This window comes from Quercus lobata, chromosome 1 (genome assembly GCF_001633185.2).
Source record: "Quercus lobata isolate SW786 chromosome 1, ValleyOak3.0 Primary Assembly, whole genome shotgun sequence".
Lineage (NCBI taxonomy): Eukaryota > Viridiplantae > Streptophyta > Magnoliopsida > Fagales > Fagaceae > Quercus > Quercus lobata.
The window spans coordinates 19,566,687-19,623,231 of record NC_044904.1 but is presented as its reverse complement, the minus strand read 5'-3'; the positions used below and the strand labels follow the sequence as shown (position 1 = coordinate 19,623,231).

The window sequence follows — 56,545 nt, the reverse complement described above, 5'->3', positions numbered from 1 at the left end:
CATCAAACAATTTAACAAGCAAATTTTTCTTTTCAAGCTCAAGAGATTCAATTTTCTTTAGGCCAAGTTCAACATTCATAGCATCCTTTGCAGCAACTTTGCAAAGTTTGTTATAGGCCTCTTGAAGATCTGCATCTTCAGAGAGTTCCCCATCAGAAGGGTTCTCTTCAACAGATATGCTCTCATCAACTACAGCAGTAGCAGTGAAAGCAATGAAGTTTCCATCCTCATCACAATCAGAATCATGATCAGAAACTTCACCATCACTAAGGGTTACAGCCATAGCCTTACCCATAGACTTCAAATAGGTTGGACATTCAGATTTCAAGTGTCCATACCCTTGACATCCAAAACATTGAGAGCCCAAATAATTATTGGAAGATTGACCTACTCTTTCTCTAGGTTTATCATTGTTATTAACCTTAGTGGGATCATACTTCCTAAAATTTCTAGGTTCAGTAGTGTTTGTGCCTCTTGCCTTTCTATTGTTATTCCTGAGAAAGTTTCTAAAGTTCTTGGCAAGATAGGCAATCTCTGTAGCAGAGAGCTCATCATCAAATCCACCACTTCAACATCATCAACTGACTTAAGAGCCATTGATTTGGATTTGGAAGTTTTGGGTAGATCCAACTCATAGGATTGAAGAGATCCTACAAGCTCATCAACAGGGATGGAGTCCACATCCTTGCTTTCAGTAATGGCAGTCACCTTGGGTCTAAAGTCTTTCAGTCAAAGATCTAAGAATCTTCCTAACAATTTTAGGTTGATCATAGATTTCACCAAGTTAAAAGCAGAATTAACAATATCATTCAGTTTAGCATAGAATTCATCAAAAGATTCATCATCAGACATTCTAATGCATTCAAATTTATAAGTCAATTACTGCAATTTATTTATTTTGACAGCCTCCGTGCCTTCATGCACAGTCTGGAGGATATTCCAAGCAGTATGAGCGATCTCAACATTCGAGATTCTCTTAAATTCCTCCATAGAAACAGTATTAAAAATCGCATTCATAGCCTTGCTATTAAACGAAGCTGCTTCTTTCTGAGAAATTTGCCACTCACTAACAGGAGTAGTGGGCTTCTCCCATCCGTATTCAACGGAGTTCCACACTCTCTCATCAATGGATTTCAGGAAGGCTTTCATCCTTACTTTACAGTAAGCATAATTATTCCCATCAAAGTGAGGAGGAATAACTAGAGAGTGTCCATGTTCCATGACAACAGGGGTCAAGGATCAGCTCAGAGATCAAAGGATCAAAAACAAAAGAGCTACCTGCTCTGATACCACTTGTCAGTTTTTAGACCCCTTAAACAATTGATTAAACTTAGGTAATTAGCCAAGTTGTTACTTAGTCCAATTAAACAAGTCTAGGTTATCACAATAATAAAGATCAAATCATGCAAAGCAGTGGAAAATAAATAACACACGATATGATCACCTAGGAAACCAAACCGGTAAAAACCTAGGGAGGATTTGACCTAACTATCCTCAAGGTAAACTTGAATCCACTATCAGAAAAGAATCGAAATTCATACAAAAGGACTTACAAGCACCCCCACTCGACTTCTTAATGCTACCAACCAGTAGAACTTACTGACACGACCACGTGCAAGCTCCGAATCCACGGACTCCTTCTTTCTTGGATTCCCACCAGCTACAAGCACCCCCGCTTGTGTATTTTTTAATTTTTAATGGCAGCAACTGTTTTGATCATTAAAGTGTAGAGAATATCTCATCCTTGAAAACCCTAAGTTTGTGTAAAGGAAAACTCCTCTAGATCTCACAAGAGATTTACACAAACCGCAATATGAGCAACACTAAAACGTAGCTAGGGTTTGCCTTTTATACTTAGGACAAATAAGAAACTCTAAAAACGTTTTAAAACAACTAGGGCTGAGTTGGAAAATTCAGCAGAAAAGCAATCTGCCCGAGCTTCGATCGGTCGAGCCTAAGCTTCGATCGGTCGAGCCTAAGCTTTGATCAATCGAGCCAGGCCGAAAGCCACAGTGCTTTCTACTTTACACTTAATTCCAACTTTACATTGACTTACAACTTTGAGCTAGCTTTAAACACTTCTAAACACATTGTTTTGATCATGGTTTGCCAACAATACAAATTAGAGTTCTAAATACATAAAGTCTTATACTTTAGAACCTAACAAACATGAAATGGTGTATGTTAGTGTAAGACTCTCTTTCATTCTCCTAGAACAAATTTATTGAGAGACCACACTTCTTGGGCAATAAGTGGAATTTCAATGAAGATTAAAAGTGTTCTCAAGAACTTCTAATCTTCGGTTTTGAAATTCACCACACCAAGGTACACTCTCTTATTCCTAAATTCTAAAACTTGCATAGTATATGTTAACAATTGTGAATGAAGTAGATCCACTACTTTTTCGCTGCATACATTCATATTTCTAACATCCTCAGCCCAGTCCAGCCCTCACCAAGAAGCTACTAACACCTTAGACGAAATAGGGATACAACGCAAGTAAGGGTCTACCCTTCAAGAATTGTTGGAATCCCAACCTAAGGGACATGCACCTAGGAAGGCATCCTAAACCAGGCTTTCCACTCTTCCACCCACCCAACCCCTCAAAGCTGATCCAATTGATCATAATTGGAAGAGGGAGGACAAGAGCAAGGAAGTGGTAGAAACTGGGAGGACCCAGCCTTCCCACAAGATTGAGCCTCAAAGGGGGGGGGGGCTAAACAGCCCAGTGGAATGCAGACAAGATCAGCCAACGAGGAAGAAAGGAAGGGTGACCACCGAGCTGCAGCCCTAGCCTGGGCCCCACACATGGAGCTGGATAAAGCTCCTCTTCTCAACGATGCCTCCATCCGAAACTTCCAGCAGGGCACGGTTGGGTATGTTGCTGATGCGGTGGAGCACTCCTTGGCTCCTTGCTACTGCCCAAGGATATGGCTGACCTCAGATCCATGAGGCAGCATAAGGTCTTCCTCGGCTTGAAGAGGGACCTGGCTATGGTAAGTCTTTTTTTTTTTTTAACTGTACTTCTCTTCCCTTTCAAGCCATCCAAGCCACATTTAGGGCAAGGAGATTATGAACTATTCTCATCGAAAGATGAAGGAAAAGGAGGGGAGAAGGATAGCTGCCGTGGACGCCTTCCACATGGCCTAGGAGAGGGAAAGGAAAAGTACTGCAGCTGCCTTGGATAGTGTTGAGAGACAAGCTGAAGGTCAACGGGTGCTTCTTCACAATGCCAAGGACCAGCTGGCCGCCTCTAAAGAGTAGATCATTGCCTTAAAGAAAAAGTTGGAGGAGGTCGAAAAGGCCAAGGATCAAGCAACGAAGGCCCAGGAGGAAGTAGAGAAAGCTAAGGAGGAGGCCAAGCAGCAAAGGTATGACATCGGAGTGGTTGAGACCGAGGAAGCCCTTAAGGCTGAGGGCTTAAGGGCTTCCTCGTTCTCTGGGTGTTTAGGAACTACTGCCTCTAAGTATGAAATAAAGCTCTTAACCAAGCTAGGGTTAAGGCTTCATTTGTACTTAGGAAGGCAGAGAGTGTCTACTACCTTCCAACCATTCGTGCCTCCTCTAGCAGCTCCAAGGCAAACACCCCTCCCGAGGTTGCAGATCCTGAGAAGAGCAGCACCAACGAGGTCCCTCCCTCCTCTAGCAACCCTCCAAAAGTAGCTAAGCAGCTTGGGGTGAATGGAAAGAATGCTAAGGTGACTAAGGGAGTGGCCCTTGATGCCACCAAGCCCTCGGCTGCACCCCAAGATCCTACCAAAGACAAGGAGGCACCCAAGATAGAGATTGTCCTTACCAGTCTTCCAATATCTGCCAAAGGTGACCCCAAAGGCACAGACCAAGGATCCTCAGAGGCTGCAGTTTCCCAATCCAAGGCCCCGCCCCAAGGAAAAATTGTAATAAAAAAAGAAGTAGACTTTAGTATAACTCTTTCTTCTTGTTTTTCTTTTCTTTTGTTTTGTCTGCATCTTCTGCTTAAGTTTTCAAAGTTTGTAACTAAGTTGCCCCTTTTGTACTCAATCTGCCTTACTTTAAGGCTTTAATTAATGAAAGTTTATGCATATTTTCTTTCTTCCTATGATTCTCATACTGGTGTTGATATAATTTCTATCTTATCTAACACTTAATAAACGTAGTAATGAGGTAAAACTCTTCTCATTAATCTGCATAAGTAACAGAAAAGTTATCTCATCTCATATGGTCAGCAGCAAAACAAGTTAAATCTATTAAGTCCATCATCTCGGCAAAGCATAATTTTAACTTTAAGGACATACATAGTAATGTAGCCTACATACAGGTTTTAACTTACTCTGTTCCCTACTCATTAGCAAGTTTAAAGGACCATAGGGATAATCAATTCTCAAACAAATACAGGTATGCCTATAAATGCTTTAAGTGATGCTCATGAGCATCCACTTAAGCCTGTTATCACAGTGAAAATCTTTGTAATTTAGAGTGGCTGATCATTTTTGACATTCAAGTAATCAATAAGAAACACTAATTTACCTTAAATATGTAGTCCAAGAAGTTTGAAATAACTAAAACTTTGCCCTGACACTTGATAAAATGATAGGAAGTATTAATTTATCCAAAGTATGTGGTTTGAGGAGCCAAGCATAGCTGAGATTTTGTTTAATATTTAGATGGATGTTAGGGAGTATTAATTTACCTAAAGCATGTGGTCCGAGGAGCCAAGTATAGCTAAGGTTCTATTTAATACTAAAAAAAGTATTTTAACATATCAATTTACCCAAGGTATGTGATCCGAGGAGCCAGGCATGACCAAAGTTCTGTTTGATACTTAGAAAGATGTCATTAAGTATTAATTTACCCAAAGTATGTAATCCGAGGAACCAAGCATAGCTAAGGTTCTGTTTAATACTCAGAAAAGTGACTTAACATATCAATTTACCCAAGGTATGTAGTCCGAGGAGTCAAGCATGACCAATGTTCTGTTTGATACTTAGAAAGATGTCATTAAGTATTAATTTACCCAAAGTATGTGGTTCGAGGAACCAGGCATAGTTAAAATTCTGTGTTAATACTCAGAAAAGTGAATTAACATATCAATTTACTTAAGGTATGTGGTCCGAGGAGCCAGACATGACCAATGTTTTGTTTGATACTTAGAATGATGTCATTAAGTATTAATTTACCCAAAGTATGTGGTCCGAGGAACCAGGTATAGCTAAGATTCTGTTTAATACTCAGGAAAGTGACTTAACATATCAATTTACCCAAAGTATGTGGTCCGAGGAGTCAGGCATGACCAATGTTCTGTTTGATACTTAGAATAACAATATTATGAAGCTCAATAGATAATGTAATAAACAAGAATGTGACAAGGAGGACTTTCATTAATAATAATACATTTTCAGGTTATTTACATTCCAAGAGCATAGTACAACATTCTCATCTAGGTCTTCAAGATGATATGCACCTATTCCAGCCACCGAGGTGATGCGATATGGCATTTCCCAGTTGGGCCCTAACTTTCCCTATGCTAGGTTCTTTGTAGTACCCAAAACTTTTTTTAACACTAATTCTCCAAGCGCCAATGGCCTTAGTTTCACGTTAGCGTCGTATCCTTGCTTAAGCTTGTGTTGATAATAGGCTAATTGGACCAAGGCATTTTCTCTTCGCTCTTCAATTAAGTCTAGGCTTTTTCCTAACAGCTCGTCATTGTTGTTCGAAGTGAAAGAACTTGTTCTTAGTGTTAGGAATCCAGTCTCCAGAGAGATAATAGCCTCGACTCCATAAGTCATTGAAAATTGGGTTTTCTTAGTGGACCTTTGAGGTGTAGTCAGGTATGTCTAAAGGACATGTGGCAACTTTTCTACCCATTTTCCTTTTGCGTCGCCCAACCTCTTTTTAAGCCCACTTACTATGACCTTATTGATAGCTTCAACCTATCCATTCCCCTGTAGATATGCCGGGGTGGAATATCTATTTATTATGCCCAGATCACAGCAATACCTCCTAAAGGCCTTGCTATTGAACTGAAGACCGTTGTCCGAGATAAGGGTACGAGAGATTCCAAATTGAGTGACAATATTTTTCTAAATAAATCTCTTGGCATCCACATCTTTGATATTTGCCAATGGTTCAGCTTCAACTCACTTAGTGAAGTAATCCATGTCGACTAACAAATACCTCTTATTTCCTACTGCCTTAGGGAAAGGACCTACAATGTCTAAGCCTCATTAAGCAAAAGGCCAAGGGCTGGATAGAGGATTAAGGATTCCTCTTAGTTGATGAATGTTTGGTGCAAATCTTTGACATTAGTCGCATTTCTTCACATACTCTTATGCTTCCTTCTGCATATTTGGCCACCAATATCCTTGAGTGAGGGTCCTGTGAGACAAAAATCTGCCTCCTCTGTGGCTTCTACAAATTCCTTCATGTAATTTTTCTAGGAGTAGCTTAACTGCTTCAAGGTGTATGCATATCAGATATGGGCCAGAAAAAGATCTCTTGTACAAATTTTGGTCTTCGAAGAGCCAAAACCAAGGAGCCTTCCTCCAAACCTTGTCGGCCTCGGACTTACTCTCGGGCAAGACATCTTTCTTAAGGAAAAGCACAATAGAGTCCATCCAACTAGGACCCACCCTTACTTGATGAACATGAACCCCATCTCCCCCTACCTTAATAGGTTTACACAAGTCTTCTACAAGGATTACCAGAGGTAAACCTTGTGCTGAGGATGTTGCCAGCGTGGTAAGAGAGTCGGCATGTGTATTTCTACTTCTAGGGATTTGTGAAAAATTAAAAGACTCAAATCCAGACTGTAAGTGTCTTACCTGGTTCAAATATCCCTGCATTCTGAGATCTCTGGCTTCCAAATCTCCTTGAACTTGGCCCACAACCAACCTTGAATCAAAGAAGATTTCCACTACTTTTCCACCCATTTTCTGAACCATGGTCATCCCTACCAACAGAGTTTCATACTCAGCCTTATTATTTGTGGCCAAGAAGCCCAATTTCAAGGATTTCTCAATTTTGATCTTCTCTAGAGATGTCAGAACTAGCCCCACTCCAAATCCTCTATGGTTCATTGTACCATCAATGTATACCTTCCACAACAAAGGTTCTTGTAAGGAGATTGCACCAACTGATTTTCCATCCACGTTCTGCTTCTCTACTCTCTCTTTTAGTGGGGTTTCAGCAAACTCGGCCACAAGATCGACAAGGACCTGACTCTTGACAGAGGTGCGAGGCATGTACTTGATATCAAAAGCCTCTAAGATCGTACCCTACTTGGCAATCCTTCCTGTGTAATCAATACTTCGAAGTAGAGATCTAAGCAAAATCTAGGTCAGGACAACAACTGTGTGTGATTAGAAGTAGTGGGGGAGTTTTCGTGTAGCATGTATAACTGCCAAAATGGCCTTTTCCAGGGGTAGGTAATGGACCTCGGCCTTATGCAGTGACTTGCTCACATAATAAACTGGCCTCTATACACCATTATCAACCTGTACAAGTACCAAGCTTATCGCATGGGAAGCCACAGCAATATAGGCAAACAAAACCTCATCCACCTCGAGTCTGGACATAATGGATGGTCAAGAAAGATATTCCTTCAACTACTAGAAAACCAGGACACACTCCTCAGTCCATTCAAATCTCTTCCACTTATTTAACAATTGAAAGAAAGGTCTACACCTATCCACTAACCAAGAGATGAATCAGTTTAGTGTAGCAGTCATCCCTGTTAGCTTCTAGACCTCTTTGAAATTCCGAGGTGGCTGCAAATTGTTGATTGCTTTAATCTGGTTAGGGTTAACTTCAATTCTGTGGTGTGTAACCATGTACCCCAAGAACTTCCCTGATCCGACCCCAAAAGAACATTTAGAAGCATTAAGTCGTAGCTTATGCCTCCTTAAGATCTCAAAAATATTCTTAAGGTCGTTAACGTGCTCAAATTCCAACTTACTCTTAACCACCATGTCGTCTATATAGACTTCAATATTCTTGCCCAATTGTGTCTCAGACATCCTAGTCATCATCATTTGATAAGTAAACCCTGCATTTTTCAATCCAAAATACACCACCTTGTAATGGTAGTTTCCAATAGGAGTGACAAAAGTTGTTTTCTCCTGATCTTCCAAGGCTAAAGGTATCTGATGGTACCCTTAAAAGGCATCCAAAAAGCTCATCCAAGGATGGCCTACAGTTGCGTCCACTAGCTGATCAATCTGAGACATGGGAAAGGGGTCCTTTGGATAGGCTTTGTTCAAGTTTATGAAGTCTACACACACACACCCACCACTTCCCATTTTTCTTCTTTACTACCACTGTATTAGCCAACCATTCAGGGTAGAATACCTCTTTGATAGCCCCAGCCTGCTTAAACTTCATCACCTTGTGTTTAACAGTATCAGAATGATCCTTAGATAAGCGCCGAGGTGGTTGCTTTTTAGGGGTGACAGATGGATTGACATTCAAATGATGGCAAATGAAACTCAAATCCACCCACAGAGCTTTGTAAGCACTCCACGTGAACATATCAACGTTCCTCCTAAGAAATTCTATGAGTTTTTCCTTCTCCTAAGGAGGCAGTTGAGCTCCAACCTGAAAAAAACTTCTCCGGATCATCAACCACAACAATTTTCTCCAAATCCTCACATTTCGCCTCTTCGGCTGGCCCATTAACAGGTAACACTAAAGACTTTAACTACTATAAGCCCCCCTCAGTAGAGGCCAAGGACTCAGCCGCAGGTTGATGCATAATTGCAACCACGAGGCACTGCCTAACCATGGATTGACTCCCCACGAGCTCCTCAATCCAGTTCCCTAATGGATACTTCACTTTCAAATGCAGAGTTGAAGAAACGGCCCCCCGAGCATGAAGCCAGGGTCTGGCCACAATGGCCGTGTAAGGAGAGTATACATCCACCACAATGAAGTCCGCTTCAACCACTTCTGAATCTGCCTGCATAGGCAACCTAATCTGAGCCTTTGGGATGACAACTTTCCCATCAAAACTCATCAAAGGTAAATCATAGGCTGTCAGGTCCTCAGGCTTTAAGTTCAGCCATTTGTACAAGTTAGGGTACGTAATCTTTGCACCACTGCCCTGGTCTACCATTACCCTCTTCACATCATACCCTCCTATTTTGAGGGTGACCACCAAAGCATCATCGTGTAGCTGAACGGTTCCCATTTTGTCCTCATCCGAAAAACTCAATACCAGTCGGATCTCCACTCTAGCCCTCTTTGGCTTAGAATCAGGGTCCTCGGCTGGTAGTTGAGCTACAAACATCACCCTGGAAGGATGAGAACCAGTCTTCCTAGATGCAATAAAGATGACATTAATTGTACCTAACGGGGGCCTTGAAGAAGCGTTCCCCTGAGCCCTTGACCTTGATTGGTCTTTTTGTCCGTTGGACCGATACAAAAACTGTTATAACCTTCCCTCTCTGACTAGTTGCTCTAGATGGTTCCACAGAGTTCTGCAGTCCTCGGTGGTATGCCCCCGCTCTTGGTGGTATTGGCAGTGAAGGCTCTGGTTGCGCCTTAAAGGATCTCCTCCAATTTTGTTTGGCTATTTGAAGTATGACTCGTTCTTGATCTTCTCCAAGACTTAATGGACTGGTTCTCGGAACACAGTGTTAACCACCTGAGGAGCCGCAGATCCAGATTGTCCCGCAAAATCCCTTCGGGGTTTGTTATTGTTGTATGGATTTTCTCAAATCATGCTCAGTGGGCAGTCCAACCTTGAATATCCTTATAGCCACATCATCAAAATCCCCATCAATCTCATTAAAAATCTCCTAGTACCTGTTCGAGTACATTTCCAGAGTCTCACCTTCTCGCATGGACATAGACAATAGAGAATCTAAAGGCCGAGGAACCTTATTTCATGTAATGAAACGAGACCCAAATGCTCGTGTGAGCTCCTTGAAGGAGTCAATAGAACCTGCACCCAGACCATCAAACCACCTCATTGCCACATGCCCCAAACTGGATGGAAATACCTTGCACATCAAGGTCTCATTTTTGGAGTGTACAGCTATTCTCTAGTTGAAGTGACTTACATGCTCCACGAGTCTGTACGACCGCTGTACATGGTGAATGTGGGCTGAGTGAATCGTCAAGGAAGTCTCCCTTCCTCAATCCTGCGTGTGAAAGGTGATCTAGAAATTTGTTTAAGAACTCTGCTCATCGCATTATTCCCCAAGCCTTTGAAAGATAAGCTTCTGTTTCAATGCTTATGGTGGTAGTCCTCATCTTACAAGAAAGACTTACTGGGAGGAGTCCTTGATCTCTGCCTATAACTACCATCCTCTTCATCGTTAGAAGAGAAATCAGAAATGAAGGGAGTTCGCCTTCTCCGTTCGTGGCACAACATCCTCTTTAAATGATTAATCTCTTGGTGCATGGTTTTGGTATTTTTCTCATAAGAGAGGAGGCTACCACCCTGAGAATGGCTCCTACTAGTATGAGTAGTATGCACACTCTCCTCCCAGTCCCTTCTTCACTCGAGATTGACAAAATGATTTTTACATTGGGACCCCCTAGATTCTACCTAGTGTGGACCTGAACCTACCATAGTTGGACGTCAGGCTCACTATAACACCAGAATTTCCCACAAATGGCGCCAATTGTAAGGACCGGATTTGGCTTCCTAGCCTAAAAGATAGATGGACACAGGCATAAAAAGCCCAAAACAATGAATTTGTAAAGAGTGGGTTGGAAAACTGGGTTAAAATTAGTTGGACGACAGATAAAGTAGGTTTAAATGACAAGAACAGGAAGATAGATTGATTTAGACTAAAGAAAATTGTCCTCAGCACAGTCCGATGAGACCAATTTTTATATATTTCTCACAAGTTTGATTACAAATTTGGTTCCTGATTGCTACAGTGTTTCTCTCTTTATTTCGATCCCCTTCTCTCAGTGTCTCTCTCTCCTTTCATACTCCCTTCCCCTTTCATCTTTACCCTCTACGTGCAGGCCAAATGGTTGATGTTGATACTTGTCCCATCAACATCTTCTTGAAGTCTATATGTAGTAGCTGTAAGGCTGAAAACCACTGTTCAGGTATCACCCCCACATTAATGCGGCCAGAGGGTTAGCTGCAGAGCATTTAATGCGGTGGTATTAGTTTTCTCCTTAGATATTTTAGGATTCCCCCTGTCCTATGTTTTTGTAATACTTATCCGTACCAACAGAATTTCCTAAAACGTTCCCCTAAACGATAAACCATCTCTTTGGATCTCAACTTTGGTCAGCCAAGAAGGCCTTCATCCTCGGCCTATCCTCGTGGGCCTTTATGACTAAAACTAACTTTCTCTTTTACTAACACAGACTCTCTTGACAATGTTTACTCCTCCTCAGACGACCTTTCGTCCTCAAATTGGGTCTCAGGCCCAATATATACATAGATAACGAGCTCTTGGGCCCAATACCCCTACATAACTCATCTACCATATGAAATTAGGAGATTTACGTGAGAAGAGCTATCTTCATTTTTTTTTTTTTTTTTTGAGTATCTATTTTTCTATTAACATAGTTCAATTATTGCTTAAATTATATGATTTTTAAAAAAATTTAGATAATGCGATTCATCTTGATTATTGATATTATTATTTGATTTGGTGTTCTTAATTGATTATACAAATTATTTCCTCACTTATGACAACATTAAAATGGTTATGCATGATTGGTAATTTATAGGTAAACATTTACAAAGTTGTCTAAATACTTACATTTTTTTTTTTTAATTTGTGGAATTTTTTTTTGGTCATATATACAAGAAATTTATATATGATTAGCACTTTTGCTACTATACATGTTAGCAAGTACAATTGAAAGATTTTTAAGTGCAATGCACACACACACACACACACATATATATAAATAAAATTAAATTACAATTTTATTACTCAGAGCTTTTAGAAATTTAAAACTTGCCAAAAAATTTTATAATATTTTATAATATCTTTTTTTTCAAAAAAAAAAAACATAATATACATTTTTTATGTAACTTAATTTTTAAAAATATTTTTACTATTTTATTTGTTATTAGATTTGATTATATTATCAAAAAATATATATTTTTAAATTTATATATAATTTTTTATTAAGCCACATGGGCATCAAAAAATATATATTTTTAAATTTATATATAATTTTTTATTAAGCTGTATAGGGCATAATATGAGTGTATCTATACTACTATTTAAGGGGTAACACCTATTTGGACCGAATTTTTTTGGGGTTCCAAAATACCCTTACAGCCTACATTTAAGTAGGGGTAAAACTTGAGGATAACAAAGTAAAAATATATCTTTAACTCCCACCTAAAACATTTCCTACAAAATAGGATTACTCTCCCACTAACCCACTTCTTCAAAGCAACTATACGTTTATTTTTTTTTTTCCTTTTAAGAAAAATTATCTTCAAATCAAAATTTTTTTTTTAAACATCCTCAAGGTTATCCAAAAAAAAGAAAGAAAGATATATATTGTGGGGCCCGGCCCAGAAATAATGGGCTACTCCAAAAGCAGGCCCGTCCGAGGAGCATCCTGCCCGAAGAAAAACCACACATGAAGCACTATTCAATCCCAATAACGAGGAGGTAACCTTTCCGAGGAGCAATTCCTCCTCGGACGTCACGAAGTCCAGACGGGGAACTCTCCCCAGCCAACTCAGTTCACCCTCTCAACATATAAAATGAATAAAATCCAAAATATCCCAGGGAGAGCTACCACCACATTAATTGCGCCCCAACCACCCTTTTGGCCGCATTAATGAGGAAATGACCCCTGAACAGTACCGCCTTGGCCTCTGCAACTCACATGGGGAGAGATGAGGGCGTCTGATGGGACAGGCACTCAAGTAGATGCTTAGATGATCAACAGGTGTAAGGTTGAGATGAGAGGAAGGGAACTATATAATGTAGTGGAGTCCCTCAAAGAAGGGGACGAAAAATTCTGTATGAGGAACTGAAGAAATAAACTTATACGTGAGAGATCCATCCTGGTGTTTTTATTTTCTGCAACAATGCTATCCATATATCAGACCGAATAGACTCACTGAGATCAAGTTCTTTGACCCATCCTCTACAAATATTTATTGTGGGTTGCGCTTTGGGCCAGGGCCTGATCAATCGAATTTGGGCCGGGAAAATCGTGCAACCACAATTGGCGCCGTCTGTGGGAAGAACTAGAGCATCAGCTAGCACAACGGTCAAGCATGGCAAAACTAGGTCCGCACTAGGAGAATCCTCACCAGGCTGACTCCTAACAGACACAACCCGCCGAGTCCCAGAGGCAAAATAACCCCGTCAACCCAGGCCACAGGGGAAATCGTGAGGGAAGTGCGTATACTATTCGGACAAGCCAGAGTCACACTCAGATAGGTAGTCACGTGTCCCAGAAGCGAAATAGTCACCAGGCCATGCAACGAGAGATAGATGATCTGAAGAGGAAGCTACGACGAGCACAGCGAAGGCGATCTCCTTCAGACTCAGACAAGTCCTCTAATGCGGAGGATGTGAGTTACCGACGGAGGTCAAGGACCCCCCCAAGCGAAACCTTTACCTACGAAAAGGAACCACGCCCTGTGCGGAAGTATGAGAGCACATCTAGTAAGGGTTCGGGAAACGACGCCATGAAGAAGGCATTGGATCAGGTTTTAAGGTCCCCCTTCACGTATAGAATTGAAGGGGCTGAGCTGCCTTGACGGTTCAACCAACCAGCATTCACCATCTATAGCGGTCGATCAGACCCGGTAGAGCATGTGAGTCAATTTAACCAAAAGATGGCGATATACTCGCAAAATGAGGCCCTTATGTGTAAAATCTTCCCGTCCAGCTTGGGATCAATGGCGATGAGGTGGTTCAACGGCTTGAAGACAAATTCCATAAGCTCTTACAAGCAGCTCACTCGGGATTTCTGCTCTCGCTTTATCACCAACACCAGAGTCCCCAGGCCCCTCGGTTCGCTATTGTCCTTGTCCATGCACGAGGGAGAGACTCTGAAAGCATACTCCGATAGATACTGGGAAGTATATAATGACCTGGATGATAACCACGACGCTGTCGCTATCAGCACATTCAAAAGCGGCCTCCCCACCGACCACGGCTTAAGGAAATCCCTCACTGGTAAACCGGTTGCCAACGTTGATCAGTTGAGGGATAGGATAGACAAGTACAAAAGAGTGGAGGAAGATCAGCTGCAAGGGAGGGGGAAGGAGAAGGTTATCTACCCCAAAGCAAATGATTTCAGGTCGGAACGGCACAACCATGGTCAGCCGAGGAGAGATTTTTCGCGACAGGCTGGGCAGAGTAACCCGCAAATAGTGAATGACGTATTCAGAGAGCCCGTACAACAGGTACTGGAGAAAGTAAGAGATGAGCCCTATTTCAGGTGGCCGGGAAAGATGGCTGGAGAACCTTCCAAACGTAACCAGAACCTGTACTGCCACTATCATCAAGACCATGGGCACACTACTGAGGACTGCAGGAATCTGTGGAATCATCTGGATCAGTTGGTCCGAGAAGGAAAGTTACGTCACCTGCTGCACCCGTCGAGTGGCCACACCAGCCAAGCAACACAAGAGCCTCGAAAGGACGTGACCTTAAGACCACCCACCGGGACGATACATGTCATCCTCGCCGCACCAGGAAGAACGGGACCACCCATCCCCAGGGTGTTAGCTGTTGATCGGCTCCCCTCTGGGAGCAGGCAGAGGGAACACAAAAGGTCAAAAAAGGGAAGCTCTTTGATACTGGGGTTCTCGGATGAGGATAAGAGAGGAACTATTCAACCTCACGATGATGCCTTGGTGGTCACTCTGAGGATTGGGGGTTTTGACGTGAAAAGGGTGTTGGTGGATTCGGGAAGTGCAGTAGAGATAATGTACCCTGATCTATACAAGGGGCTGAACCTGAAGCCAGAAGATTTGGCAGTTTATGACTCCCCCCTACTTAGCTTCGAGGGAAGAATGGTTACGCCAAAAGGACAAATCCGACTACCCGTACAGACTGGGGCGGAGGTGGTGGAGGTGAATTTTATCGTCGTCGACGCTTACTCACCCTACACCGCGATAGTCGCCAGGCCATGGATCCACGCCCTGGAAGCCGTAACCTCCACACTTCATCAGAAGGTGAAATACCCATCCAAAGGACAAGTGGAAGAGATCCGAGGAGATCAGGCCGTATCCAGGCAGTGTATGGTGGCCGCCGTCTTACATCGGCCCCATGCCGAGTCCTCGGCCCCTGAAAGTTTATAGCAATCAGCCGCCTCGGCAGAGCAAGACGACGGACTGGCCGAGGAGATAGGGTGTGAAAGTTTAGATAAAATCGCTGTCAACGACGACCCGGAGAAGTTCTTTCTGGTCGGCTCGGAATTGCCCCCTCAAGAAAAGGAGGAACTGGTCAGATTTCTTAGAGGAAATGTCGACGTGTTCGCATGGGACGCCTACGACGCCCCGGGCGTCGATCCTAGCCTTATTTGTCACCACCTGAACGTCAACCCCTCTTCCACTCCGAAGAAGCAGCCACCCCGACGCCCTTCAAAGAAACATGCTAGTGCCGTAAAAGACGAGGTGGCAAAGCTAAAAAGAGCGGGGGCTATCAAAGAGGTCTTCTACCCAGAGTGGCTGGCAAATACTGTGGTGGTAAAGAAGAAGACAGGGAAATGGAGGGTCTGCGTAGACTTCACGGACCTGAACAAGGCGTGCCCAAAGGACCCATTCCCCCTACCCCGAATTGATCGATTGGTGGATGCAACTGTGGGGCACCCTCGAATGAGCTTCCTGGACGCCTTCCAAGGCTATCATCAGATACCCTTTGCGCTAGAGGACCAAGAGAAAACGGCTTTCATGACGCCCATCGGAAACTATCATTACAAGGTGATGCCGTTTGGGCTAAAGAACGCAGGCTCAACCTACCAAAGAATGATGACTCGAATGTTTGAACCACAACTGGGCAAGATCATTGAGGTTTATATAGACGATATGGTCGTCAAGAGTAGAAGGGTGTCCGAGCACGTGAAGGACCTCGGAACAATCTTCACCATATTAAGGGAGCACCGGTTGCGGCTGAATGCCTCCAAATGTTCCTTCGGGGTCGGGTCTGGGAAATTCCTAGGGTATATGGTCACCCACAGGGGAATAGAAGTAAGTCCCGATCAAATCAAAGCCATTAACAGCTTACAGGCTCCTCGGAATCCGAAGGAAGTACAGAAGCTCACTGGTATGATTGCGGCGTTGAACCGGTTCATATCGAGATCGGCGGATCGATGTCGGCCTTTCTACCTCCTGATAAACAAGTGGAAAGAGTTTGCATGGTCGGAGGATTGCGTTCAAGCTTTCCAGCAACTTAAAGACTACCTGTCCCGACCACCCATCATGTCCAGCCCTGAGGCAGATGAGGTGCTGTTTGCCTACATCGCCGTAGCTCCCCACGCTGTAAGCCTGGTACTGATACGGGATGATAATGGGGTGCAGCGACCGGTGTACTATGTGAGCAAATCACTACATGAGGCCGAGGTGCGATACCGACCTTTAGAAAAGGCAATTCTGGCAATAGTGCATGCAACCCGAAAACTTCCTCATTACTTTCAGGCGCACACGGTCATCGTTCTGACTCAGCTTCCTCTCCGAGCAGTGCTTCAAAGCGCTGACTATATAGGAAGGATCGCCATGTGGAGTGCGCTCTTGGGAGCCTTTGATATAAAATATATGCCCAGATCCTCCATCAAAGGACAGGTCCTCGCAGACTTGGTAGCGGAGTTTGCTGAGCCCTCCATAGAAACAATAACCGAGAAGAGGGACATGGATGGAAAGTCGGTTGGTGCGATTTCAACAGGGAGGAACACGCATTGGAAGGTCTACGTAGATGGCGCAGTCAACTAGAGAGGGTCAGGAGTTGGAATAGTCTTAATATCCCCGGACGGTGCTGCCCTTGAAAAATCATTAAGGCTCGGATTCTCGGCTACGAACAATGAAGCCGAATACGAAGCCTTACTTCAAGGGATGACGATGGTTCAAAAGTTGGGCGGAAGAATAATAGAAGCGTTCTCGGACTCCAGACTGGTAGTCGGACAGGTGATGGGTGAGCTGGAAGCCCGAGATACTAGGATGCAAGAGTATCTGGGGCAACTCAAGTGGCTGCAGACGAATTTTGAGTCCTTCAATCTGACACACATTTCCAGGAGTGTCAACACCCATGCGGACTCGCTGGCCACTCTTGCCACGTCCTCGGCACATAATCTGCCGCGAGTGATCCTGGTTGAAGATCTAGCCCAGGCAAGTCCCATCAGCAGAGGCCCTGCCAAAGTCCATCAGATCAGCAAGAGTCACAGCTGGATGGATCCCATAAAGAACTTCCTTCAAAACGACGTCTTGCCGGAAGAAAAATTGGAAGCCGAGAAGATACGAAGGGATGCTCCTCGGTTTTGGCTGTCAGAGGACCACAAACTTGGGGGAAATTATTACTCATAAGTTTTAAATAGAACCTAGTCCTGCATGGCTCCACGGACCACAGATTAAGGGGAAATTAATACTTAAGGCAACTATTCATAGTTTAAACAGAACCCAAGTCCTGCATGGCTCCTCGGACCACAGACTTGGGGGAAATTATTACTCATAAGTTTTAAACAGAACCTAGTCCTGCATGGCTCCACGGACCACAGACTAAGAGGAAATTAATACTTAAGGCAACTATTCATAGTTTTAAACAGAACCTAACTCCTGCATGGCTCCTCGAACCACAGACTTAGGAGAAATTATTACTTAAGACAACTATTCATAGCTTTAAACAGAACCTAAGTCCTGCATGGCTCCTCGGACCACAGACTTGGGGGAAATTATTACTTATGATAGATTGGGAGATTATTACTTAAAGGAAATCATTTTAATACGTGCGCGCAGTCTGGCACCATCGCAACTCTCAGATGCGCAGCCCAAAAACCCATTTTATTTTGACCGTTTATCTGTATCTACATAGTTGCAAATGTTTAAAGAAGAGCGCTACTGACGTGCATCCATAGTGAGCAAAACGAACATTTTATATTAATATTCTGAGCACATTAGAAAGAGAGGTCCTTACAAAAGAACGGGAAAATAAGACGACTCTCGGTCAAAAAAAAAAAAAGGGGAAAGAGTACAAAGATCAAAAGCCTAGAAGGCTAAGCCTCAGCAGGAGGATCTTCTTTCTGCTCGGGCTGAGGAGGCGGAACCTCGATGGTAGAGTCTGCGACGGGATCCTTCGCCATATCGGGCACAAGGACAGTATCAGGCGTCGCCAGATCCTGCTCTGAAGCCATTTGGGCGTCATCAAGCTTCTCTCGGATCTCCTGAGGATAGAAGATGTTCTCGGGCAGTCTTAGCGCTGAATCCGCAGGAACTCCTGCAGCATCGAGAGCATGAGCCCATGAAATACTGCAGTAATCCCTGCACACCTCGGGGATCTCCTCGGATAGCCTAGCCTCCGTCTCTTCGGCCCCGAGCTGGCGAGCGGCACTCTTCTCAGCCTCTGTGGCCTCTCGGATCAGTTGGGCCTCCTCTTTGACCCGCAGCAACTCATCCTCGACCTTTTGCAGAGCAGTCTTGAGGTCCTGCACTGCCTGTTTCTCGGTGGCGAGGTTGATCTGGGTCGCAAACAGCTCCTTGTGCTGGTCCTCCGCCTGGACCTCAGCATTCTTCAAACCAGCATCTGCAGATTTGCGCCGGTTCTCCGACTCCTTGAACTTGTCCATGAGTTCAGCGTAATCGTGCTGGAGGGACCCCAAGGTTTTCTCCACCTCCGCCCGCGCCTGGGTCTCGACCTCAGCCCGACTACTGTTGCCGCGGCAAAATTCCTCAGCCACGAATACCTGCTGAGTAATCTACAAACGAAACAAGATTGCTTTAATCTAACAAGGTCAAATAGATCAATGAAACAGTAAAAGGATTACTTACCATTGCGAGATCCCTTTTAAGGGATAGGAAAATCTCAGGCTGAGAGAACCGCCTATAAGCCTCCATATCCCGAGGAAGGAGTAGGGGTTGCTCTAAGGCCTCGGCCACGTATCCTGCCCGGCCTCGGTTGTACTCTCGGATCGAAGCATTGTAGGGGATGGCCACCCCATCCAACTCCAACCTGGGGCCCCATACACGCGGGGTAGCACGTACCTCCGCAAGAATCTCCTCGTCCCGACTCTCCGAGGAGTTGCCCCTTCTGCTCCTTGGCGCGCGAGTGGTCTTTTGCTGCTTGGTCGGCTGGGCAACCACCTCGCCCTCCTCAGGAGAGTCGGCCAGCCTTTTCTTCTTTAGGTTGGGATTAACCTTAAGGCCAAGCTCCGAGGTGTCCGTAGGAGCCACAGGAGGGAAGGTCTTGCCCTGTGGTGGAGTTGGTGCCTTCGAGGACTGCCCTTTCGATGACTGTCCTTTCGACGACTGGCCTTTCCCTCGGGAGGCCATCAGTTCCTTCAGAGTTTTTCCTTTTCCTACCATAGGCTCTATCTCTTCACTCGAAGTATCGTCCGAACAGATAACGATGGAAGGAACACCAACTGCAGAATGTCGGTCCCGCTCTCCTTCGGGATCAGAAAGTTCCACCACGGGGGTCTGCTGAACTTCCTCCTCAAAATAAAACTCGTCTATCTCTGCCTCAAGGGAAAGACGAGATGATTCAGCTTCCTCTTCAACCTGAACGACAGCACTAGGCTTGTTTGGCGGAGGTAGCTGCTCTGCCAAGTAGGGATCTCTAACACCGGGCAGCACAACTGGTGGCAGATCGTGTTCAGCTAGGAACCCGTCCCTGGACACGTCAATCCTAGCCAACCTCGGACTACCAGCCCTTATGGCGTGACCAATAGCCTGGAAAGAGCTGCTCAGAGGTTGATAGCCCAGAACCAGATGGGCAGCACGCAACTGCCCGTCCTCGGAAATGTAGATCTCCGACTTAAGAAGGTAGTTCAACGCTGGCACGTTCACAAAGTTTAGCCGAGGGGCGACGTGAATTTTATCTGCAAACAATCAAGGAAAAGGGGATTAGTTCAAGAAATCTTCCAATTATAAGGAAAGCAAAAAATGTAACCCCTCAATGCTAAATTCTATCACAAAAGGGATCGATCTTAGAGACGCCGCACCTGGGTTTCCTGCCCGAGTTGGACAATGAATACCGTCGAACCACTCCCCAGAAGCAATAAGGAAATCATTCTTCACTGTCTTATTGGATATTGGGAGACAAGAGATCAACCTAACGTCCTCGTTCCGGGATTTAAGATAATACCCCTCATCCCCGAGGCGATGACATTCGTACAGATAAGCCACATCGTGCCAAGTAAGGCCCAGATTCATCCGCTCGTTTAAGACATCTACACAGCCTAGAATCTTGAACATATTCGGGGCACACTGATATGGCGTCAACCTATGGTTGAACAAGTACTCCCTTGTAATCCTACGCATGGGAAGTGTCATCCCTCCCTCTATGAAAGCAATCATGGGGATAACGACTTCTCCCTTACGCCTATCTGTCAATACTCCTTCAAGAGGACAGTACCGCAGCTCAACCCTCGAGGGAATGTGGTATTTTGCCCTAAAGGCTTCCATAGCGGCTGAAGTTTTTACTAATTTCTCAAATCTACCCATCAGAACTGAACTGGGGAAACGAAAGTAAAAACTAAGAAGAAAAGTAGAGTCCGAGGAGGGAATTGAAACGGCGAGATGAACAAAACGTACCGGTACTTCCGCAAAACGCTCGACGGGACGCCTAGAAATCTCTCGTGGACGAAACGCTTCACAGAAAACGGCTACGGTGGCGTAATGGACACAAGTGCTGGTATATCTCTGGGATTCGATGAGGTTCTCTGGAGTCCTCTGAGGTTTACGAAATGCAGATAAAAAGAAGAAACTGCACCCCTCTGACGTCTTATATAGCCAGGACGTGAGAGAAAAGATCGCTCCTGCCTAAAAACGCGAGAATAAACGATGGCCGTTCGATCTACGCCACACCGTTGGATGAGGGAACATAACGCCTCCAGAAGTTAATGGCCGTGCCTCGTAAATTGTAGCGCGTCAAAAGTAATGGACCGCACGCGTGCCACACGCTCTCCTTATTTCCGTCCTCTCCCAAACATCAAAACCCCGTTTTCTCCTCCTCAGAATGAGATAGAAACCGGAGTTTTGAGGGGCTATTGTGGGGCCCGGCCCAGAAATAATGGGCTACTCCAAAAGCAGGCCCGTCCGAGGAGCGTCCTGCCCGAAGAAAAACCACACATGAAGCACTATTCAATCCCAATAACGAGGAGGTAACCTTTCCGAGGAGCAACTCCTCCTCGGACGTCACGAAGTCCAGACGGGGAACTCTCCCCAGCCAACTCAGTTCACCCTCTCAACATATAAAATGAATAAAATCCAAAATATCCCAGGGAGAGCTACCACCACATTAATTGCGCCCCAACCACCCTCTTGGCCGCATTAATGAGGAAATGACCCCTGAACAGTACCGCCTTGGCCTCTGCAACTCACATGGGGAGAGATGAGGGCGTCTGATGGGACAGGCACTCAAGTAGATGCTTAGATGATCAACAGGTGTAAGGTTGAGATGAGAGGAAGGGAACTATATAATGTAGTGGAGTCCCTCAAAGAAGGGGACGAAAAATTCTGTATGAGGAACTGAAGAAATAAACTTATACGTGAGAGATCCATCCTGGTGTTTTATTTTCTGCAACAATGCTATCCATATATCAGACCGAATAGACTCACTGAGACCAAGTTCTTTGACCCATCCTCTACAAATATTTATTGTGGGTTGCGCTTTGGGCCAGGGCCTGATCAATCGAATTTGGGCCGGGAAAATCGTGCAACCACACACACATATATATATATATATATATTACAATTTATTTAAACTATTTTTTAACTTCTTTTTAAAAATTAAAAACAAAAAACCTAAAAAAAAAAAAAAAAAAAACCCATGTTTCTATCAAAAAAAGTTATCTACCTGTTATTAAGGTTTATCCTTTAATTTTTTTTTCGTTATCTATTTCATTTTTTTTAAACCCATGTCTAACTTCCCCTAAGTTGGTTATTTTATTATTATTTTTCACTCTTTTTTTCGTTCTCTCTTTTCTTCTTTTCTTTTTTTTCCTTTTTTTTTTCCTTCTCTTTTGAATTCACGTTTCCCTTACTCATACTCCCTTCACGTTTTTTTTTTTTCAAATCAATTCTTCTTTATTTATTATTTTTTATAACAACCTTACAACTTAAGTAAGGGTAAAACTTGGGGATAACAAAGTAAAAATATATTTTTAACTCCCACCTAAAATATTTCCTACAAAATAGGATTACTTTCCCATTAACCCACTTCTTCAAAACAACTATAAGTTTGTTATTATTTTTTTTCCTTTTAAAAAAAATTATCTTCAAATCAAATTTTTTTTTTAAACATCCTCAAGGTTATCCAAAATATATATATATATATATATTACAATTTATTTAAACTATTTTTTTAACTTCTTTTTTAAAATTAAAAACAAAAAACCTAATGAAAAAAAAAAAAAAAAACCCACATTTCTATCAAAAAAAGTTATCTACCTGTTATTAAGGTTTATCCTTTATTTATTTATTTTTTTCGTTATTTATTTCATTTTTTTAAACCCATGTCTAACTTCCCCTAAGTTGGTTATTTTATTATTATTTTTCACTCTTTTTTTCCTTCTCTCTTTTCTTTTTTCTTTTTCTTTTTTTTTTTCTCTTCTCTTTTGAATTCACATTTTCCCTTACTCATACTCCCTTCACGTTTTTTTTTTTTTTTTTTTTCCAAATCAATTCTTCTTTATTTATTATTTTTTTTATAACAATTATCACTATAACTTTTCATCCATATCCCTTAAATTTAGACACTACTACTCTCCTGTTGGTTTTCAAATTGCTAACCATATCACCACAATTTGGTTGGATCATTTTTCTAAATGAAAACTCTCACATAAAGCATTATCTACAAAATAGGACTACACTCCCGGTACACTCACGTTGATTTTCAAACTCAAATTACTTCTTCTTCAGTTCTCAAATTCTCTCAATTCTGTTAATCTTCTTTTCACCATTATCATCATTTTTTCTATTTGCTCTACTCAAATTTGCTCCTGCTCAATGGTATGTGTATGTCCATATACTTTGGTATTTTCTATTTTTATTTTCTAATTCATGAACAACTTCTTATTTTCTAGAAACAATTTTTTTTTTTTTTTTCTGTAAAATAGCCTTTATATTTCAACATCACCATTAATTTCTTTCACATATTTCTTCAAGTAACATGCACTGGGGTGCCTATCTTTAAGATTTTGGTATTTAAACTTCAAGGAACATGCACTGGGGTGTTTATCTTCAAGATTTTGGTATAACTTCAAGGAACTTGTACTAGAGTGTTGATCTTCAAGATTTTTGTGTGTTCTGTCCTCCATCTCCAACGAACTATTTGGACTTTGGACTTGAAGTGTAATCAACAACAAAAATGTAAGTATCTTTTATGACCTCTATTTAGAACGCCTCATGCGTATTGAATTCTCTCTATTATGTTTGCTTTTATGAGTTGTCATTTAGTATTTACTTTCCTATATTTGGTTTCCTTACTTTGTTATCATTATCCTTTCCATATCATTATCTTATCTTTAAAAAAAAAAAAAACACTTTCATGTTATGTTTTCTTATATTCCTATTGTTTTGTTCAAATATAACTTCTTATATTCACCTTTTGAAGTCATATAACTCATATTAGCGTGAAAACGTTTTGAACTTATATTAGAACTCATATTGAAAACATGAATATAAAATATGAGTTCTATTTGATTTCTATTGGGACTAAAATTTTTAAATATGAGTTCATATTTTTAAACATGAATTTTCTTATATTTCTAAAAGTGAATTTTCTATTTGAACTCATATTTCTAAACGTGAATATTTCAAAGAAAAAATATGAGTTCTACTTGAACTCAAATTACTTTTTGATTTTTTTTTTCAACAAAATATTTAGTTGAACACTAACTTAGAGTTTAGAGAGAAAAAAAAACCTTATTCTTTTATGTAATTTAGAGTTTGAAAGAAAAAAAAAATCTTTTAACTCCCATGAAAATACTGCGTACAAAATAGGACCACACTTTTCTTTTTTAATTTTTTCTTTTATTTGGTCAGTTTGATAATTGTTTAATATTTTCTCTAACTAATGACTCTTTTTTAAAGAGTGGGAATGATATATATTTTAGTCTTTTTTTTTTTTTTGTGGTTATTGGGTTTGATTAATTATTTTAGTGTATGTGTTTTAAGTGGTGCTTTGTCTTCCTCCTATTATTTTTGTTTGTTTTTTTTTTCTTACATTTAAACCTTACTCTCTATTTTTTGTATTTTTTTAGGGAGAAATATCAACAATGTTGTTAGATTGCATGGCAGCACATTGAATGAATTCAGGGGAACGAAGTGGTAGTCAATCTATCAAGTAGTTGTTAATGAACATTTTTTGTAAATATCCTATTATATGAAATTTAATATTGTCCTTTTTTTAAAGTGAAAAGTTTGTGTCTTAGCAAAATGATAAAAAATAACTAGCCTCTGAGCACAGGTAAAAGTTAATAATTTGCATTCATTATAATTTAGAGCATTTATTATAATTTGAGATTATTACATTTTTCAATAATAATAAATAAAAAAATAAAAAAAACTAAGGGTGTGATGAGTATTGTGTGTGGTGAAATAATTTTTTCATCACACCCCTAGGTTTTTTATTGTAATTGGAAAATGTAGTAATCCCAAAGTATAATAAATGCTCTAAATTAATACTTACTCAAAAAATAAAAGAGCCTCTGAGCACGAACATGAGCACGTGCTCAGAGACTCTTCTATTTTTTAGATAAGGGTTAATTTAGAGCATTTATTATAATTTGAGATTATTACATTTTTCTAATCACAAAAAAATTTAAGGGTGTGATGAAAGGTTTTTTTTGTGATTGGAAAATATAATAATTTTAAATTATAATAAATGCTCTAAATTAACCCTTACTTAAAAAATAGAAGGGTCTCTGAACACTAGTATATATATATATATATATATATATATATATATATATATAAAGTAAAGAAAAGAACAAAAATTAGCTATAAAATGTTTAGAGTTATTTATTTTTTTTTTTTAAAACCTATTATGTGCCAATTTAAACAAGTGTTTGATGAATTGTATAAAAAAATAAAAAAGTTAAAAGCGATTAAAACCAATGAATGATCTCTTTTTAATTGTGGCATGTGGCATCATGTTTATGTTTGGATTCATACTTTTTCTAAGCCAATACAATTCAGATTCCAGAAAATCGGAATCCTTTTTCTGTTTTCTCTCAATAAACTTACAATCAGAGCAGAGCAGAGCAGAGGTGAGTTTGGAATTGGATTTGGAGTTGCAATGGAAGAAGCAAACTGGAGCGAGGCAGTTGAGGACTTATTAGACGCCGGAGACACGGACGGAGCAATCGCTCTCCTCGAAACGCAAGTTTCGAAGCTCCAAACCCTAAACTCTTCCAATTCTGCATTGGCCTCTGCTCTCGGCGACTTGGCCACTCTCTACTCCTCCAAGGGCTTCTCTCTCAAAGCCGACGACCTTCGCTCTCAGGCTCAGCTCCTCAAACTCCAACCTCTCTCTCGGTACCTCTCTCTCTCTCTCTCTCTCGCCTCTGTTTGGTTGTTGGAGAAACAAACTGAAACCTCGATTGCTGTTTCTTGTTTCAGTGATAATCAGCCAAATGAGAATCGAATTTCGGCTCCTGATGTTGCTTTGCCTTGTGATAATTCAGGTGCATTTTCTTTTACATAATAGGCAATTAATTATTTTGAAAGAAAAAAAAAAAAAGTGGTTTTAAACTAACATTCAAATATTGGTTTGTTTGTGAAGGGCATCTTGGGAAACCAATAAAATCTACTGAGGATGAAAATCCAGGCAATGGGTCTTCAGATGACGGTACATTTCTTTTCTTTAGAATTAGAATGCATTAGGTTTTTTGCAATCTCTATTTGGACAAACATTGATTGTCTCCGGCCTTTCTACCTCACATTTTAGTGTGATAAATGTGTGTGTGCGCGATTTAATCTTATAAATTAGCATATGGGCAGAAATTTTGAAATATTTTAAAGTATTATTAATTCAGTTTATTTGTGAGCGTGAATGAAACGACATCTCACCCTTAATAGATTGATTTCATGTTCATTTATCTTAAGAGTGTCTACCATGGATTACTCAAGCTGCTCGGGGTTCTTACTTGGCCATTCTTTTGCATCTATTTGGGAAATTGACTAAACGTACTACCTTAGGTTGTCAAAGTTTATGGTACAACTGTATAAATAGGATGGAGTCATGGAACTTCAGTTACCCTTTATGGTCTTTAAATAGAAGGCTAGGTTGTAGAATTCAGTGCTGCAGAAAATATTGAAAGAAATGCTCCCAAATCCCTTCACCCAATCATACCTGCAAATGGAATCTAGCTGTCTAGCACTTTTTGTGGACATGGAACTTCCTAAAAAGTTGCTAGAAACAGGCTGATATTCATTGGTGTTGTTGGCAGATAAGACAGGGCAGTCTTTAACCACTGGGCAAACACAATGGTAATGTGATCAAATTGGAGATTTGTTTGGAATTTCCTAGTATTGAAACCTATACAATTTTTTCTTAGATGCATGTCTATGGTTAAAGGTTGAGATAGATTGACAATACACTTTCACACTTTGGCTTGCTGACTTAACATGTTGGCCTGATGGTTAGATTTTAGAGCCAAGAACCTTGAAGCTCAATTGGCACCTCCTGGCATTTCCAACAGAGACATCCAGAATTCAATTCTCCTCCACCAACTATTGAATTATTGTACACAAATTTCTTTGGAGTTTTGCTTGAGATTCCAAAATATTTATTATGGGTTATTATGATATGATTGTTTTGATTCCAATGATTTTGATCTAAGTATAGAAAGGGAAGCACTTAAAATTCCTGGGTTATATGTGCTAGACATAGTTATAACCTATACCATATAGGATATGGCTTGATCCTATTCTTTAATAAAAAGTTCATATGTTATTTATCAAAAAAAAGAAAAGGATATGGCTTGATCATACTATATAGCCAGATGATGTCAAGATATAGCCTTTTAACAATAGAATAAGTTGATTATTTTCTAATTGACAAGCTGAAAAACTACAGATTGGGAAGCTATGGCAGATCGTGCACCTGATGAATTACTCTCCTCACAATGTTTGCCTGGAGTATCAGAACCTTTGATGCAGGATACCAAAGTCGAGGCCCCTGATACCAAAGTCCAGGCCCCTAAGCAGCGTGGAAGGGGAACATTCTCATATAAGAAACATGAACTGTATAGTGATCAGTTATCTGATAAGTCGATTATTAATGATGCAGAAGATGAAGATGATGCATCTGATAATGCAGAAGTGAAGAGAGATACAAGAAATTGTAAGTCATATATTTTCCTTCAAATCAAGTCTTCAATACCAAAATTGTGTAATTTGTTTAGTTTGAATATTCATATTGGTGTTTTTGTACCATAAGTTTTACTTATCTTGTGTTACATTGGACCAGATGATGCAAAGGAATAGGGATCAATCAAATATTAATTTCTCAAATACACATTTGTGGGCATCTCATAATATTTTATAAGGCTACAATTATATACAATGTTAGTATTAAGAGAAGAAAATAGAAATTCGTTTTAGATTCAATAACCAAGTCGGTCCCAAAATTTTGAGATTGGCTATGGATCCTCAATAAACTAGTCAAGGTTGATCATGTGTATTCTTTTCCGTCATTCTATTCTATCCGAAGTCATACTTTTTGTTACTTTCTTAATTGACATGTCATTTTTTACTATATCTGTTAGTGTTAATTTTGGTCTTCCTCTACTTTTTTTTTTTGTTCTCTCAAGTTGAACTCAATCTTTTTCATTGGTGCATTAATTGCATTCCTCGAAACATCACCAAACCATCTCAAGAAACTTTCCCTCACCTTTTCACCAATAGGGGCCACCCCAATTTTTAAGCAAATTTCTTCATTTCGAATCCTATTTTTCTTTGTATTGCCATTTATCCATCAAAGCATTCTCATTTCAATTACACTCATTATATGAAAAAGGCTGCTTCTTAATGGCCAAAAAATTTAGTAAATGGAACATATATGGTCTTATAGCAATCTTATAAAATTCTTCCTTTAACTTAGAGTGCGTTTGGATTGGGCGTTTTCGCCCAATCCTGCGTCTGCGTTTTTCTTTTTTTTTTTTTTTTTTTTTTTCACGCGTTTTGGGTTTGCGGCTACTGTTTGCACTGTTCAATGAACAGTAGCCGCAAACTTTGACTTTTCAAATTTTTTTGGACCAATCACAGCACATCGTGTACTGTTTACGGACCCACAAATTTCACTTTTCAGCAACTTTTTCATTAAAAATGGGTCCCACGATACTATTCACACATTTAAAAATTATTTCGCTACAGTGTTTTTCAGTTTTCAGTTTCAGTTTTCAGTTTTCAGCTGTATCCAAACGGACCCTTAGTGCGCGTTTGGCTCTAGCTTAAAAAGCTAACTTATTTTTGTTACTATTTATGGGCCCCACTGTACTTTTTGGTACTATTCATAGATCCTACTGTATTATTTCAACTAACTTTTACCTTTATCTACAGTACTTTCAGCAATAAGTTTTCAGTTTCAGTAAAATAAACAAATCCCAAACAGACCTTTAATATGCATTTTACATACTTCTAATGCACTTCTCCACTTCATTCACCTCGCTCTTATCCTATGATTCACATTCTTTTCAATCTTATCATCTTAATGAATTATTGAGCCAAGTCTTGACCATAAAGTCTTACAACTCTCTCTTATTTGTTTTTAACTTTTACAACTTAAATTCCATGTTCTCGATTTTAGTCGTACTTAACTGAAAACCTTTAGATTCTAGAGCGCCTCACCAAACTTCTAACTTAACATTAATTCCACATCTAGTTTCATCCATTAAAACTATATCATCTGCAAAAAGTATACACTAAGGGACTTCTTATTGAATCTATTTAGTGAGCTCATCCATCACTAGTGCAAAGAGATATAGATTTAATGTTGATTTTTGATGTAGACCTACACTAATAGGAAATTCTTTTTCAATAACTACTTGTTAAGTTTAGCTCACCTGTGCTGCTAATGCCAGCAGTGGCTTGTGAGATTGATATATGGTCCCTAATGCTATTTGACAAAATGCTGCTAATGCCTGCTGGTCTTCCTACTTCATGTTTGAAGGAGACTTGTATTTTTTTTTTTTTTTTTTGGTGATAAGTAATACGCTTTATTGATATAAAAAAAGGGACACCCTAGTACATAGGGAGTGTACAGGGGTCAACAATCAAGAATAAAAATTACAAGAATCAAGAAAAACAAAAAGAGAAGAGAATGAATGGTTTCGCAAAATAGACAACCAATCTAATAAAGTTCTAAAGAAAAAAAAGCTTAAGGTTGAGTATGGATCTCTCAAAATCTTCAAAACATCAACTATTTCTTTCCTACCAAAGACACCACATTAAGCAATGGGGAATGATTCTCCATATATTCCCATTTCGATGACGACCAAACCGACCTAGCCGGCAAGCTAGAAGCCCAACAACTGATTGTGGCATAACCCAACTTACTCCAAATAAACCAAAAATCATAGACCACAAATCCATAGCAACTGGACAATGGAGAAAAAGATGGTCAACCGATTCACCATTACACTTGCACATATAACACCAATCCAATATTCAAATCCTCATTTTTCTCAGATTGTCGATTGTCCAGCATTTTCCCAAAGCAGCAGTCCAGACAAAGAAAGCTACTTGAGTAGGAATTTTCTGCTGCCAAATGCTTTTCCATGGAAAACAAAAATCAATAGAACCCGCTAGAAGACTATAATACTCTTTAACCATAAACTCCTTACTTCTATCTGTTTTCCAAAACATCTTACCCTCCCCAAACCCCCTTACTGATGAGCCATATATAGTAACCATGAAGCTCGACACAGCATCCAAATCCCAAACATGAAAACCCCTAAAGAAGCTTACATCCCAAAAGAGGACCCCATTAGTGAACTTCATAAGCTTAGCCACACTTGCCTCCTTATTTCTGCAAAATCGAAACAATTCTGGATAACTAACAGCAAGTGGTGTCTCCCCACACCAACGGTCGTGCCAAAATTTTACCCTCGACCTGTCACCAATATCATACAGAATGTAACGAGAAAAGGAAGGCCATCTCCGACTAATATTTTTCCATAAATCAACACTATGAGGACTAGATACAGAACTAGAACACCAACTACCCCATCTACAACCATATTTCACCTCTATCACTTGCCTCCACAGGGCATCATTTTTAAGCCCAAATCTCCAAACCCACTTCCCAAGCAAAGATTCATTAAAAAGTCTCACTTTTCTTATCCCCAAGCCACTTGAAGATAAAGGAGTACAAACGGTAGCCCATTTAACCAGGTGAAATTTGGGTTCGTCCCCTATCCCACCCCATAAAAAATTCCGCTGAATTTTTTCAATTCGATTAGCCACAACAGAAGGGATAGGAAACAAAAATAGAAAATAAGCAGGTAAATTTGATAGAGTGCTTTTTATTAAAGTTAACTCTACCTCCCTTGGATATATACAAACACTTCCATTCCGCTAATCTCCTTTCCATCTTCTCTAGAATCGGGTTCCATATTGTCTTATCTTTGAATTTAGCTCCCAAAGGAAAACCCAAATATTTCATAGGAAGACTACCTTGCTTGTAGCCAAGAACAGATAGCAGTAACTCTATATTATGCACCACTCCAACAGGAACCAATTCTGACTTGCTCAGGTTTATTTTTAGACCAGTGCCCGCCTCAAACCAAATAAGCACCTATACGGAGAATTAGAAGCTGATCAAGATCGGCATCGCAGAAAATTAGAGTGTCTTTAGCAAAGAGGAGATGAGACATCACTAAAGATCTTCCCTCTAAATTACCCACATGAAAGCCTAACAGGCGACTTTCATGGACAGCTTTGTCTAACATTCTTCCAAAGGCTTCCATGACTAAGAAAAACAGCAAAGGAGACAATTGATCGCCTTGTCTCAACCCTCTGAAACTCTCGAAAAACCCACATGGAGAACTATTAATCAAAATTGAGAAATGAACAGTAAATAGACAAAAGCACCGCCTCCACTCATTAGGGAACCCATTGCGTTCTAACAACTTCATAAGAAAACCCCAATTTACATGATCAAAAGTCTTCTCAACATCTAGTTTGCAGAGTAGCCCTAGTAGACCAGTCTTAAATCTACTATCCAGGCATTCATTAGCAATAAGGACAGGGTCAAGAATATGTCTATTCTTTAGAAAAGCATTCTGTGAAGATGAGATTATATCTGTCATGACCGTGCGTAATCGAGTAGCCAAGACTTTAGCAATAATTTTGTAAACACCCCCCCCCCCCCCAACAAGACTGATCAAATGAAAATCCTTGACATCAATAGCGGCAGATTTTTTTGGAATGAGAGTAATGAAGGTTGCATTCAGACTTTTCTCAAACTAACCTCTTGCATAAAAATGATGAAAGACAACCATAAGATCAGATTTGAGAATCTCCCAGCAAGCTTGAAAAAATGCCATTGGAAACCCATCTGGCCCAAGAGATTTATCACCATTGAAATTTTGAATGACTTCAAAAACCTCTACCTCCTCAAAAGGCCTCTCTAACCAAACTGCATTATCTCCGGATATCATTGGAAATTCCAGCACATCTGGAAAAGGTCGAATTACCTGTTGTTCAGAGTATAAATTCATGAAAATTTGAGTAATACAATTCTCAATCATACCTTGATTGGAGGACAAACTACCATTAACCAATAGGCTCTCAATATATTATTTCTTCTATTAGAATTCACCATCTTATGAAAAAATCTTGTATTGGAATCCCCCTCCCTCAAGTGGAGAACCCTAGACTTTTGTCTCCAACTAATCTCTTCTAATAAAGTGAACTTCTCAATCTTTGTGCAGAGATTAATCTGTTCTAACTTCTCCTCAGTTGTTAGAGCGTGCGTCTCCCCTCTAGCATCCAACGCACTCAACTTTCTCCAAAGTTGTTGAGAGTTGAGATTGGAATGAATAAAATAGTAGAGAAAAAAAATGCAATGTAACACTATTATATGCTATCATAACCTGAACTCATATATATGTTTTCTTCATGTTTGCTTAGCGATCAATTGTTCCACATGAAACTTCCATCAATGCATTAATTTTTTTTTGGTTTTTTTTTTTTTTTTTGGGGGGGGGGGGGGGGGGGGGAGGTGGTTTGTTTATGAATGTATTCAGGTTGAAAACTTTTATTCCCACCTTTATAAGTTAGTGTGTCTTTGGATTAGAAAAGAAAGTATTGTTGTCTAAAAACTTTGAAGTTTTAAAAAGTTATACATAAAGCAAATGAGTTAAAAAGCTAATTCAAGATTACACTTAGCCAATTAGATGTTTATAACTCTTGCTTGTTACTATGTGTTACATGCATGAGTTTTATGTCAAATAGCATGTTGGATCTGATTTTTTATTTTTTATTTTTTTTGAATTCAGCAAGATATGGTAAGCGTCATGTTCTGGTTCTTGCTGACTTCCCACCGAGTACTAGGACAATAGATCTAGAGAAGCTTTTTCAGGACTTCAAGGATCAGGGATTTGTTATTCGCTGGGTCAATGATACAACAGCACTTGCAGTATTTCGAACGCCATCAATAGGTAATTATATCTCTACTAATCTTATTTGTATCTTTATTAGTTTTATCAATTTTAGGACATTGAGCATGATGAAATAATCAGAGAAGTATCTTTTGTTCCACGCTAGTGTGGCACATTCACATGTTATCATGTCATTTGTCAGTGCTGGTCATTAAGTTTTATTCTGATGGTGTGATATTGGCTACCAAATAGTTATACTTTGAAATAAATTGGTGAGAGCTGGCATTTGATGCAGGTTATGAGTAATTTTATATTCAGGGGCAAATCTGTAACTTCTGCAATTCCTGCGAATTAAGGGTATTTCTATTTTGTTAATTTATTTGAGTCTAGAATCTTCTAGGAGATCCTAATTATCTTAAGTTTTTTTAAACAAAAAAAACAAAATTATCTGAAGTTTTATTTTTTGGGTCTAAGTTAGAATTTTATTAGGTTTTAATTTACTAGTCAAACTAGGAGTCCTATTCTACTAGTGCAAGAAATGGTCATTAGCACATTGGCCTTTGTGGGTTCTTTTTTTTCTTTTTCTAGGTTACTGTTAAAGGATACTGTTCATATGGCCTTTGAACATCATAAAATTTCTCTTATTCTTTTTCTTTTCAACTCTAAATCAATTCATTTCTTTTAACTATCAAAACCCTAAATCCCCACATACTTTCTTCTACCAAATTGCCATCAAATAACTCATTAAAACACCTTTTAATTCCTAATACAAACCCATAAACCTTTCTTCAACAACCACACGTACACAAATTCCCCAATTTTTCCTACATCAACATTAGTTGCAATTTCTACTTTTTGTTGGTTTTTTTCTGTGTCTTTGAGGTCAGAACCTGTGTGAATTGGATTTGGCTATGGGTGTCTATATGTTGTTAGTACTGTTGTTGAAGCTTTTTTTTTGATGGATTAGTACTGTTGTTGAAGCTATTACAGGTTCTAAACTCTGCTGGTGTATAATGCATGGTAGGGGAAAAAATGGTTAAATTACAAGGGCTCTTTTTGACATAGGACAAATTTGGGAAATTGTGTATGTGTTCTTTTAGTAGGTTTAGGATTTGGAGGATTTGTAAATGTCTGGTTTACTCTCTTTAGAGAGAAGGGTTAGGGTTCAAGAATTGCTAGGTTTTTGTCAGGAAGAGAAAATACTTTGATTTAGGTTGCAAAAAGGTAAGAAGAAACGGAAATCAAATTTGTTCATAATCTGTGAAACAGTGCTTGAGAACAGTATTATTATTAACAATGGCAAAACACCAAAGAATAACAAATGAGACAAGGACATGAGAGAGAGAGAGAGAGCAATAAGGCCAACGTGCCTTTATACCAATTACCAAGGAAGTTAATTTCGTACCATACCGGCCGGTATGGCCGGTATATACTGTATCGGCCAGTAAACCGGTACAAATACCCCCCTTGTTTCATACCGGAAAAAATACCGGCTGTACCTGCAGTGTACTGGCCGTACCGGCAAAATCCGGCTGTTTCGGCTGGTAAATAGATACCGGGCCGAAACACGAAATGGTTTCTTTTTTCTTTTTCTTTTTTTTTGGGTAATTTTGGCAGTTTTTTAAGGGCAGGATGGTGCAAAAATCTGAGTAAGCTAAGAAAACTGAAAACCCAGTAGAAAGAAAGAGAAAAATGAAAGAAAAATGCACAATAGCCTTGCAAAATGAAGTTAGAATCACCTCTTCTTCAAGACTTCGACTTCATTATTCTTTACATTTTTCTTTTACCATCTTCTTCTTTAAGGACTCAACGATGACCGATTTGCTTCTTTCGTTCTGTAACTTCGTTCTCTACACTTACTCTTCCCTGGACTTCTCTTTTGCTTTTCCAATGTAAATGCTAAGGAAACTTGGTCAAAAGAGTAGACTTGCTTTTGATTTTCTCAAAGCAGCAGATGATATTTTGAATTGGTGTCACAATCTTTTGACACGTGGGCTAGCATTTATTGAGTTTGGTGGGTGTTGGATTATTTAATAGTTTCCACTTTTATATATTTATTTATGTTGATAACTCCATCAAAAAATATAAAAAGTTGCCAAAGTGATATATTGAGTTATTAGAAATATAACTTTGTATATTGTATAAAATAGCGATAAACCTGAAACGGTACACCGGTATTGACCGGTATCCGAAATATATAGTACCGCTGGCCAAACCGGTACAGCCTCCGGTATGGTATTGACTCCCTTGCTTTATACTCAAAACAAAAAGGTAAGAAGAAACGGAAATCAAATTTAATTATAATCTGTGAACAGTGCTTATAAACAGTGCTATTAATAATGGCAAAATACCAGAGAAAAAGAATGAGACAAGGAAATATGAGAGAGAGAGAGAGAGAGAGAGAGAGAGAGAGAGAGAGAACAATAAGGCCAACATGCCTTTATACTCAAAACTCTCAATGTTTTATTGATCAACTCCATCTTTTTTCTCAAGTACATTGAGCATACTTAGTATAAAGAGTCTTTCTTGTACTAGTAGTTTAGGGCTCCTAGTTGGACCAATAAACTAAATTCTAATAAGGTAATAACATAAAATGCTAACTTGGATTCAAAGAAAATAAAATCTAAGATACTTAAGTGTTGTTTGGTAGTGCATGTATTTCTTTATGTTTTCTTAAAAAATAAGTACTTACAAAAAAAGGTTTTTTATAGAAAAGTGTGTGGTTAAGTCATTGAAAAATGGGTTTTAAAATGTAAAAGAACAAAAAACTTGTTTGGTAAATGTATCCAAAATTCCATTTAAAGAGGTTTTTTTTTTTTTTTTTTTTTTTTTTTTTCAGCCAAACTCTTTCAAATTTTTATACTTTAATCCAACTGCACACAACCATCAATCATTCGATCTTCCAATTTGCCTCGTGTTGCATGTTCTAGGTCCAATATTATGAAGGGGAATTTTCATTTTCTATATGATAATTCTTATATCAAGACCAAGGGGATGCAGTAGCCTTCTGAAATTTCTAAACAGGCTTCCATTGGTTCTCATCATTGAAGAACTAGTACAATTTGCGACAATTTTTCAATCATATATCTCATCTCAACCATCTTTCTTTGCTGGTGTTGATTATCTCCTTCCCTACGTTCTCTATCATGATGAACCATAACTTAAAGTTGCACCTTTGACTCAGATCTGAATTTTCATAGCTTAGGTCTAGGATATTTTGCAGTTGATGCTGTAAGAAGAACATAGATCTAGTATAGATCTAAGATGAATGGATCAAAAGATGCCACTTTTCAGGAAAATTGACGCCTGCAGGGGTTAAAGAAGAATTTCCTGCAACAAAACCAAAATATAGCTAAGAAAAGATAATAGGGTTGAAGTTTGATCATTAAAATATCAATTTCTAGGCTCAAAGAGTTCAAGAAATAATCTAATATGAAATTTCATAAAATAAAAAGAGGTTGCCTACAATGATTCAAAAGAGACTATTTATTATAGCCTTTATTAACCCTAGAATTCTAGTCCTTTATCTTTCATATAACAATTGAATACTAACCGTCCAAATTCATTAAAAGTCACATGCTATTTACATAACCTTTTAGCATGTTAAACGCATAATAATAAACAATACATGACATAGAGAAATAAAAGACTTATATTATGATAGTAAATGAGCTGACAAAATAAACTAATGGGTCTTCTTTTCTTTGGGCTTAAAGTCTTCTACATCAACGTGGTAGTTGGATTAATGATATATGCAGGGGCAGAGCCTGGAATTTTTATTTGGGTTTGGATAGTAGTATCAAAATACAGTTAAGGTTATTATGGTTTACCCAATTGTCATTTGGGATAGTTTCACCCTACTTGCGGTTTAAAAGGTAGAACTTTACCTTCTTGAGGTTTCATTTGGAACAGTTAGCTTCTGTATACCTCATCATATTTCACCATAAAAAATAAAGATAAATGTCTTTTCCTTGTTCTCTTTCCTTATCTGCTGATGTCCCTTATTTTCTTTCTTCTGTCATGGATAACTTTAATTAGTTGAAACCCAAAACAACCACCAATCCACCTCACAACAACATCATCAAAGTCTCTCAAGCCATGGCCCTGCCACCCATCAATACCATGGCCATCATGAACAAACCCACCCACATACAAAACTCCCTAAAATAGCTATAGATCCCCTTCAAGCCTTAAATTGCTGCTGCTATGCCAAGTTGGGGCCACCCATGAAAATGCCATATAAACCCCAACCCATACTGCCAGTTAACTGAAATCACCATCATGACACTGGCAAAGCCACAAAACCAGCTGCAAACTCTCACAAATTCACGAATATTTTGACTTGACCTTCTTTTGGGATTTTATTTTTATTTTTTCAAAAAAAAAAAAAAAAAAAAAAAAAAAAAAGAACTATTTTTTGGTGATGGCTTAAGCTTTTGGTCAAGTGGTGTCCCTATATGTTATATCTAACTCCTCAATTGAAGTTTCCCCAAAGTGTTATCTTCCAACAAAAAGGAAGTTAACATCTAATTCAAGAGCCGCCTTTTAAAGAGTAATTATTCAGCACTCTAGAAGTACAACGACGTGATTTTCCCTTATCTCACATGAATGGTGGATCTCACCATGAATTTATTTTATTAAAAAAAAAAACTATTTTTTGGTGATTTAGATCATGAATAAAAATAGGTTTTTTATTAGAAGTTTATAGAAATTTGGTGGGAAAAAAAAATAAAAATGAAGGGATTGCCGATGAAAGCAAGGAAGAGAAATTGATAACAAGGAGAGCCTGGGGGGCGTGGGCAGGGTGGGTTGGGGGGGGCGGTGGTGGGGGAGTTAACTTTTATTCATGTTCATATTGCTGGTAGAAGGGATTGCTTACTTTAGAACTTCGGCCAACATGAATGAAAGTTCCAGCATTTTTTGTGGACCATAAATTCAAACTTCTCACCTTGGGATTCAGATCTGGCCATCAAGCTCCTCTCTCTCTCTCTCTCATTTTTTCTCCTCTCATGTCATTCAGATCTGGTCTTTGTTCTTTTGTTTTTCAGTAGGTAAATAATACTTCATTCCAAAAAAAGATGAAAGCTACAATGGAAAAAGCAAAGCACACAGGCAGTGTGCTAAGAACCATAAAAAAAATAAAAATAAAAAGCAACCTAAGATGCATGAAAAGTACAACTATCTAGCAAATCTGGTAGGGGGCTCTGTATAGCTTCATTCTTCTTGTTGTATGAGAGAGTTTTTGCTTCCATGAAAGTTCAATGTCTTGAATATTTGAATTAAATGATCTGACCTTTTTCCTCCTATTAAGTGGGAGGGACACAAAACGACATTCTAGATACCTTTAATCTTATCTTAATGTTTATTGTAGGGTGGTTTGTTTTGTGCTATTCTTAGGTGACATTTGGGAATGTGGATTTGACTTTTGTGTTGATGGTTTTCCTTTATCAGTAGTTCAGAGAGCAGTGATTTCCCTCAATCTGGTGCAACTATTGAAAGTCAACCTCCCTTTATTTGCCATCAGAATATTTTGTTTGCATTTGCATTTGCATTATTGGGACTGATTGTAAAATTTAGTTTATGCTCTATAATTTTAGCTTAGTTGTTTTCAATCTCAATTTTCTAATGCAGCGCTTGAGGCCAGAAATCACATTCAATATCCATTCACTGTACGTATACTTGATGAAGATGATACCCTTGTGAGCTCAATTTCGCCGAGAGGTAAATTATGTCTTTCCTGAAACTTATTATTCTTCTTGTATATAAAATATGCTAGCTTTTCTGGGATTCAGTTTCTCATGCACTTTTTGAAATTTAAAGAAATGTGAAGCCATGATAAGTTTTCCTGCTTTAAGGCTCTGGCATGTTCTCTATCAAATATTTGTCAAGAATATTATAATAGAAACTTCCATTGGCATTATGCTGATTGGCACCATGCTTTACAAAATATTCTCAGTAATGTCATTTAAAGTGCCTTGTCCTACATAATGAAGAGAATCAATTATGTTCTGGTCTCCAGTGTTGGTCAGCAGTTAGGCTTTTATTGTAAGTTGTCATTGGATTTGATATTATATTGTTTCTTTTCCTTTTTCATATTAGCTCTCCTCAGTCATTCCATCTCTTTATATCTCTTGTCCAGGACTAATATAAATTGAACTAGTTTACTATCCTCATCTGTTACTGAAAATCAGTTTCTCCACATACTGTTATTTTGGAGTAGACAGAAATATGCAGCATTATGCTCTAAACTTATCAAGTTGTCCTCCTATTGGCACCTAGAGCCTTTCTTGAGATTAGGGTTAGTCTGGATACAACCATTTTTGCTGCCTCTGGTATCTGAGCTGCTCTACCCATTCTCTATTACTTTTCTTCTGGTCACTAGCTTAAAATATATTTTTTTTTTTTTTTTTTTTTTTTTTTTTTTTTTTTTTCTGTTGTGTTGAGGATCATCTGTGTATGTATGCATTTAAACTCCACCCTTTCTTGTGAGAGGTGGAAGTGCCATTTGAGTTAGAGCTTATTGCATCTTAACTCTCTAGTATTTGAGGAAAAGTTGTCTCATATAGCTTTCTAAATAAACATTGACACTGAAACATTTTACTATTCATTCCAGACTTGGAACCTCCCCGACAAAGGCCACAGACATCAACGAGAACTGCCCAGAGGTTAATTGCTCAGGGGATGGGGTTGAAATTGCCTTCCGCAACCGATGGGTCCCAAGAATTTAGAAAACAGGAAAATGAAAGAAGAAATCGCATAGTCACAAGGCAAAAATTGAAAGATGATGCTTGGGGTGATGATTTAAATTAAGATTTTAAATTAACCTCTTAAATCATCCATAGATTCTTGTTTTTATACACGTGCTAGATATCCTTGTTAGAAGAAATTGCATATCACAAGGCAAAAATTGAGAAATGATGTTTGGGGTGATGATTTAAATCAACCCCTTAAATCACCCATAGATTCTCGTTTTAAAATACATGCTAGATGTCCTTGCCTTTGTATTGTTGGTATATCATTGAATCTGAAAATCCTTTGGTATGTTGAGTTGTGTGCATATTACAATTTTTTGTTGCTAGAAGAATTTTGTTGTATGATTGCTTAAGCATGCCCTACTGGTAGAGTAATCCTTGTGTAAATAGGCCTCAAAAGTTTCAAAACTTTGTATTATTCATTAGCTGCACTTTGTTGTGCTACAGGCCATGGTCAATTGAGGAATCCTGGTTTTTCTATTTTCATCTATATTGATTGTTGTTCTAGTAGTAATAACTTTCCATAAGTGAGAGACCCAAATATTCTTGGAAAAATTACTATTTATCTCCTTGTGTAGCCAAATTTCAATTTACCTCAACTTTTAGAAACTGACAATAAACCTCCTTGTGTTTTTGAATAAATTGAACCTATCAACTCTTTCATTTAAACTAGATTTAGTTGTGACAAACGCCAATAATAAAGTAGTGACGCTTGAACTTATAAAATCATCATCATAAACTATCTTTCATATATCTTCTTAAGAACCACGACATATATTCTTATATGAGGATATTTTTATGAACCGTCACATAATGAGTTCGATGAGATTCCTCGAATCAAGTTTGAAGGAAAACTTTGTACACACAAACAAGGTAGATGATTAGATGCCATCTAAGGATGGTCCAAATTGTAGCGTCTAACAACATTTACATTTGGGATTTGCTTGGAAATAGCTTATCTAATTGTTTGCTAAAAGTATGTTAAAGTATATTTACATTTTGAAAATTTTTGAAAAAGTGAAAAAAAGGAGGGAAAAAATGAAATTTTAAAAAGTTGTACATAAACGCTAAAGGGCTAAAGGCAAAAACTTAAAGCTGATGCCAAACTCACCTTTAATGTGTCTCTTTGCCAGCCAACATCTGTTTCTTTCTCATTTAGGAATCCCAAATTCTAAATAGCAATAGCAACAAGAACTAAAACAAGGAAAACATATTAGCCTTCCTAAAAAGCGCGGGTCTTCCTTGATTTTGTTCGTATTCTTCACGGGTTTTGCTGTGATGGTCTACATGCTATAAACTTGTAATCAGTCATGTTATTCTGACCCTTTTGCTTTTCAGGCTTCCATCTTGTGTTCTACATCAAGGTTTTGTGCTCTACGTCAAGTGCTTGTTTTGCTTTTGATGTTTTGGTCTTTGATTTTGTGTTCCACAGATCTTGTTTCTTTGTGTTGTGGTTTTAGTTTTGTGATTGCATTTGTGTAATTTTGAGGCTTTTCGCAAATCAACTTTTACTCTTGTAAACTTTATTTTCTTTCCAAGTTTTTTGTTCTTTCTTTGGGAAGTTTATTACATTTCTACCCAATTTATGCTTGGCTGCTTCGAGAGGTGTTAAGTGCAAATTTAGGCAGAGGCTGTGTTGACCATAATTCTCCAATTAAGTGCAAGTTTAGGCAGAGGGTGTGTTGACCATAATTCTCCAATTTGCTTGACGGACCCAAATCTGACTGCAATCACCAGTTTGGGTCAGATGGTTGTTCTCATATGCTGAATTTAAAGCACAACCAATCTGTGAGGGCAAAGAATATAATGTACTTTAAAGCACAACCAATCTGTGAATTTAAAGCAAAATTAATAGGTTATTGAAATAGTGAGAATTTACATTAGTATTAATCTGAGTGTCATGGAAGAGCGCTCTCCTTCTCTCTCTAGGGAAGAACAAGAGGAACTAATACGTAGCAATAAGAAGGTAAAAGATGTTAATCATGCAGGGTATCATGAAGGCCGGGATTCTTTTCCATCATCACCGAGCCATGGTTACAGTCCATGGAACCGTGCAACATCTTTCAAGGAGAAGTTGATTGGAGAGATTCTAGGAGCATTTACGCAGGCCTTCAATTTCGGAGAACTCATGGAAGATGATGTGGAGTCAGATGATGAGGTAGAGGATCTCCGACAAGGATTGGTGGCGGTTAAGTTCTCGAAGAGCTTCAAGCAGCAGATTAGAAAGCCGTGGGCGAAAGCGCTTATCGTTAAGGTGTATGGTCGTTCGTTTGGTTTTAACTATATTTAGAATAGATTGTTATCTTTATGGAAGCCGGCTGGGAGGTTAGATTGCGTAGATTTGGAGTATGGATTCTTTCTCACTCGTTTCTCATTGCGAGTGGATTATGAAGCTATTCTGAAGAAGGGACCCTGGTTCATTGGGGAACACTTCTTATCAATCCGACCTTGGGAACTAGATTTCCGACCAGAGACGGCAAGCATTTCTTCCATTGCTATCTGGATAAGATTGAACAATCTTCCTATAGAGTATTACAACGTAGAAGCTTTACATCATATTGGTAAGTTGATTGGAAATGTTCTAAGGGTGGATACGCACACCGCTTTTGAAACGAGAGGAAGGTTTGCCAGGCTTTGTGTTCAAATAGACGTGAATAAGCCTCTAGTAACAGCCATTTTGATCGGTAAGTTCGAACAACCTATTTGTTATGAGGGCATTCAGAAGCTATGTTTCGGCTGTGGAAGAATGGGGCATAAACAAGAAATTTGTTCGTACATTGTCTGGCACGACCTGCCACGGCAGACAGCGGAAAATATTGTTGAAGGTAAGCTGGCTAAGCGGTCATGCGAAGAGTGTGTTACGGATAAAGACAAGGCAGGGGAAGGGACCACAGAGAATGTGCCTAGCAGTGGGCATGAGGATGCAATGGATAGGGGTTACGGACCTTAGGTAGTGGTTACCAGAAAGAAGAATGGGACAAGGAACCTAAAGAGTGGTGGGCCTTTTGTTGCTCAGGAAAATGGTTAGAGAAGTGGGAGTGTGCTAAAGACGTATGTGGCTCGTGGGCAAGATGGCTCAAGCTATGACTCTGTTAGAGAGGCTAAAAGGAAATTGTCACCTCTTAGAGGTATAAATGGGCCATTATTCAATGAGGCTCTTCAGCGAATTGGAAACAAGCACATCAATCGGGCCCAAAGTAAGCCAGAAGGCAGCCCAATATTACATGGTTCAGGTCCTATAGGAACACGGGCTGGCTTAGAGGCAAATAAGTCTAAGCCAAACCGTAAGGAGACTATAAGGGGCAAAAAGGCTTTGGCTAGACTAAGGGCTGCGCAGAACTTGTCTTTGAGCGCCGTTGGAGAGACCGAACCAGTAGTAACGCCGCTGCCTTCCAATCTTTACGGGCAAGCTGATCATTCCGATTAAGTGGAAGAGATGACTTGCAGAAATTTTGGAGACCATCAACCGGGAGCGGCTGCTATGCTTCAGACCACAGCCATGCCGTTACCAGAGATGGGCTTCCAATTTAAAGGAAGCTATAGTAGAGAGGCCGGAAGTAACACTGGACAAAATCTGAGTGAAGCCGATTCATGTATGAAGCTAATCCATGAGGAACAAACTCAGTATGAAACTGATCCAAGTATTGCTCCTAACCATGTCTCTCAACCAGCTAGTGTTGTCACAGGAGATGGAGATGGGTATGCGTCAATCCATGTTGACAATGTCGCCGAGATAAGGGTAGAAGAGGGATATGTTGATACGGATAGGAAGGAGCTTGAGGGAGGGGGTGAAGCCGCGACCGCCTTTTGATGAGTGTTACCCCCCAATCCTTATATTCCCCATGAATGTTATAGTATGGAATTGCAGAGGCGCTCTTAAGCCCTTATTCCAAAAGCATGTTCGCGAGCTAGTCCACAACCATAATCCAGCGATTCTTGTTGTAATGGAAACTCGTATTGGAGGGGAAAGGGCTAAGGAGATTACTGATCGATTGCCTTTTGCTGGTTTTATCCATACGGAGACAATTGACTATGTTGGTGGGCTCTGGATGCTTTGGAATTCGGAGAGAGTGGAGGTAACTCCATTATCCAACACGGAGCAGGAAATTCATATACTAGTTAAGGTACGTAATTCTAATGCTAGCTGGATGTTTACTGCTGTGTATGCTAGTCCTAGGACTGCAGAGAGAATTATATTATGGAATAATTTAATTAAAGTGTCGGAATTGCATAACATGCCTTGGGTGTTAGCTGGGGATTTTAATGAACCCCTCTTGGGGGAAGATAAGTTTGGTGGTAGAGCGGTGAGTGTTAATAGGTCCTTGCTTTTTAAAGAGTGTTTGGACAAATGTAGTATGATAGATATTGGGTTCTCTGGTCCTAGGTTCACTTGGACAAACAAAAGAGATATTCAAGCTCTTATCCAAGAAAGGATAGACCGATTTTTTGTTAATCCCAACTGGTGTCTTCTTTATTCGGAAGCAAGAGTGGTGCATCTCACAAGATGCCATTCAAACCACTGCCCTGTCTTGATGGAAATGCAGCCAAGGAGGGGTGGTGGTAGGAATAGGCCGTTTAAGCTCCAAACTTGCTGGCTCTCAGACCCATCTTTTCCCAACATTGTTAATCGGGCTTGGAGACATCCTGTGATGTTGGTGGATGCTATAAACAAATTCACAGAGGCAGCAACAAGGTGGAATAGAATGCAGTTCGGGAATGTGTTCAATAGGAAAAAGAATATCATGGCTAGATTGAATGGTGTTCAACGGGCCTTATCTACTAGATCTTCCTCCTTTCTCATCAACCTTGAAAAGGAGTTGCTTAATGATCTTGATGTCGTTCTTAATCAAGAGGAAGAGATTTGGGCTTTGAAATCCCGGGTTAATTGGATGGTGCAAGGAGATAGAAATACCAATTGTTATCATGTATCCACTTTGGTGCGAAGGAAAAGAAACCAGATTTTGGCTATTAAGGATGCAGTGGGGGAGTGGTTTTATAAGGAAAATGCTATAAAGGGGATCATTAGGAGCGGATTCATCGGGGTGTACACTTCTTCTATCTCTAGTGTGTCCCGATCAGCCCCTTCCATTTTGCCTTGGCAGATCAGTCTAGATGAAGAGGAAAGTCAGAGCATTGGTGGGGCTGTTTCGAAGGAGGAGATAAAGGCGACGCTTTGATCTCTTAAGGCCTTTAAAGCCCCGGGGCCGGATGGGCTTCATGCGGGGTTTTTTCAGAGATTCTGGCTGGTTGTGGGTAGTTCTGTGGTGAGCGTGGTGAAAAGGGCTTTTGCTAAGAAGAAAATCCCTGAATATCTAAATAGAACCCACATTGTCCTTATTCCTAAAATTCAAGGGCCTGAAACTTTAGCCAATTATAGATCGATTAGTCTTTGCAATAGGGTGTACAAGATTATAACCAAGATCATTGTTGCTAGATTGAGGCCTTACTTGGATAAGCTTGTCTCTCCCTTGTAAACCGCGTTCATTCCGGGTAGAAAGGGAGTGGATAACGCTATCATTGTGCAAGAAATTATTTATACTCTAAGTAAGAAAAAAGGGAGGGTAGGATATATGACGATAAAGATTGATCTAGAGAAGGCTTATGATAAATTGGAATGGAATTTCATAAGGGATACGCTCATTAGAGCAAACTTGTCGACTGATTTGATTGACATTATTATGAGCTGCATCTCTTCAGTTTCCACTTCCATTTTGTTTAATGGAGAGGCTCTTGAGCCAATTTATCCTTCAAAAGGGATAAGGCAAGGTGATCCACTATCACCTTATATTTTTAGCCTATGCATGGAGTATTTGGGCCAACTCATTGAAGGAAAATGCAATGCCCACCTTTGGCAGCCCGTAAAGGCCTCTCGGAGTGGTTCGGCCTTCTTTCACTTATTTTTTGCGGATGATTTGGTTTTATTTGCCAAAGCTGATGGCACTAATTGTTCCACCATTAGGGACGTCCTTAATGAATTTTGTAACCTATCGGGGCAAACGATAAGTGATACAAAATCGAGAGTTTATTTTTCGCCTAATGTGGATAGGGATACTAGGGAATCTTTAAGTGATATCCTTGGTTTTGCATCTACTCCCTCACTTGGAAGATATCTTGGGTTTCCTATCAAACATCCGGGCTCATCTTCCCAGGACTTTAATTTCATTTCGGAAAGAGTGAAACAAAAACTAGCGGGGTGGAAGGCTAACATGCTCTCCTTGGCTGGTCGGACTGTTCTTATTCAGGCTTCATCGGCAACAATTCCATCTTATATTATGCAGTGTAATTACATCCCTTGGAGAATCTTGGATGGGATTGACCGGATTAACCAGAATTTCCTATAGGGCTCTTCGGAAGCTATAAGGAAAATGCATTGGGTTGGATGGCAAAAAGTAACAAAGCCGAAGGAAGAAGGGGGGCTGGGTTTGCAGACTGCAAGAGGCAGAAATACAGCCCTTCTTGCTAAGCTGAACTAGCGTCTACATACAGAAAAGGAAGCGTTATGGTCTCAAGTATTATGGTAGAAATATTGTAACAATAGAAGAGCAAGAGCCTCTAATGTTGACAGGCTGCCTTGCTCTTAGATTTGGGCAGCAATGAAAAAGGGAAGAGATACTTTTCACAAAGGTAGCATGATGATGATAAGTAGAGATAGCAATATCAGTTTTTAGAGGGGCAAATGGATGAGTAAAGGGCTTCTCCGCCAATTGATTCAAGGTCCCTTAACTCAAGAAGCAAATCTTTTGGAAATTAAGGATGTGTTATCAGACACGGGGTGGGCTTGGAACCGAATTCCTTTTGAGCTACCTTCAGATGTTAGAGCAATGATTCAAGCCACTCCTATATCAATCACTAGCAGAGGAAGGGATAGGATTTCTTGGTTGGGAAACCCAAGAGGTACCTTTGACTTAAAGAGTGCCTATGGAATTGCTACGGATGAGGATTCTGAGGTGACTACCAGTAGTTTTGGATGGATTTGGAAACTAAAGACGTTGCCTCGTATTAAAACCTTTTTGTGGATGTGTGTTCATGGCAGTATCAGAGTCAAAGAATGTCTTGTGAGGAGAAGAGTAATTGAGGAGGATTTGTGTCCCATATGCCAAAGGGAGCCGGAATCAATTCTACATGCTTTGAGGGACTGTCGGAGAGTTAAGGATATATGGAGACAGCTAGGAGTTAAGGAGATAGACCGGGGTTTTTGGGTGAGCAACTTACAGGATTGGCTGATTCTGAATGGGAAAGACAACAAAGGACATATCCAAGGGAAGCCTCCATGGAGTACTAGCTTTCCTTTTGCTGTTTGGAATGTGTGGAAGAGCAGAAATAATTTTGTCTTCAACAGAAAATAGCAGAACCCGAAGTTGTCATTGGAAATTGAGAACCAAGTTTTGGAGTTTCTTTGTTTTGTTGCATCTCCAAGAAGTCCAGCCCGTAATGTGATCAAAGGTATCAGAAGGGAGAAGCCACTAACTGTGTGGAAAAAATTAAATATGGATGGGTCATGTGTGGGAAGAACGGGTAAGGCTGGTTGTGGAGGTATTATAAGAGATGAAAACGGGGATTAGGTAGCAGGTTTTGCGAGACATATTGGGGTAACTAACAGCTTTGTTGCGGAGTTATGGGGATTGAGAGATGGACTCATCCTTTGCTGTGATCTCAATATTCCTTGTGTCATTGTTGAGGTAGATGCTATGGTGGTGGTGGATGTCTTAAAAAACTCAAGCTACGTAAACAATGTTGTTTCCCCTTTGCTGGATGACTACAGGCAACTTGTAGCCCGTCTCCATCAGGTGCGGATCAACCATTGTTATTGTCAAGTTAATCGGTGTGCCGACTTGCTGGCAAAAATGGGCGTGGAGCAAGAGTCAGATTTTGTTCACTTCCATGGTCCGCCTATGGACATTTTGGAGTCTCTTCTTTTTGATAAGAACGGCTTGTATGTTAACAGGGTATGCCCTGTTTTGGCTGCTCCTGGTTAGTTTTGTTTTGTAATGCATCGTCTTTCTACCCAAAAAAAAAAAAAATTAGTGAGAATTTATCTGTATCAGATGAAGTGGGAAAAGAATATAATGTACTTTGTCCTATTAGCCTACATCTGTAGCCCATTCTCTGACTTTAGCAAGATGTGTAATAGCCCGATAATGCTTGACTGGCGGTCATTGTTTCAAGAAAGTATAAGGAAGATTGCAGATCTTGTGTAATTTGATCTAGAGAGGAGCAATGGTAGAATTATTGTCAAGCCTCCGAAGGTAGCATTAGAGGAAGGTAATTGCTAATGGTCAACAAGCTTGGCAGGACAATTCTTGGACAAAACTCTAGAGGAACTAGGTGAAATATTTCCCATTTTATTTTGTTAGTTAAGAGTTGTACTTGTTAAAGATATCAATCTAAGGTTTAACCTCGGAGAAATGTCCTACTATGAGTTTGTTGTAATACGGGTCCTAAATAATAAATGAAAGCTCGGATTTGTGTTAAAACACAAGAGCTTGTTCAGACCCCCAATAAAAGACTTCAGCTAGATCGCTTTTTGGCTAGATCATTTTTACTTTAACTTAAACTAAGTGCAAAATAAGAGTAAATAAAAGTAAAACACAAGAGTAAGGAAAGAGAGATGCAAACACAAATAACACCAAGACGTGTTATCGAAGAGGAAACCGAAAAACTCGGCAAAAAACCTCTCTGTAACCCTCCAAGTCAAAATCGATCCACTAGAAAATAAAGTTGGAGTACACGAATAACAAAGACCCTCCAAGCCTAGTCTACCCAATGTACTTGAGCCCTCCAAACTCCTGCTACCAACAAACTTCTCGGAGTCATGTCTTCTCTAGCTTTTCGGATCCTGCAATACGCCCGATTGCATCTGCCAAGCCTCACCGGCTTCTTTTGGCATCTCCCCAAAGCTTCCCAAGTTCCAAAACACTCTCTACACTCTGAAAACGGGTTGTGTTTGGGTACAAATCTCCTCTCAAGGTATGACAATGGGAGAAGGAAGGAGAAAATGATACAATGATTTCTCACTAAGGATGAGTAGCTCTCTCTCTAAAAAATGGGTGTGTTGTGTTGTAGAAAACCTATCTAGGGTTTTTCTCTTTGAATAGCCTTTCATACTTTTGTGGGTAATGAGGGTATATATAGTATGGGTAAAAAGTAAGAAAGTCAGATTTAAAATCTTCCAAGTAGAGGAGTTTTGCAGGTATCTCACGGGTTGGCCCTTCTTGCGAGACACTCGCGAAACTAATAGCCTGGCACGACTCTTCAGCTTCCAGCATGTGCTTCTCACATGGCTTTTTCGCGGGTAGGCTTTTCGCGAGACACTCACGAAATCCACTTGTTCATCCAATACATGCTCGATTCTTCACCAACTTAATATTAAACCCAATACAATAAAATCCCACAATATACAAGGAACCAAATTAAAGCAATTACAACACTTTTTGTCATGGAATAAAGCCAACATAAGACATAGTTGTAAATCACAACTTTACAATAAAGATATACTCATCAATAACTTTTCTTCGTAGATGTAAGCTATCAAGCCAAATCACGCAAACTTCTTGTCATGGTTTCATAACTATATTTTATTAGTTTGTCCAACTAACTATAGGGCTATGAATGAACCAAATATGAAAAAGTCTGACTTAGCTTAGGAAAAAACTTATTTATGTTCATTTGCTTAGCAAAAACGCCAAGTTCAAGTTCAAGTTCAAGTTTAGACTTGATCATTAAATGAGTTAAGTTCAAACATAATAATAAATGTTCGAAACAACTCTACTATAATCAAATTTAACATTTTTCTTGACTTATTTGACTTTCTAGATAAAAGTTCGAAAAAATTCCACTACCCATATCTAAAATTCTAAACTTCGATTTTAGACTCCAAATTTGAATCCTGTTTTGAGTTTGAATATCCAAACATTATACTCAAATATCTTAGAGAGATTTTCATGAATAGAAATATTGCAATATAATTTTTTTAAAATATTTTATGTCAATTTTGAGATGCATATATAGCAATTTGAAAATTATAATTCTAGGCTTATTCTATCTTAATTAATGTCAAATATAATACTGGGCCTTTTATTTAATCGTAGCTTGCAATTTTTATTTCAATATAATTATTTCAATTGGATTTGCACTTTGCTGTGTAATTCAAAGCAAAGTTTATTTTCCATGTGTGTATTAAAAATACTTGTATTCTCAAAAGAGCAACGTGTATTTTTTTTTTTTAGTGCAAGAGAAACCTGTATTATATCTTAATTAATGTGGAGATAAAAAAAAGACTTTGATTAATTAATAACTTAAGATGAAAATCAAAGTCAGATAAACAACATTGGATCAAGGTCACTTAATAAATTAACTTAAGTTTATTAAAGATCTTCAAACAAATTAAGATTTCATATGTTGACAAAATAAGTAGGGCAAATGGGCATAGCCGCATAGGTACCATTTCTGTTTTTAATGGGTTTTAGCTCCAATGAGCAACAAGTATTATAAATTAATTAATGTGGAGATAAAACAAAGTAGACTTTGATTAATAAATAGCTTAAGTTGAAAATCAAAGTCAGGTAACCGCATTGGACTAAATTCACTTAATAAATTAACCTAAGACTATTCAAGATCTTCAAACAAGTTAGATTTCATATGTTGACATAGGATAGGTAACATTTTTTTTAATGAGTTTTAGCTCCAACGAAAGAGGGAAGAAAATATTCAGTTTATTATTGACCGTGTAATGCCTTGGGAGGAAGAGGCATGCGTTATCATAAAAAGTAAAAAATAAAAAACAAACAAAACAAAAAAGAAAACAGTGTGCTATGCCTTAAAAATATTTCCATAATAATGATGCTGGTTTGAAAAAAAGAAAGAATAATCATGAGCAAGATGGAGAAATCCCACAACGATCTTCTTTATAATGATTTTCAATTAAAGCTCAAATTAATAGTAAAAAAAATGTTATAATCAAAGAGATTTTTGCAGGCTCTAAGAGACTTGATTAGTAGGTAGCTTTCTCTATTTATTTTTTTACAAAAATGCTAAGACTATAACTAAAATCACAACTTATTCATGTGGTGAGTTATGAGTGGTGGAGTTATGGAATTATATGGACTTGTCATTTTTACTCCATGCACCCAAGGACGGAACTAAAACTTAGAGTTAGGAAAGCGACTTCACTATTGGTTGTGTACGGTGGTTTTGGCCTCTAACTCTACTGTTGTTCGGCCGCGGAGAAATTTTTTTTTTTTTTTGTGTAAGAACAAAATTATTTTGTTTCAAATTTGTTATATGGCCAGATTATTTGTTTTTAGTAAAATTGGTTAATTAGACTTAAGTTTTTTAGTTTTATTATTAGTAATTGTTGTTGTTGGGCTAATTTTTTTGAACTTGTATATTTTATTTTAGATTTTAGATTTATAAATTTTTTTATGGTTTTTAAAATGAGAAAGCTGCTAGAGTTACGAACTTTTTTACAAATTGTTAATGTAATGAGTAGTTATTGGTAAGTAAAAAAATAATGTAAGTTGTGGGTCTAAATGCGAACCAATAAGAATTTACTACTTTATTAGTTTGTAAAAATGTTGTAGAAAAGTTTGTGACTATAACAATACTCTTTAAAAAATCATTGATATTATTAAATGGGCAAAATATAATTTTATAGAATAAAATTGCCCCCAAATCCTACCATTGCTCCGTCCCTGACTCCACTACACAACTTAATAAGATTATATATCAGATTTTGTGGTGAAAAGAGGTAATTTTAATAAGGTTGCAAATTATGTGAGTCAATTGTGAGAACAGATTAGAGATTAGACTCTCTCTTTTTCTTTTTCTTTTTTGGTATATCTAGAAGACGTGATTATTGCAATGAGAGAAAGGATCATGATACATGAGAGACATATTCATCTTGTTGAAATCTAGAGCTGCCGCTATGGTCAAAATTAATGACAAGTGCAGAGCGGATTAGCCGGCACCATTAACTATTCAGTATTCTCTGCTTTACTTCTTCTCCTCTTATCTGCTTCATAAGTCATTACACCCAACAAGAAAGTAAATTATACGCTGATAATCATTTTTATTATAAACTCTTACCCATAAAGAAAGTCGTGGTATCTTTCATAGAATATCGGTTTGATTCTAATTTACACGTATAAATAAAGCATTATTGATAGGCGACATTTCACTGAAGGTCCTATCAATATAATTGGTACGTGCAAAAATTATTATGTTGAAAAGTAGAGTTGATTACCCAAACTCTAAATATATATTAGACTCCAAATTAATTACGTTAAGTGAAATTCGGATCTGCGAGATTAGTACAAAGAAGAGGTCAATTGATTGCCCAACTCATAGTTGTCAAATCGTGAATCGTATCATGAATTGATTTTTTATTTTTTTATTTTTTTATATCGTGTATCGTATCGAATCGTGTATCGTAAGATACACAAATACTTAATAAAATTATAAAATAATTATAGATATAAATATATAAAAGGTATATTCATTATAAATTCAAAGTATATTCAACTAATGACCAATTTAATCATTACTTATGTAATAAAATTTAACAAACTAACTAAATAAATCAAATTAACTTATGTTTATAACATGCACATTTAAATTGATTAAACTCAGAAGTAATACATGATATATGAACCAAAATAATAATATCTTTTTGTCATCTTGGCTAATCAACTCTATCTAAGTCATTGTTATCATCATATTCAGCATCTTGCAAAATTATTTTTCCATAGACATTTTATTTATTTATTATTATCAACATTTACTTTCTTTCTTTTTTTGGTTTTTTTTATTCTAATAATTTTTTCTTTATATTTTTTCTTGGCATTCTAGCTTTTTAGACTCAAATAATAATAACAAAATAAAAAATAATTATATTTTCATTTAATACATTATTAATAGCATAGAAAATAAATTTGCACATATAAAAGTGAGTGTTTTGAGTATAGTCTAAATTTTGTAGGAGAAAGAGAAGGGAGGAAAAAAACTCATGGACTTGCTATTTCATTAGACTCAATTAAGTTTCCCAATAATTCTATGTTAACAAAGTCTAACAACTTGTTTAAATCAAATAAAATCACAAATTTTAACAAAAAAACCCATTTTAAACCCACATGTCCATGTATCGTACGATACGTATGATTCACCGATACGATGCGATTCATACGGTACGCACCTATGTATCGGACGATTCATGAGCACTTACGAGTTACGATACGCCCTTACGATACGAAATTTTTTGTACACGATACGATACGTATCGCGTATCTTACGATACTGACAATTATAGTCCAACTGATTTTCTTATTTGAAGTTCGAATCTCGGTTTTTGCACTTACAAGATTCGAATTCATGCAAACAAGAGGTAAATTAATTGTCCAGTTAATTTTCAAATCTGAAGTTCGAATCTTGGTTTGCCTTTTCCCTTTGCAGTTTGTAGCAACAAAACACACTTCGATTGACTCCCACTTTTGCACTTCGACATTAATCTGTTCCACAAGCCCGATACGAGTATAAGCCCACAAAAATACATAAAAACAATGAAATTTTGAGCCCCAAAATACAATCAAAATTTGTCATGGAATTAGCCATCACTATACGACTAAACAAATATAATAAGCAAAAAAAAATTTGAACCCAAATTAGCAAAATTATTTGTTTTAACTTAATCTTGAAACATAATATTGAACTGAAATTAATTTTCTAAGGTTAATATAAAATGATTTAGTTAATTACCTTAAAAACAATGAACTATGAATAAACTATTTTATAGGGCCCTTCCAAAATAAAAGGAAGAAGTCACCTTACTTAGACTAGATATGTTTGGACGAACTCATTTGGTTTATTTGTTTATTATAAACAGTCTTTTAAACCTCACTTTATCTAATTACATTCTATTTTTACAGATCTCGTAACTAAATAAAATAAACCAATGACAAATAAATTCATTTATTAGAAAGTTTTTTGGGTTAAGAGTAATTTTTTATTTATTTATTTTGCCTAAATAGAGTAATTGTACCTTTGGTATAACTTATTTTTTTATTGAGCACTTGGTCAACGTTGCTTATCAGTTATGGCTATATGACAACTTAAAATTTTATTTTTCCTAGCTACTTGTTTTGTTTCATAGAAATCATTACAAATTCTAATAAAATCATCATTCATCCCTTGAATTTCACCTGAAGTAGTCGGCGGGGTATTATAAGTCAGAAAAACACAGTAAAGAAAAGGCTTGAGGCTCAAGCACATGAAAATTAGTTCAAAGCATCCTCTAATAAAAAATAGAGTAGTTCAATGTATAGATTAGTCAGGCAAATGGGTTTTGGTTTGGTAGTTTTGTTACAACCAGATGCCACCCCCAGACAAAGCCAGTCCCGCCTACAAAATTAGCCAGATTCTCCGGTCTCTTAGTTGAAAAGTCTGAAAATTCCAAAGGCTATTGTATTTGTGGGCCATTCTCTCATTAAATTTACAAATAACGGTATGATGTTTGGACCAAAAATACTAAATTGTAAATTATACTCCTAAAATTTGAAAGAGTTTGAATTTTTACTTTATGAAGTTCTATTCATTTTGCATCAGCAACCTTCTCATCCATATTTTTTATTAAGTGTCACATAAACTTGTTACGCATATTTAGTTTATCTAGTAAAATGATATTACGCCATTTTTGTAGCCTAAGAAAATTAAATAATTAAAAATTATGTAAAATATGGATGGAGGAGTTGTTGGTGCGCGAACAGAATAAAACTTTAGGAGTTAAATCTAAATTCTAAAATTTTATGATGTAAAATTTAAACATTATTAAACTTTAAGGGTATAATTTACAATTTAGCTTATAAAAATATAAACTCAGAAAAAGGGATTAAAAAAAATATGTGGGACCATCACATTTGACCACTATAAAAATGTGTTCCAAGTGGTTTTTGGGGGGGGGGGGGGAAGTTGGAAGACTAGTCTTATCCCATGCTATTGCCAATGTGATTTACATTGTTTCTCGTGGGGTTGACCATCCAAGTAGCAACAAGAAACTATGACTAGTGGAACAAAGAAAAAGTGTACAAAGAACTTGTCTGACGTTGTCACTGTGTTTACTTTCAAACGTCCAACTTCAAACACTGCCATTAAATAATAGCCGCTTTCTCTTACCATTGCAAACGTATCAGATAGTCTTTATTTTCCTTCCCCAATCTTCAACTATTATCCTCCATTATTCTCAAACTTTTTTCTCCATATAGCTTTAAAATTTTCCTATTCTTTAATCAAAGTTGCAATAAACTTGTAAGATGGAAGAAATTGAGATACCTCAATACTTCATTTGTCCCATATCTTTACAAATCATGAAAGACCCAGTTACAGCAGTGACAGGCATCACATATGAGCGTGAAAGCATCGAGCAGTGGTTGATATCAGCAAAGCGCAACACAACCACGTGCCCTGTCACAAACCAGCCATTGCATAGAGACTCAGACTTGACGCCAAATCACACGCTGCGTCGGCTAATCCAGGCGTGGTGCACAGCTAATGCAACAAAGGGTGTTGATCGAATTCCCACACCGAAAGCTTCTCTCGACCGAACCCATGTACTGAAACTTGTGCGAGAGCTTAGAGTTGGTCATTTGTATGTAAACGCATTGAAGAAAATGGAAGCCCTGGCAACAGAGAATCAACGCAACAAGTTGTGCATGGCTGAGGCTGGTGTGGCTAAGGAGTTGTGCTTGTTAATCATGAAATGTTTTAGAGAAGGGAGTACAATTGGCCTTAAAGAAGCTCTTAGAATTCTTCATCTTATATGGGGTTCAATTCCGAAACCGGAGGTTAAGATTCTTGTTAATGAAAACTGTGATTTTATCGACTCGTTGACATGGGCTTTGAACTGTGAAATTGATAATCATGTTCTTGTGAAAATAGAAGCAATGTTAGTTCTGGAAAAGGCAATTAAAGCTACAAATTCAAGTCGATTGGAGCGGCTAAGGCTTGAATTCTTCAAAACCATTATAATGGTATTAAGAGGAAAAGTACTTTCTCAACAAGCTATCAAATCAGCCTTGCTTGTGCTAATAGAAGCATGCCCTTTGCGCAGAAACAGGTTCAAAATAGTGGAAGCCGGTGCAGTTTTCCAGCTAATTGAACTCGAACTTGAAAAAGCTCATGAAAAGAACATCACTGAGCTAATCTTTAATGTTTTGGCACAATTATGCTCAATCGCTGATGGGAGAGAACAGCTTCTAAGACATGCAGGAAGCATAGCAGTGTTGTCTAAAAGAATCCTCAGAGTTTCTCCAGCCACAGACGACCGAGCTCTTCATATACTTTCATTGATTGCAAAATTCTCCGCAAGAAATGATGTTATTCAAGAAATGTTGAGGGTTGGAACTGTGACAAAGCTTTGCATGGTGATGCAAGCAGATTGTGCAACATATCTAAAAGAAAAGGCAAGAGGGATACTTAAGTTACACTCTGTTGTGTGGAATAATTCTCCATGTATTGCTGTATATCTGTTAACGAGGGAGCAGAGGTAATAAATATTTGGGAACTTTCTTTAGACTTTTCTTCTTGGTTTTACCATTATCTTTTTCTTTGTATCTGTATCCAAGCAACTGCATACTATAGCAATTGTTGACCTTTAATTGGGGTGTCAATTTTCTTCTTCTTCTTCTACTCTTTTTTTGTTTGTTTTTTGTTCTTACTTTCAAATTATCTTCTTGCAACTAAGCACCGACCATTAACATAGATATGGGAAGAGTCGAATTCCTCATATTTAAATCATGTGATGTGAGTTTCAATCAACGTGTGAAAAGGGAAACTTCGTATAGGAACAAAAAGAGAGAAAATTAAAAGGGCCCTGCGTACGAATTCTATAGCATAAAAACCCTTCTACAGAGAGCGATAGTGTTTTTCTTCTATTTTTTTGACACTTTTCTGGAAGAATAATGCATATCTTGAATTTGTGGTTGTTCTATTAAATAGGTTATATATATGACCACTAAACACACTTGTAAGAAAATTTTGGTAGCAGTAATATACTAAGCATATTGTTGGAAACTAGTATAGTGACATCTCTATAACTGCCTCATTATGTCCTA

At 38.5% G+C, this 56,545-nt stretch overlaps 3 protein-coding genes across 3 annotated transcripts; all 3 read left to right on the top strand.

Moving 5' to 3' along the window:
* The first annotated feature begins 25,174 nt into the window (after window positions 1–25,174).
* LOC115982426 lies at window positions 25,175–39,932 on the top strand. The gene is made up of 7 exons (XM_031105028.1): window positions 25,175–25,624; window positions 25,709–25,773; window positions 25,872–25,937; window positions 27,168–27,434; window positions 32,593–32,754; window positions 38,326–38,415; window positions 39,308–39,932. The coding sequence occupies exons 1-7, from the start codon at window positions 25,230–25,232 to the stop codon at window positions 39,502–39,504; spliced, it is 1,242 nt and encodes a 413-aa protein (XP_030960888.1). The 5' UTR covers window positions 25,175–25,229; the 3' UTR covers window positions 39,505–39,932.
* A 3,356-nt stretch (window positions 39,933–43,288) lies between these two features.
* LOC115950438 lies at window positions 43,289–44,623 on the top strand. Its single transcript, XM_031067637.1, has one exon. It carries the CDS (start codon window positions 43,289–43,291, stop codon window positions 44,621–44,623), a length of 1,335 nt encoding a protein of 444 aa, XP_030923497.1.
* Window positions 44,624–54,631: 10,008 nt separating this feature from the next.
* On the top strand, window positions 54,632–56,094 carry LOC115985441 (E3 ubiquitin-protein ligase PUB24-like). Its single transcript, XM_031108404.1, has one exon. It carries the CDS (start codon window positions 54,746–54,748, stop codon window positions 55,979–55,981), a length of 1,236 nt encoding a protein of 411 aa, XP_030964264.1. The 5' UTR covers window positions 54,632–54,745; the 3' UTR covers window positions 55,982–56,094.
* Window positions 56,095–56,545: the final 451 nt, after the last annotated feature.

Bases quoted from the DNA above. Each gene is read 5' to 3' on its own strand.
- LOC115950438 (XM_031067637.1), top strand. From the start codon at position 43,289: ATGAATGTTATAGTATGGAATTGCAGAGGCGCTCTTAAGCCCTTATTC.
- LOC115985441 (XM_031108404.1), top strand. From the start codon at position 54,746: ATGGAAGAAATTGAGATACCTCAATACTTCATTTGTCCCATATCTTTA.
- LOC115982426 (XM_031105028.1), top strand. From the start codon at position 25,230: ATGTGGCATCATGTTTATGTTTGGATTCATACTTTTTCTAAGCCAATA. The intron at 25,938-27,167 runs GTACATTTCTTT...GAAAAACTACAG, and splicing joins CAATGGGTCTTCAGATGACG to ATTGGGAAGCTATGGCAGAT. The intron at 32,755-38,325 runs GTAATTATATCT...TTTCTAATGCAG, and splicing joins ATTTCGAACGCCATCAATAG to CGCTTGAGGCCAGAAATCAC.